A 72089-nucleotide genomic window follows, 5' to 3' on the forward strand; every position below is an offset into this window, starting at 1 on the left:
CAGAAATGTCACATAGAATTAAGCTTTGTATTCACTGGGGTTCAAGATGAGTCAGATGGTATCTTACAAAATGGCAAATCCTGTCTTCTTTGATGGAGTGTTAAAAATAAACAGAATCAGGGTAGTTCTGGTACCCTCTTTGTCTTATAGGGAAATGTTACAATAATTTTTAGTTCAGCCACATTTGGATAATTACTTTCCACTTTAATTGCAAGATGGCATAGAAAATACATACGCTTCAGCCCAAAAATACACTCTCAGATCCAGTAGATATTATAGAAATCACTTGCTGTTATATCCGAGATGGTCTCCAGACATGCTTCTCCAGACTCTCAGAAGTTCATCTAGAATGGTTTCAGCAATCCTTGTATCTAAAAGATAAACACAAGACACAGAAGACATTGGGACATCAGGCTAAAATAAGAATAGGCTTTTAGCCAGCAAAACAAAGTGAGAGCTGTCCCCTGTATGAAGGGAATTTAAGACTTAGTAAAGAAGAAAGGGCTGGAGAATGGATGAGGAAGAGTTCTCTGTGGTTTAGTTCAGCAGAGCTCATCCAGAGAGATTCTAGAGAGAAGGAGTCCTCTGAGTATTCCCTGCCAGACCTCTGCCAAAAACTTAGACCAAGTCACCACATGTTGCCCATTACAGAAGTGATTTGAGTGACATATTAACTAATTTTTCACCCTATCTCCTTGACTTTGGGCAAGTCATTGGGTCTTCAGGGGTTTTGTGGCAGCTTCTTCGTCTCTCTGATTGGGATGTGGAAGCCAGGGTGGGAATGGTGGGTAGTCCTGGGCACAGAACAGAGTATGGCTTCTAGAATCACACTGCTTGGTTTGGATCCCAGTTCAGCATTCTCAAGCTGTGTGACACTGGGAAAGTTTGTCTCCTAAAAAAATGAAGTTAGTGGGCAAACACTGTGGCTCACACCTGTAATCCTAGCAGTCTGGGAGGTTGAGGTGGGAGGATTACTTCAGCTCATTAGATCAAGATCAGCCTGAGCAAGAGGGAAACCCCATCTCTACTAAAAATAGAAAAAAAATTAATTAACTGGGCATTGTGGCAGGCACCTAAAGTCTCAGCTACTCCATAGGCTGAAGCAGGAGAATTGCCTGGACCCAGAAGTTTGAGGTTTCTGTGAGCAAGTCTGAGGCTACGGCCCTCTAGCCTGGGCAACAGAGTGAGGCTTGGTCTCAAAAAAAAAAAAAAAAAAAAAAAAATTAAGTTAGTGGTAGAATCCACCTCAAAGACTTGTGAGGATTAAATAAATTATTGATAATGAAAACTTTAGCACAGCAATCCTTCAATAAACATGAGGACGATGATACCTCAGCCAAAAGGGCCATGCTCTGTGTGTGTGTGTGCATGTGCATGTATGTGTGTGTAACTAAAGGGCTTTAACAAAAGACTTTAGACTTAAGGTTGTGTGTGCCAGTGATAATAAAAGCCTAAGTCTAGGAGACAGAGAATGCCAACCACTCATCTCTGGGGCCTGAGGCCAGTGATGATAATGAGTCTTTCAGTGACTTATCTGGTGTCAAAGGTAAGGCCTATTAAGTCACTGCAGGTTGTCTTGCTGGGACAAGTAATATGCTGAATGTGACAAGAACTAGGAACTAAATGGGAGTGGATTCCTTGGGAGTAAATGAACAAATATTTAACTTTTTCTTCTCATGCAAAGATAGTAATCAGTGCATGGACCACTGGGCTGTTTAAACCTTCCTGGAGGTCTCGGAGAGATCCGAGGTACAGCACCCTGGACATGGAAGAAGCATTCTTATTATAGGCACAGTGATACCCCAAACCTTGTAACGTGAATATTAAATAAGCATAACCTCAATAAACCAAGCTGGCACAACTGGATCTACTGTTGACATTTCTTCCTCCTTGAGGTTTGCGTTTTCACAGGTGGGGCTGGCCATGAATGCGGTCAGTCTTTCATCTCTCAGCTGTGATAGGAAGGCTGTTACAGATACCCATCAGTTATTTGATACCTGACTGCATAGTGCAATTATTCATGACCTGCTCATCTGTTTTCTCTTTCCAAGTTTGTTCCATATAATTGTCGTGAATGCCTCCATAAGACAGGAAAGAAGAAAGATGATTGCCTTATTTCTATTTACCATTTTACTTGAAATTTGCTCTGAGTCATTCTCCTTGGAAAGACAAAAAGAATTACTGATCATATATAAGTTTGGAAGTTTTAGTTGACTTCATTTTTTTTTTATCTCTTTCTTTTATCAGCACAAATAAGTTGACTCCAATCAGTATATTTTCAATTAATAAGAATGTTTTAAAAAATCTTTAGTTCTTTAAAATACCTCTACATAAATCATATGAAGTTTCTCTAAGAGCTAAAATTCAGGCGCAGTTGACTCAGTATCTTTCCACACATACAAAATGAAACATCTTGATGCATTTTCTCTTTTAATGGAAACTACACTGTAGAATGGATTTGTAGAAAGGAAATTGAAATATACCAGCTGACAGTGACTCTCATTTGAGACAGGAAGTGGGGTAAGCCTTTCCCTGAGGGAAAGCTTTGGTTGGCCTTTGCAAAGTTGCTTGATTGGCCCATGTTATTGAGGGACGCTGAAGTACTGTAGAGAAACATTTGGACAATGGGAGAGAGCTTTGAGTCAATTATACACCTAATCGGGAAATAACAATAAGAAAAACTCTGGTAGAGAAATGGAACACATTAGGAATTTTTCTAAAAATTGAATTAGCCAGTAAAGCCTTTTGCATTGAGTATAAATATGCAACTACAAATCAGTTAGGGGCAAAGTTCCTAATGTAAGTTGACTTATACATGTATTGAATTTCAAATATTAATTTAATAATTCAATAAATATTTGCATTCCTGTAGCATGGACCTCTGATTTCTGCATCTTTCACTCTCCTCCCCCAAATGTATGCTAAGTTTTCTAAGTACCTGAGAATAGTTTCATCATTGGTTTTCTTGTCTGGGATCATTTATTTTTAATACACTGATTTGTTAATATTCTTAATACTCTTCAATCTCTTTATTAAATATTTTTTCCCCTCTTATGCAACAAACCTGGAACAGTTCTAGATATAGAGAATGCAGATTATGTTTGCCCCTGAACTTAAAGAATTTTGTAATATTATTGAGAATTCAAAAATGCATGAAATGACTGGAGCTTGGCAGTGTTAACTGTATGTGTAATATACTTTCCAAGAAAAGAGAGATCAACTCAGTTTGGGTTTTCAAGGAAGGGGCCCCTTGAAGCAGAGCCCAGATTGGCACCTGAAAGGAAAACCAGGAGAAGGAAAGAGAGATTCCAGGCAGGAAGATCTCATGACCTGAGACTTGTATCAGTGGCAAAATTTTCATTGTCTTGTTAGACCAAGGTGCCATTTATGAATGTGGGGCTCAAGGTTTTGAGATTTAACCCTGTGACTTTAGACACCAACAGTAGGTAGAATCATGAACCATAGAGTTCTTTGAAACCTGTGAGCCCAGTGCAGGACATATAGAGATTCTCAGTTAACTGAATAAAAGGACCTTATAGAATGTAGAATTTCCCAATACAGCCTGCCTGAGAAATGTCCACCCAGTCCATGCTTGAACAGACCCACTGATTTGAAGCTCTCTTCTCCCAGAATCCATACCATTGTTGGACTCTTGATATATAGGAGCTTTTTCCAAATAATGAGTTGAAAATTGCTTCCAGCAGCTTTTGCCCACTGGTCCTGGTTGTGCCTTCTGGAGCCAATTTGGCAATGCAGCGACTCATTCAGGTGGCAAAACATTTTCGGCCTGGCCATATTGGCTCAGGTTGTATAGACACACCCATGCGCTTGACTTCCTTTGGGGATGTTTTATGAGATTATCAATCAGTATGGTCCAACCAGACAAGCTAGCTGGCCTAAATGGCCTGTACCTTTTGTTCTTTTTGTGATGGAAGAGAAAGACACACTGACTGATCCTTCTAAAATCCACAGAAGCCCTGGAAAATCACTGATTCTGCTGTGAATGCATTGATGGGAACAATTCTAAGAGTCAGACCTTCCAAATCCGGGGACATTTCAAGGCCCAACTGCCTAATGACTTGAGACAGTAGCCTCCACTTCCATCCCAGAGAAAAGAAAGCATCCCTTAAACACACTGGCTAATCTATATTTTTATTTTATGTTTTTCAGAGCAGATTTTAATCACTTCTGTCAGTGTCGTCTTCCTATTCTCCAGTTTCTCAGCTGAGGTAATATTCACCACTTTGGCCAGAGTTTCCAGGCAGCAAGAAGTGATGGCAAGTTAGTCAAGATGGTCTTGCAGTAAAATTCTTTTCTTCTCCTCTACCAAAACTATTTTTTCCTGGGACTTTTTCCCAGGCGACATGTCAGCTGTAAAAACATGAAATCTTTCCACCCCAGTCCCCACCTCCCAACACATATGCTATTTATCAAATCTAAAGATAAAAAGAATCCAATTTCAAGAAGGCTTTTAAAGATTTCAATTTCCTTTAAAAAAAAAAAAAGCGAAGGACACGCAATCAGCTTAAGGTGTCATGCTGAGTGTTTGCTGTTTGACACTCAGCTGTCATTAACAGCTAAGCATTATTCCTATTTTGCGGGTAGAAATAATCAGGGTCTCCACACATGCCACATGTTTAAATCAGTGATATTAAGAATCTCCATTCAGTAAATTTGCTGACAGCACTGAACTCACAGTTTGTGAAGCAGCTTTGTGCTGGTTAAGGAGAAGAGAGCTCTGGCCATGTCTGTCTGAAAGCGGGTCTTGTTTCTCATGCCTTCCTGGTGGTCACAGGATTATCTAATGCAGTGAGTTCCAATAGGATAGCCACTGGCCACATGTGGCTACTGACCACTTGAAATGTATAAACTATGCACCAATTTCAAAAGTTTTATGTAAAATATCTCATGAATGATGTTTTATATTACATGTTGAAATAATATTTTGATATATTGGGTAAAACAAAGTATTATTTAAATGATTTCCACCTGTTTATTTTTACTTTTGTAATTATTGCTACCAGAACATTTAAAATGATGTACATGGCTTGCAGTATTTTTTGATAAAACAGTGCTGGTCCTAGAGAGGTGGGAAAAGTGTTGCCCAGACAGAAATGCACGGTAATCCATTGCCACCTTGTGAATTTCATTTCTCAAACATTAGATAGCTGACCTTAAAAGCATCATTTTCATATTTATCCAGAAATCTATGACTATCTCATTCTTTGGGAACAAGATAAAAGGAAGTGATTTTTGTTTGCTGTTTAAGTCCCCGGGCTTCCTTCTTAGGTACAGTGCTACCAGCTAAGTCCACCAATTCCAAGATCCCCTGACAGGGCTCTTCACTCCGTTTAGACTCTTGTGTTTTCAGATTTGGTTTGGTTTTTAAGATTCTATACATCCAAGATTTGAGTGTAACTTAAACTCCCAAACCCACTGGGCTAGTAATAAAGCACCCAGATCTTGTGAAATCATTTGATATACAGCAGCTCTCATACACCCTATGTTACAAGACACCTCATTTTTGAAACTGCTTAAGGCACCAGTGTCTGGGTCCAGTGACTGGAACCCATCCAGTCTCCAATTTTACCTATAGATGTTAATTGAATGATAAACAATGTAGAGTATATATATAAATGATGGTCATTTATTTTAGAAACGTGTGAACATCAAGTTACTCTGTTTATTATTCTTAATGAGTGAAAGTTATTTTTGTAATTTTTTAAAAGATTTTTTTATTAAATCATAGCTGTGTACATTAATGCAATCACAGGGTACAGTGTGGTGTTTTCAGATACATTTTGAAATACTCTCATCCAACTGGTTAATGTAGCCTTCATGTCATTTTCTTAGTTATTGAGTTAAGACATTCATACTCTGCTTTTAGAAAGATTCACTTGCACCCTTGTAGGATAAACCATAGAGGTGACCCCTCCAATAACCCTCCCTCCACCCATCCACCCCATATTCTAAGGCTATAATTAGGTTATAACATTCCTATGAAAGCTATAAATTAGTTTCAAAATAGGGCTGTGTACATTGAATACTTTTTCTTCCATTCTTGAGATACTTTGCTAAGAAGAACATTTTCCAGCTCCATCCATGTAAACATGAAGGAGGTAAAGTCTCCATCTTTCTTTATGGCTGCATAGTATTCCATGGTGTACATATACCACAGTTTATTGATCCATTCGTGGATCGATGGGCACTTGGGCTTCTTCCATGACCTAGCAATATTTTTGTAATAATAATTTACTATTTTATTCATATTTTGCTTATAAATTATTAAAGGTGAGCAATGGCTGGAAAATGTTGCTTCGTTTAGAATTTTTTGGCATGATTTTCCTAGAATGGTCATATGCACCTTGTCTTGAACCTGAACTATTCAGATTCCTTACAAATGGTTATCCCATGAGTTCTTTTTTCCTCCTCATCTCCTCACAGCATTTAAAGGGAGGCTTTTGATTTCCTTCCTTCACTATCCTTCCAGGCCTCCAACAGCTGGGGCCTGCATTTTCCCTATACAACAACCTTCTTTTGAACTCATTCTGAGGTCATCAGGGAAGAGCTGGTGGAACTGGTCTGACTGTCCTGGGAAGGGGTAAAAGGGAAGATTTTGGTGTCTACTGCTTCACTGTTCAACATGGCAACTACTAGCTAAGAGGGTAGCTATTGAGCTCTTGAAATATGGCTATGATGTGCTAAAATAAGCATCAGATTTCAGAAAAAAATGTCAAATTAACAAAAAAGGAAAATACATCATTCTTACAAACATAGGACAAAGACATAAATCTGGCTTTAGAAACAATGAAAACATTACTTTTATTGACAATTCAGGGCCACAGTGAACAGTTTCATAGGACATGAATAAGATAATCCCAACACAGCAGAGTGTAGAACTGTGATAGCAAGGTTAACAACACTCTTCATCTTTATTTGGTCCCTCAGCACTCTCTGCTCCAACCTCCTCATAATCCTTCTCAAGGGCAGCCATGTCTTCCTGGACCCCAAAATACTCTTCTTCTTCCACACTCTCACCTAAGTACCAGTGAACAAAAACATGCCTGGCATATGTCAAACTTGTGGTCTGGGCAAGCCCAGGCCTCAACATGGCTGCAGTGTTGCTTAGGGTGCACACAGCTTTCTGTACCATGACTGGTTTCCACCAGGTACCACAGTGGGAAGCCGGTAATTAATGTTAACCTTGAAACCAGTAAGATACCAATCCACAAACTGGATGGTACAGTGGCAATAGTAGCATTGACATCTTTGGAACCGCATTGCCACTGGACAATAGGCAGTAAGCCATGTATTTACCATAGTGAGGGTCACATTTCAACACCTGGTTGGCTGGCTCAGAGCAAGCACTGGTGATATGTACTACAGTAAGCTGTTTATGGTAAGCTTTCTCAGCAGAGGTCACAGAGGCTTATGTGGCCAGAGGGAAGTGGGTAAGGGAATAAAGCCCTAGGCTGGCCTGGAATTCTATCAACTCAATATTCAGGCTCTATAAGACTTGAAGGACACAATGGTAGAAGATAAAATCTGGCTAATAAGGCAGTTAATGTTAGTGTAGGTATCAAGGTTGATACTGAGCACCCTACCTACACTAAGGTCTCAGTAGACGACCTCATTGTCTACTGTGTAGGCATAACTGGAGTGTTCCAGGGCAGTATGGTAGTGAGGAAGGAGCCTTAAGGCTCAAGTACAATTGTGAAAATCTGGTGGGGACTGTGTAAATAGTCATCTCCAGCTTGGACTTCTTGGATAAGATGTTGCAGAGAGATGTTCCATGTGCGGGGAGGTGAACCTAGAACCTGTTCCCCCATTGAAGCTGTGAAAAATCAAGAAATCTTGAAGACCTGTGCAGGGTCTTGCACCTTGCAAATTTGGTCTAATGATCTCCTTGCCAATGCTGTAGTGCCCATGGGAATAGGATATTAGCAGCATCTTCCTTACCTGTGACGAGTTGCTCAGGGTGGAAAATCTGGTGGTAGGTGCTAGGGCAAACTTAGTCAATCACTTGTGGGCCCCAAGTCTATAAACTTTGCCCTGGGCATGGGGTTGCCAGCACCTGTCTCACAGAAGAAGGTATTCAAGGAGTCATTCCCCACCCTCCACCAGTGGTCTTGTCACTTGGTATCTGGCCATTAGTCTTCCTTCTTTTTTTTTTTTTTTTTGAGACAGAGCCTCAAGCTGTCCCCCCTGGGCAGAGTGCCGTGGCATAACAGCTCACAGCAACCTCCAACTCCTGGGGCTCAAGCGAGTCTCCTGCCTCCACCTCCCAAGTAGCTGGGACCACAGGTGCCCACCACAACGCCCAGCTATTTTTTTTTTTTTTTTTTGGTTGCAGCCGTCATTGTTGTTTGATGGGTCTGGGCTGGGGATTCGAACCCGCCACCTTAGGTGTACGTGGCTGGTGCCTTAGCCGGTTGAGCTATAGGCACCGAGCCTAGTCTTCCTTCTGGGTCAAGGAAGTAGAGTGCCCAGCAGGAATAGCCCATCTGGATTCCACCCCAGCTAGTGTGGATGGACATGTACTCACACATGATGGGAACTTGTAGGGTCTCACAGCACTGGAGGAAGCAAAGAGACTGTGACAAACATCTGGGGAATAAGTAGGCTGGGCTTTTAAACATAACTCAATTTCTATTTTGAGCCTTCACTTATGCAAACTTTGGGGAAACAGAATCAATCTATGGTGACCCTCTCCTCTCCTTTGCTGAGGATTTTAACTGCTCTGGTGCTTATCTGGTCCTAAGACACTGTGGGGAAGTGAGGCCTAGCATTTTTTCACCTCAGCAAGGCCTCTTAAGAGCCAGGGCTTGGCTATTTCTCCCACCATGCTGGATGCTGAATTCTCAGAGGAGCTCTCCAAGGCCCTTTACAACTCCCATGCCCAGCATGTGGTGCAATTGTGGGCCTCCTGGAAGATGCTGGGTGGTAGGAAGCTGTCATGGCTATCTGAAGCTCTGTTGGTTTCGACCAGAGATGGGCAAACTATGGCGCACAGGCTAAACCTGACCTATTGCCTGTTTATATAAATAAAGTTTTATTGGAACATAGCCATGTTCATTCATTTGCATATTGTTTGTAGCTACTTTTGCTCTGACGACAGAATCGAGTAGTTGTGACAAAGTCTGTATGGCAAACAAAGGCTAAAATATTTATTCCTGGCACATTAAGAAAAAGTTTGCCAACTCTTGGCTCAGACCCACCATGTACCCATATCTTCTCAGAGGTGTTCCCCCTTGCCACATTCCCAGGGCTCTACTTCAGGACTAGGGCATAGGTTCCCTAAATTTTCACTTCTCATCAACTCTCATTTCCTGCCCTCATCTCCAACCTCAGACTCAGTAATGAAGGTGTTAGAGCCAGGCTCCTTTCTCAGGGACGTTACCATGATCTAATCTCTAATCAATACTCCCCCCCCAGGGGAAGAAGACTTGCTTCCAGGTCTTTGGGTATTTGTCCAAATCCTTGCCTATGCCAAGAGGCCTTTTATTTCCCCTAAACTTTAGGAGTTAAAAATCAAGTCTTAAAATTGTTCCTCAAATTTCCATTATGGATCTCTTCCCTGGGTCAGTGTCAATGTATGGCTTAGATCAGTGTTTCTCAAAGTGTAGACCACAGGACAGCAGCATCAACATCACCTGGGAACATAATTCAGATGCATATTCTCAGGCCTTGGTCCAGACCTATTGAATCTGAAACCCTAGGGGTGGTGCCCAGGAATAGATGTTTTGACAAAATCAAGTGATTCTGATTCAAGCTAAAGGTTAGTAATTAGATTGAGTGGATTACTAGGTTGAGGGGTGTCAGGAGTGAAGATTGAGGAAAGCGTTGAGGCTGGATGTGGTGGCTCACGCCTATAATTTTAGCACTCTGGGAGGCAGAGGTGGGAAGATTGCTTGAGGTCAGGAGTTTGAGACCATTCTGTGCAAGAGACCTCTGTCTCTACTAAAAACAGGAAAAAAAAAATAGCAGGCATAGTGATGCACCAGCAGTCTTCAGCTACTTAGGAGGTTGAGGTAGGAGGATTGCTTGAGCACAGGAGTTTGTGGTTGTACAGTAAGCTATGATGATGCCACTGTACCTTAGGCATGGTGACAGAGTGAGACTGTCTCAAAAATAAACAAAATTGAAGAAAGTGTTGGATTGAAAATGTATCTGTTACTATTTCACTCACCCCATGGCTTTGCTTATATCATTATAGTTGTTTCTCAAGCATCAATTTGCTTTAACATATCAATGTTATCCTTACTGTGACCCAGAACCTGTGATGAAATATTCATAGAAGCCAAAACCTCTTTGTCCCTCTAAGCTGTTGGTACCCTTTTTGTTCATTCTTCTGTGCAGGCCACGGCCCATTACTAATAGTCAAAAATGCATTTCCTTGTCTCTTATCTGCAACTGGTACTATGAGTACTCAGGATTATAGTTTGTGCAAGGGATTTCCAAAGGTGTATCATTAATGTGAGTCCTAAGTTGGGCTATCTGGATTTGAAGGAAAACCAGTATAGGTAAGTATGGGTAAAACTGAAATTAGATTATACAATTTGCATTTATTTTAAAGGTAAGACAACTGATCTGCAGGTCTACTCTAGGCTGTGCCCTCAGAGTCTCCAGGGAGTGTATACCCTATCTTTTTCTAGTAGAAATGTTTAGGGAGTCCTAGTCTAAGAAACCTGAGAGGTGCCCAAGGAAAAAGAGCCAACAATCCCTTAGATCACGGGACAAGAGAGATGAATAGAACCTTCTTTAAAGAAGACAGACGAATGGCTAACAAACATATGAAAAAATGCTCAGCCTCCCTAATTATTAGAGAAATGCAAATCAAAACCACCCTGAAAATTCATCTAACGCCAGTGAGAATGGCCCATATCACAAAGTCTCAAAACTGCAGATTCAGGCATGGATGTGGACAGCAGGGAACATTTTTATACTGTTGGTGGGACTGCAAACTAATACAACCTTTTTGGAAGGAAGTATGGAGAACCCTCAAAGAATTCAAGCTAGACCTCCTATTTGATTCTGCAATCCCATTGCTGGGCATCTACCCAGAAGGAAAAAAATCCTTCTACCACAGGGACACTTGCACAAGACTGTTTATTGCAGCTTAATTTACAATGGCCAAAATGTGGAAATAGCCGAAATGCCCACCAACCCAGGAATGGATTAACAAGCTGTGGTATATGTATACCATGGAATACTATTCAGCCACTAAAAAAGATGGAGATTTTATATCCCTTGTATTAACCTGGATGGATATGGAACACATTCTTCTTATTAAAGCATCACAAGAATGGAGAAACAAGAATCCTATGTACTCAATTCTGACATGAGGACAATTAAGGTCCTAGTACATGGTAGAGGAGGGGGATGGGGAGAGCTGAGTAAGAGAAGTGGGGGACAAAGGGTGTGGTACACCTTCTGGGAGCAGAACACAATTATAAGAGGGTCCTTATCTAACAAAAGCAGTCAATGTAACCTGCTTCAGTGTACCTTCAATGAATCCCCAACAATAACAACAACAAAAAGATTTACAGCACTTAACTCATTCATAGACAGGGACCGTTCTAGTTAGCCTCTTTTTTTCTGTTACTCAGATATTTACCTGTTCACCCGCTTCTACACTTTGATTTGTCTTTTTCATTTACATTAGTCTTTTTCTTCCTCTTCCCCTCCCTTTCCCTTCTAAACCCATTCATTGGCCATGTTTATTAAGAAGCCTCTGGTATAGCCAATATCTGAATAAATATTTGGGGGGTTTCTTACAGGCCTGTTTTGGCTTTAGTGCTTTGATCAGCTAAGCAATGAATATGATTCATTTTAATGTAAGTGTGGCTATACTTGTACCCGTCTTCGTTTGCTTAGATATCTCTGCCAGCCTTCTGCCAAGCTCAGCATCTTTGCAGCAGGCTTAGATGCTGTGTAGTGAAGTTCCTTGCTCTGGATTATCCCCATTCACAACCTTTTACATCCTGTTTGTGCAAAGCTTTGTGTACTGAATGGGGAAGCTGGCTGGTTTCTCTCACCCTAAAATGACTGTGGGTGCAGCATTATTTGACTCTTCTGTGCCGTGAGAAACAGCTGTATGTTAGGATTAAGAAAGGAAATGGACCTGTCCTTTTGCTTTGTTTTGCTAAATAACACATAGCAAAAATCTATGACTTTCTCAAAGATCTTCTCTGTATCAAATTGCACTGAACTAAAGAACAGAAAATTTTAAAAAACAGTAATTCTCAACAATTTGGCTCCCTTTTCTTTTATTATCAGAAATATTCTTAACCAACCTGGTGTCTAGCACTTACTGACTCAAATAAATTGGTCACAGCCTGCTCCCTTTTAGTTTGCAGGCAGAAAAAATAACCATTGAGGTATGGAGGCTTTTGTATTAATTTTTTAATCCTGATTACCTTTTCCAGGCTGCTTTTGGAGGGGATATACTAAATAATGTTGGCATGTGATTTCTATCTGAAGATAATAAAAGACATAAGTGTTCAACTAACTTCTGAATTGCACTTCCCCATTTCTTAAAATATTTCAAATACCTTATTTGAAAAAAGGACCCTAAATAACTAAATCAAAAACCAATCGTTCACTACAGTAAAATCTACAGGTTTTATGGGATCTAACCACCAGAGTTAATCCCATGCCAATGAGAACTGTCATCGGGTTCAATGTCAAGATTTTGGAGCAGAGTACCAACTGGACAATCTGATTATCATAAATGAAAACACCTATTTTCTTCTAAGGGTTTCTTGAGTAATTTAGATTTTCAGCAATGAGAACAAAATCCTGTATTTTTCTGGATTAGAGAACATGAAGAACAGTTATTATTTAAAGAAAATGGTGGTAGGGAAACAAAATGTTCTCCATCAAAAAATTCTTTAGACTTTTTTTTTTTTTTGAGACAGAGCCTCAAGCTATCCCCCTGGGTAGAGTGCCGTGGCATAGCTCACAGCAACCTCCAACTCCTAGGTACAAGTGATTCTCCTGCCTCCACCTCCCAAGTTGCTGGGACCACAGGTGCCCACCACAATGCTTGGCTATTATTTTTCGGTTGCAGCCATCATTGTTGTTTGGCAGACCCGGGCTGGATTCGAACCCACCACCTTAGGTGTATGTGGCTGGCGCCTAAGCCACTTGAGCCATAGGTGCAGAGCCAATTCTTTTGACTCTTTCCTGAGAAAATGATTGGAGTGGTCCCATAACATATGAACTAATGCTATCATGAGTACTTTGCAGACCAACTGAGAAACCACATATTCCTACACACTCAAAACCTCTTGTGTAGCTAGATTGGGTTTCCCCTCTCTATCCAAGGGTAGCCCTGTTTGGACGATATAGCATAGGACCCAGTGCATCATTTTATGTCCACTAGAACAGGATAAACATTTCATGGATACTTACAATGGACATGATGCTGGTGGTTCTCCTGAGGAATAAGGGCCACATGATTAACGTATACACCTTGTAGGTTTCTTTTTGGGAAAGGTGAAGGTAGACTGTGAATCTCAGGGAACAGACTGCTTCCTATTCAGGACTTTTCATAGATATCTCTCCCCGGGAAGTCTAGAGAGATTCCCAGGCAACTGTCCTGGTTTCCAATTCCCCTGCTAAAAGCATTTATGAAATAATGTTTTCCTTATAAACTACAAGGCAATCCTGCCCAATATAATTCGACTCCAGGGGGCGTACCTGGTTTTGTAAGGTTATTTGGTTATGCTCATTTCACTGAAGAGGAATGTAAGACCTCAATAATCAACCTCAGTGGCCCAAGATCTAACTCTGGTCAGAAGTGAACTTGGCCTGTCTCTCTCTCTCTCTCTCTTTCTCTCTCTCTCTTTTTTTGCTGATCCAGAGGAAAAGCTACCCTCAGATGAACCCCAGTGAGACTGCAGAGAAAATGACAGTATGTGCTAAGTTTAGATAAAAAAGGAGTGACTTCAAAGTCAAAATTCACAATCACAAGGCACAGACGTTAGGACAAAAAATTAAAATACAGAAAGTAAAGGAAGAAAGAAAGAAACCTAAACCCTGGTGTGCATAAAAAGCTCAGGGCAAGATTCCCTCTCCAACTGCACCAAGGAGCTTTCAATTGTGCATTCTGAACTCGTTCCAGGAGCAGCACCCCCACTGATGTCAATGGGAGTTCTGCACTCAAAAGCATTGAAGCAATAGCAATAAAGATCCACAATGTACAAAGGAAAAAAAATATATACCACCAACAAGCAACATTGCTTAGCATGGGCATGGAGCGGGGAATTTCTGCCCTTAGCAACCAGAGCAGGAATGCGGGACGGACACCAAGCAAGCCTGTCTACCTGAGACCTTAGTGTTTGTCAGTCTCCCTAAAATTCAGATCTGGAGTCAGTGGATCACAAACTGGGAGGTGCATTCGAGTCACCTGGGGACCTTTAAAAACATAATAATCCTCTGAACACACCCCCAAAGATTCTGACTTAATTGATCTGAGGAGGAGCTTGGTCATTGGTGTCTTTTACAAGCTTCCCTGGTGATTGCAAGGCACAGCGAGGTTGAGAGCTGCTGCTCACGTTATGAAGTTGCTCAGAAGGTTTCACGTCTGTGCTGCTGAGAGGAGGGTGGTCAGCAGGCCTGCCCCTGCCCCTTGTTGCTGTCTTGGGGGGCAAATGAACACAAGTGGAAATAAATCTGCATTTATGAAAACTGTTGAGAAAATAAAGTATTGATCTTACTTGAGAGACTTTTATGTTAGTCAATTAAATTAGCACTGTACCTTTCTACTAGTAAAATAAGAGTACCATTACTATATGGAAATATAATGTTCCATAATATTTTTATTGTGAGACAGGGGACGTGTCTTACTGCACTCAAATGTACAGTTTACGCATGACTATAAAGTTAGCTGTAATCCATAAACAGGCGATATAGATCTTAGATATCTCTTTTAAGATCAGTTGGAAGGAAAATTCCTTATTCCTTAGCAACACCATAGGAAGCAGGATTGCCTCCAAGAAAAAAAAATGTCCTTATCTTTCCTAATTATTTCACATGAAAAGGCAATAGACCATTCCATTATTCTAATATTTAAAGGGGAATAAATGCTTTTCTGTTAATTCTCATGTATATTGTTTAAGCACTGCAATTGAAAACTGAAAAAAAAAAAAAAACAGTTATTTTTTTCCATGTTACTTCCTGGACTCCCCTGCAACGAAAACCAAGGGATGTATTTTCCCTAAATGTCATATGCTACAATAGAAAACAACACAATATGTAGGAAGGTTATGTGTTTCCTGGGTTGTTGGGGGGCTGATAGTTTCAAGCTCAGTAGAAATAGGCATATTACTAGAGCATTTTCACTTTAGGCTATTTGGAAATGTGTCATTTAAAATGTGGAATCCTGGCATAAGATTTTCACACTGAAATTTTTTCAAAACTATCTAAAATGTGTCTTATTTGTGAAAATGCATCTTATTAATCCATTGTGATATAAAATAACAGCTGCTAATATGATTTTAAAGTTTGTAATAAAGTGCATCAAAATGTCTATAGAATGGATCATGACAGCCCAGCCAACAAGCGATATTTCAGGGACTTTTAATATGTGAGTAAAATGCCAGCATGGCAAAAATGAAAAGTCCCAAATATATCTTTTCTGATTTTGACATTTATTCTCCTGATTCAAACCCCACACCTACTTGCTCCAGGCATTTCTACTACCTAGAAGAAAGAGGCACATAAGAGTTATTGATGCTAAAGTAAGTGCTGTAACCCTGCTGCCAGTCTGTATCAGTTAGCTATTGCTACAATATTGCTGTGTAACAAACCACTCTAGCTTAGGTGCTTAAAGTCATTTATTCCTGGCCATGTGCACTGGATCATGCCTTTAATCCTAGCCTCGAGGCCCAGGCAGGTGGATTGCTTGAGCTCAGGAGTTGAAGACCAGCCTGAGCAAGATCAAGATCCTATCTCTATTAAAAAACAGAAAAACTAGCCCAGGCCTTGTGCTGGGCCCCTCAGCTATTTGGAGTCATTTAAAATGTGGAATAGCTGAGGCAAGAGGAGTTTGAGCCCAGGAGTTTGAGGTTGCTGTGAGCTGTGATGCCACTGCACTCTAGCCTCTAGCCTAGGGCAACAGAGTGAGACTCTGTCTCAAAAAAAAAAAAAAAAATTGTTTACTCCAGTGTCTGTGGATCTGTTAGGCTTTTGCTGATCAAGGCTGAGGTTATATAGGCTTGGCTGGTTGTAGTCTATTTCTGCTACAGGAATGTCTCATACTTTTCAGATCAGTAACTAATCAAGGCATGGTCTTATCATGGCAATGGCAAAAGTGCAAGAGAGATGAGTGGAAATGTGAAATATTCCAAGACCTCAGCTTGAACTGGCACACTGTCTCATACACTTGAATTCCATTGGCCAAAGCAAATCAAATGGCCACACCTAACATAAATAATGACAGGTCAGAGGAACAGTTACGATTGTTTGGGTGGTCAGGATTCTCACATGGCTGCAGTTTTCCTTTCTAAGTTGATGATTCAATATCCCCCATAACCATATAATACTGTTAGAGATGACATAGAGTGAAATTTCTGGTGCTAAATTGTCAGGACCAAAATTCCACCTCCCACAACTATTCTCTTTGTGACTTTGAACAAGTTACTTAATTGCTCTGTTCTTTAGTTTTCTTCCCTGTAAATGTGGAGAACAATAGTACCTAACTCATAGACTTACAAGAATTATATGAATTAGTATATGTAAATAATACCTGAGAAACTGAATAGGCGGCCAATTCCAGCACTTTGGAAAGTCAAAGTGGGAAAATGTCTTAAGGCCAATAGTTCAAGACCAGCCTGGGCAACATATCAAAACCCCATCTCAACAAAAAATTAAAAAAATAGCCAGGCATGGTGGTGTGTGCCCGTAATCCCAGCTACTTTGCATGCTGAGACCGGAGGATTGCTTAAGATAACCAAGAGTTTGAGGTTCTATGATAACACCACTGCACTCTAGCCTGGGCTACAGAATAAAACCCTGTCTCAAAAAAAAAAAAAAAAAAAAAAGAAAAGAAAAAGAAAGAAAGAAAGAAATAGAAAGGAAGGAAGGAAAAAAAGAAAAAAAAATAGGTGTCCTCAGCCAGAGTAATATGTGACCATTCAAGTCTTCCATCCTTTATTTACCACAATGTCACTGAAATATAAACTTGCAGGAGCTTTGCCCACCTTTATAAGTTACATAGGTTTTTCAGTAAATCACTTTATCTGGCAAGTATGGTGGCTAAACACAAATAAGTAGTATTTACTTTCTACACTTATGTTCTCTTCCAAAATATGTTTATGCCAACCTCGTGACTACATTTACCTTTCCTAGAAAAGCTGAAGCCAATAACATCTAATGAAGCAAAACCACAATGCATATAAAATACATTTATTAGACACCTACTGTTTGTGAAGGAGCTGGTTCAGCAATGGTTAGGCAATGGAGAAGAGTCTAAGGGACGGGAAATACAAAGATGCATAAAGAATGTCCTGTGTTCTTAAAAAGCTTCAACTCTATCAGAACAGATAAGAAACATGGGTGTGGGTGACAGTAAAGCCAGACAGAAAGGTATATACTATCCAAGAGGTGGAGGTGAAGGCTTTGGATGAGCAGAGTGAAGAGCTGTCTTCATTGTGTGTGAATTAATCATCAGTAGGATGAAGATAACAATAATTACTTACAGCATTGTCCTGAAAATTAATCTACAAAGCACTTGTAACAGTGACCGTGGTTACTATTATTAGTAGTAGCAGTATGCTATGTAAAGCATTAAGAGGGAGAGGTATGAAGACTTGAAGTCTTCTTTAGACTCAAAATGAGGGGGACAAAGGACACCAACGTAGTGGAGTCAGGTTTTGGTGTAGACAACCTGGCTTGAATCTTTACTCCACCATTCGTTACATAAATTTGTCAAGTTTCTTAATCTGACACTTTCTTTCTCTGGCTGATCTATCCATTTATGAAAGAGATGTGGAAAAACCTTTACCTTTGTTTGAAGATTTGTTCATTTCTTAGAATTCTTTCTATTTATGTTTATGTATATTAAGAATCAGGGTAGTCTTATCTTTCTAGGTAAACTGTTCTTTTTAATGTTAAGTGATGATTCTTTTCATACCTAACAAGACTCTAGGTTTTAAAGTCTATCTTGTTTCATATTTATTTATCTTTGTTAATTTTTTTAAATTTCAGATTAATATGAGGGTACAAATGATTAGGTTACAATGCTCATGTCTGTTAGATAAGGTCCCTGTGATAGTTGTTTCCCTCACCCAGGAGGTATGCCTACAATCATCCAGATGTTGAATCAATCCAAGTGTCCATCAATCCATGAATAGATTAATAAAGTATGGTATGTGTATACCATAGAATACTATTCAGCCATAAAAAGATGGAGACTTGATATCTTGTTTTATATTAATATGGTTATAGTAATTCATTTTGGTCTGTGTTTTCCAGAATATCTTTTCCTTCTTCCATACTTAGAACTTGTTTTAGGTAGAATTCTCTAGAGAGACAGAACTGATAGGATATATAGAGAGCTTATGAAAAGGGATTTAGAAGGGGAAATAGCTCACTTGATTATTGAGGCTGAGAAGTCCATGACAGTCTGTGGGCAAGCTGGGGAACCAGGAAAACCACTAGTGTAGCTGAGTCCAGTGCAAAAGGCTTATAACCAAGGAATCCAGTAGTGTCATTCTCACTCTGAGGACAAAGGTCTGAAGGCTGGGGAACTTCTCCAGTGAGTCCTGGAGTTCAAAGAGTGGAGAATCTGGAGTTCTGACATTTGAGAACAGGAGAAAGATCTACTGGCTCTGGAAGAGAGGGTGAGAATTCATCCTTCCTCTATTTTTTCCATTCAGGCATCCCCTGGTTTGGATGGTGCCCACCCACATTGAGGGCAGACCTTCCCCTACTCATTCTAGAAACTCACTTGGGAACCTCTTCAGGAAACACCCTGACAGAGACACCAGCCAAATCATTCTAATCAAGCACAAAATGACCAAGGTTTCCCCTTCAGCTGGAGAGGAGTGGGCTCAATGTCTACTTAAAGCACTGAGAATAAATACTGGTATGCATTCCCAACTATCCTAGCACCCTTAATCCAGTCATATTGACACCCAGCATCAACCATCACACATGCTTTAGGTCTGATTATATTTTAGGTATGTTCTTCATAAACAATATTAGAATATTTATCTTTTTTGTTTATATTTACTGAAGCATACTTATATGCTTGGACATACTTCTATTTGTATTTTGTGTTTTATGTTTACCATGTTCCCCCCCCCCCGTCTACCTTTAATTGATGAGGTTTTCCTTACTCCTTTAACTTTTTATTGTATTTTTATATTTTAAAGTGCAAAATTATACTTTAAAAATATTGTACTGTTTTAAAAATTGACTTTAAAAAATTAATTTTTATACTTTCAGTGACAAAATATTGTGAAAATTTAATGGTAATGTTTCTATGCTTCTCTTAAAGAATGACGATTTTAGAATCCTTTAAATTAAATCACACTATTAGCTTCCAAAATATTGTCCTGCCATATTTTAATTCCACACTTAAATTATTAGTATGATTGTTGATGCTAGACATACTGTTTATTTTGTTATTCTTCCTACATTCAATTCTTATTTACAGTGATCTACATTTATATTTTTGGTTACAAGTATCAATTTTGTTATGCTTGAGTCAGGATTATAAGTATGGCCATCACCAAGAAAATGTTCATTGTACCCAGAAGGTAACTTTTTACCTATCCCCTCCTCACCCCTCCTTCCTGCATGATTCCCATTGAGTTTTATTTCCCTCTGTGCACATGTATGCTCATTGGTTTCTTCCATTTAATAGCAAGTACATATGGTGTTTGTTTTCAATTCTTTAGACACTTCACTTAGGGTAATTGTCTCTACTTCCATTCGTATAGCTGCAAAAGACATTAAGTCATTCTTCTTCATGGCTAAGTAGTATTCCACAGTATACAGGTACCATAATTTGTTAATCCAATCATTAATTGATGGGCACTTAAGTTGATTCCACAGTTTTGCAATTGTAAATTGTACTGTAATAAACATTTAAGTGCAGTTGTCTTTTGATAAAATGACTTCTTTTCTTTTGGATAAATACCCAGCAGTGGGATTGCTGGATCAAATGGTAGGTCTACTATTAACTCTTTGAGGAATCTCCATACCGTTTTCCATAGAGGTTGTACTAATTTGCAGTCACACCAACAGTGTATAGGTCTTCCTTCCTCTGTATCATACCAGCATCTATTGTTCTTGGTCTTTTTATACACAACATTCTAAATAGGATAAGGAGATAGAAAACAGTGGTGTACAAATGGATTAAACATTTTTCTGGGGGGAGAGAATGTGTCACTGATAAAGGGAGGTTGGGGGGCCAGTAACAAGCAGACTGACCCTGAGAAGCGTAGAAGACCAAGTGAACATTGATAGAGAAAGAGGAAAATATGAATTGAAAATCTTGGCATAAGAAAGATGTGTACAAAAATGGTTCCAAAGGAGCTCATTGATAAACAAAAGCAAAGGAGAGTTGAACTTTGCCAAGAGCTTTGGAGAGGTAAGATGATGTTTTGGGTCATCTTATCACAGGTGATAAAACATAAATCCTGAAACAAAGCATCAAAGTGCACAGTGGAAGTCAGATAATTCTCCACAACCAAAAAAGTCTGTCGGTCCAACTCAAAATTGAACCAATGTTGCTAATCTTTTTTGGTATCAAAGGGATCGTTCACTATGAATTTGTACCAATTGGGCAAACAGTTAACCAAGTTTTTAATTTGGAAGTGCTTAAAATGTTGAACTTTCACCAACAACTTATGGCTCTTACATTATACCAGCCCACATGCTTTATAGGGAGGGTTTAGCTAGTAATCAAGTAACTGTATAGGAACACTGTCCCTACCTACCTTATTTGGCTCCAAATGACATTTTTCTTTACCCAAAGATAAAGGCAATATTGAAAGGAAGACACTTTGATGACATTTAGAACATCAAGGGTAATACAATGACAGCACTGATGGCCATTTCAGAAAAAGAGTTCCCATATTGCTTTGAGAGGTGGACTAGGTACTGGTGGCAGTACACAGCTTCCCAAGGGGAGTACTTTGAAGGTGACTATAGTGATATTTAGAGACAAGGTATGTAGCACTTTTTCTGGGGTGAGTTTGCAAATTTAATTGTCAGTCCTTCTATTTTTGTGAACATGATGTTTATTCTGTGTGTATTCAACTCCTTATTAGAAATGCCACATATCTCATGATTGGCCTGTCTGGAACATATTTCATGTGCACTTTTCTGAGGGCAAACTATTTACTTTTTATCTCTTCAGCCTAGTGGAATGGAGAACAATGAACAAAGTGGCAGCAGAGGCAGCGCTGGAGCTCATGGACCAAGTCAAAGTGTGTTAGTTAATGTGAAGGGAATCTTGGAGGTTTTAATGAATTTGGAAGATTGAGAATGCTCCTAGACAAGTTGACATGGAAGCCAAAGTAGTAGAATAGAAGTGAATCTTGGGCATTTATTAGAGGCAAATATGTGATTGTCTTTAGTCCATAAGGCCAAATGTTTCCTCTCCTCTGGTTGGGCCATAAGCTTAATCCACTATGACAAAGACCTGAGCAGAGAGTATTCAGTACAAGGTCAGGAAAATCTGATATTGATTCCATAACAAACGAGCTGTGTGACCTTGAGCAAATCATATTATTTCCCTGGCCTCCTCCAACACAAAGAAGACAAAAATGAAAACATAAACGTTTGGTGGAATCTTTAAACTTCTTTTTCAGTATTATGGATCTTTAATATGTTACTTAAAAGGGCCAGGCATAGTGGTTCGTGCCTGTAATCCTAGCACCCTAGGAGGCCAAGGTGGGAGGATCCTCTAAGCTCAGGAGTTTGAGACCAACCTAAGCAAGAGTGAGACCCCTCTCTACTAAAAATAGAAAAATTATTAGGGCCTGTAGTCCCAGCTACTCAGGAGGCTCAGGCAAGGGGATCATCACTTGAAACCAGGAGTTTGATATTGCTGTGAGCCATACTAATGCCCCAGCACTCTAGCTTGGGGCAGCAGAATTGGAGTCTGTCTCAAAAAAATAAAATAAATAAAATAATGTTACCCAACAGGAGCTCTGCCTGGAAAAGAATTAAATCCAAAAGGAAAATAGCTTCTGTAATCATATCTGAACATTTAATTTGTCATTTGCTTTATGATATATGCATGAGGCTTGTTTAGAATAACTTTACAAGGTTAATTACCAGTGCAGAATATGACGATTGTGTCAGTAGTACAATATTTTGTTAGGCATGTGTGACAACATTGCAAAGTGGATCAGCTGCATGACTGTTTGTGATTTGGCGTCCCCTTCGTTTGAAATGGCCACAGTCCTAAACATGTGATTTCCCCAATCCCAACATCTATGGACAAAGTGTGTGCCATAAAAAACTAACTGGAAATACAGCTTGTTGACAATTTATTGAACTTGTTAGGAGAGTGTACAAAGGATAGCAGAGCCGGGGACAGAGTTTTCAGGTGGCTATGGTGCTACATAAACAGCAGACTGTGAGTGCTTTCTAAGGGGCCATTATTATATTTAACAATTGGCGAAAAGCTTGTCCCAAACAAAAAGTGATACTTGAATTGCTTGGGGGATAATGTTGAAAAAGTATCTAGTTGTTGTTTAAATACTTATAATGATTCCTTGCCTTGTAATAAAATCAATTTCTTAAACATATCTCTGTAAACTCACTTTTTAAATAACCCACAAATAGCATCTTAATATCTAAGGAGAGATGATTTATAATCACAATCACCTGGGTTTTGTATGCTTACTGTCAATTTTTGCTTGCAGAAAGAAATTCGTCACAGCATTTCGCTAGGCTAAGAAAATAGAAACACCTACCACAATAAACACACCATTCTCCCTGGAAGATTTTACTTCTTTCTTCTCTTGAGACTGTAAAGCCCTCTTTTACCTGAAGAGTATTGAATAAATGCCATAAATAGAAAACATCAGTTTTCTGAGATTGTTAACAATAGGGAATATCATATTTATTTTTATTGCAAATTATCTCCTCTCATTTATAAGACCCTAAATAAAACATGTTAGTGTAGAAGAAGGGCAATTGTGTCAGTCCAAACATACTAACTCATATACTTTCTGTCATAGCTTAAGGTTGGTTATTTTGGCCAACAGTAGAAGGCTTTAATCTACATTTTTGCAATATAAAATGCAACAAAAACTAACAAGTCTCATGATTTGAATGAAGAGTGTAATCATTGTGGCCTTAACAGAAAATACTTCGAGATAGAGAAATAATATAGCAGACCAATTCAGGTAGATTCAAAGAACAATCAGAAGCCCTTTTAGGTTAGGGACTTTTCAAGGTCATTCTGACCTAGACTGGAGGGATGTATCTTTTATTCTCCCTGAAAAGTGACCTGGGTAAGTGAGGTCAAAGTTATTCTCATTTGTGCAGCTGCAGGGAGATGATTTATGTGTGCTACATATACTCTACCATGGTATGAAGACTTGGCTAATAGACACTTTATGTCAGCTGATGACTCTTTAAAAAACTTGATAAAATATGTAAAGATGGAGGAAGAAAACAAGTAGCAGGACAGAGTCAATGGAAGCAGGGTAAATTGAGTTTTATCTTTATTCTCTGAGAAGGTTTAAGCCCATGTCCGTTTTGACAAATTGTTTCTCAATGTCTATCAAAATTTGTATATTGTCTACCAGGAAGAAAAGAAGGAAGTGAAAATTTAACTAGAACTCTGACTCAAACTACAGAGAGACTGCTTTTCCTCAAAACTAGGAAGGAGAAAGGAATTGGCACAGGCACTTAGAAAATCACCCAAAGCCATTTGAATAAAATCTTTTCCACCTTTAGACTCAATGATTCAATCCCTTGCAATTTTAATTCCTTCCTAATGTGACTGTGCCAGAATATTAAAGTGAAAAAGAAAATGGCCATAGTTACATTGATAATACATATTTTTACTACCTGCAAAGAACCCCATCTTCTGTTTACCAAAATTGATTTCACACCCCCCATTGGCTGGATATTTAGATTATCCCCATCTCAATTTTTACTAGTTATAAACATGATGTTTGAATATCTTTGTTGAATAAATGAATATTTAAATGAATGAGAAATAGACATCTCCTTCTACCCAGAATATACAGGAGACGTAGTCTCTCTTAGACACAGGTGCCTGAGAGCCTTTACCCTCGACCCTTCCTTCTTGCTTTCTGCCACATAATGCTTTTTCCCATTTGAACTACATTGAAAGCCTTCCTTAACTTCTGATTTCTAGATAGTTTCAGTAAGGCTGGTAGAAACACAGGTAGGAGGCTAGAGGAAGAGAACTCAATTTATAATTCCTGCCAAGGTGGGCAATGGTCTCTTTCCACATTCTGGAAACTGCTTCCCTTCCCTCTGCTTTTCAGGTCTAGAGGTGATAGTAGCTCTGCTGCTACTACCTTGGGGTGATGGCAATTTCCTGGAATTGTTCTCATTTGACTGTGTTATCTGTATCCTGCAGGGACACTGACTGACTCACACACTAAAGTATTAACACTGCGAGCTACAAGGTAACACTGACTTGGAGGAATTGATGTTCCCAACACAAACTAACATTTTGCTATTGCCTACCTTTTGTGTTTGATGTGGTGATACTGTTGGTGGTGATATTTTTGCCTCCACAAATTCTATATTATTAGAAATATTTCTCACAAATGAACAAGGCGTAGGTTCAGTGGAATTTTACACTCTGAAGTATGCAGTCACAGATTTACAAAATAATATATATTGTATTATGTTATTTTTGTTAAAACTATAAAACATATGTAAGCATTTCTGAGAAGGTAGGTTGTTGGAGACTTAGATTTTCATATTTTTTTCTGCATGCTCCAAACTTTCTAGAATGAATATGGGCTGTTTTTGTCAATAGACGCTTTAAAATTAATAACCAAATGAGACAATATATAAGTAAGGAATACTAAATTGAGTGAGCCTCGCAACTTAGATTGCTATTTACACACACACCAATGTGTTCTTCTCAGTGGAGTTCTACCCTAAACTCTGGTTGGAAGGATGTGCCAAGGTCCCACAAACCCCTAATGGCTACCAGCACTCCTAGGTGAAACCCTGCACCACTTTGAGTCACTATCCTCAGAACACACTCTTTCTAGACCTTTCCCCTCCTTCTCACCCTCTGTTAGACCTTTCCCCTACTTCTAACCCTTTGCAAATTCCTTATACTGGCTTCCTCCTTTCCCACATTCCTGACTGTGCCCCTAGTAATGCCTGTGAACAGCCGGATGATTGGTTTTATTTTGTGGTCCTCCATCTTGGTTTTCTGTTTTGACTCTCCATCACACCTGTCTCTTCTGCTCTGTTGTTGTGTGAGTAGTATTTGTGGTACCTCCCCTGAGCTCATCCCATCCCCATCCTCTCCCTTTCCAAACCTTACCATCATGAGCCCCATTTGCCAAATTTGTACCATACTTATGGGTAGGTCTTGGGTGGTCAGGTTCATATTGTTTACCTTGAGTATTATTTATATAAAGCCTCGGATTTCTCTGTGAGAGAGAAAAAACTTCTCTGTTGAGTTCTATGTATGTCAGGTAGATCTTATTATACTTTGTATGTGACTGGGGGAATCCATGTGTGGTTTTACTGTTTAATCCTTTCATGTTTTAACCAGGCTAAATCAACATACCCATTCAACTTAGATGAAAGCTACATGCTTTTCATATCTTTTTACCTGATATGGCTCAGCAAACTGGGAGATCCGCAACTGGAAAATGGAATTCTGTGACTTTTGATACAGGACACATTCGTTAGTGGATCCCAAATTCAGATTATTCCACATAAAGAAAAATTTAAGCAAATTAGAAAAAGTTGTATGACTGAAACAATCCAGGATTTAGAGTAGCTTCTGCATAAAGCAAAATATTAGTCCTTGTTAATTTTAGAAATATAAGGATATTCTTATTGAAATTCATTACACCCTGAATTGAATATGGAAGAATTTACCAAATTCTAAACATCTCCCTTTTGCAGTTAGCAAATGGAAAGTTTGGAATAACTAAAACAAACCAACAAGCAAAAAAACAAAGAAAACTCACCTCTATAAAATTCTCTATGAAATTATCATTCTTTATCCTAAGAAGGATTCCATCTCACACAATATTTATGTAATAGGTTCTCTTAATGTTGTGTCCACTTGCTCCAAGAGCAGCTCAATATATTAACACATGCCAGTCTCACTTCTAGTGGCTAGCACCTGCATCTTTCTCACAGGAGTGCCCTTGGGTTGACAGAATCCACCTCATCCAGGTGATATGTCTATAACTAACACACCATCTAGGACATTCCTTATCCCATGACCCTCAGCTACAGGTGCATGAACATCCCGGTTCTCCAATATTAACCAATATTTTCGAGTGCATCCCATTAAGTCTCTGGAACTTAGCCTTAGTCACTCAGTATAGTAGTTGGCTTAGCTGTGCACTCCTATTGGCTGCCTTTCCTTCCTTGAATTACCTGCCTACTGCCATATCTCCCTGCACCTCCCAAATAAACCAGCTACACCAATTCTTATGTCCTCTTCCTTGCAGAATATTACTAAAAAGGAAATGAATGAGATGGCCCAATTTCTGAAGGATCAGGGCAAATACATGCCATCCTTCCTGGTAGCTTTTTCCTTCATGTCACTATTTGCTGTTGGAGACAGCAGTCGATAGAAAGGAACCCCTGGCACAGCATGATAGTTTTTATTTCCTTCTGAGGAACATTTCGTGGCAATGAAATTGTTCTTCTTGTTAGTGGTTACGTTTGAGGACTTATGGATACTAAATTTAGAAACCAAACTTTAACCTTTGATGGAGAGTTTTGGATCTGGTTGACTTCAGATTGGTACATCACCATCTTTACCTCTGTGATAAAAAGACAGCGCTCAAGCCTGTCAAACAATAGTTGTTATTAGTCACAAAGTCCAGTCTTCCACCTCAAAATAAAAGCAAGTTATGAATTAGAAATTCACTTGACCAAAAATGGCTGAAGGGAAGAGCAACATCCCCTTGAGAGGAAAAAAAAAAAGTTTCATGAAACTCCAAAGTTGTTTAACTTTTCAAAAATCTTTAAGGCTGTTTTGTTTTGCCTTCTTTTGTGAGTTATAATACTTTATCACTCAGTTCACTTTGGGCAAAACATTATCCTTGTCAAAGTACGTGTCTCTGGATGTACACATTATACTGTATTTATAAACTTTCCCTAATATTTACATTTTGCAAATGTTATGACACTGGCCATCAGACTTTTCCCATTTTTCTCATATTTTTTTCTTTCAGGAGCAAATAGGAGGCAGAAATGACATGTATTTCTTTCTCAGTGATATCTAGTGTTCTGGTATGTGAGTGTGATTGGATATGAGTATAGGAAAAGAGGATTAAAGTGTTTGTTATAGAGGAGGCAGGGTGGAGTGAATTTGAGAGAGAAAAAGAGAAAGAGAAAAAATGATCACCTTAGAAAAATACTGACGTCCCTTTTTGACATGGAAATTTTAACATTCAAGGATTTTATCTTAAATAAATTGGGTGTAATGCCAAGTATAGGCAAAAGTGAATTCTATTGCTAATCAGGGATCTGGAACTGTGCTGCCCAATATCGTAGCTACTCAACACAGGTGGGTATTTAAACTTGTATTAATTCAAAGTGAACAAAACAAAAATTCATTTAGTCATTAGACTAGCCACAATGTAAGTGTTCACTAGACACATGAGGCCAGTGGCTACTATACTGGACAGATCTGAGGCAGACATGAGCATTCCCATCATTGCAGAAAGGTCTTTTGGGCAGGGCTTACCTAGAAAGTGTGAGCACTTTGGTATCACACACTGACAGATACAACTACATGCTCTTATCTGATGAAGCATATGGAAATCCCTCTGTCTTCTGACCCTACTTCCTCTCTCTGCCTGGGACTTAAAAAAAAAAAAAAAAAAAAAAAAAGACCCACAATCCCACAAAACTATAAAAAGGAGAGAAAAGATAAAGAGGACTGTTGTAAAAATACGAATCTTTGAAGAATCTGAAGCAGATGTTACACTGGGAGCTAGTATGTGTTATAATACCACCTGTGCCCACTTAATTCCCTCCAGAATAATTTCCTCCACAGTTACCAAGAAGACAGAAAGAGATTCAAGGAATTAGGAATATTCAGCACAGGAGAAAGAAGGAAGAAAGAGAGAGGAAGACTTCTAGTTCAGATATGTGTAGTAATCTACAAATGAGGATAACTCCTCCTGAGGATAACTTAGCTCCTGGACTCTGGGCTAAGATACTGTTTCTCTGTCCATGACTTTGACCTAGAAAAGCCATCCCGCAAAGCCACTTCACAGATACATGTTTTGAGAAAAAATGTATATGTCAGCTACTGCTGATATATGTATTTACACACACAGAGAGGATGCCAAAAATGTACATACATTTCAAGAAAGAAAAAACTGTATTAAAATTGTGATACTCAGTATATACTGATAACAAAAGGTGAACACAAGTCATGTTTGAGCACCTCTTGTAATTGCAGAAGTCAAGCGTGTCTTGAACATTATAATTTTTAATATAGTTTTTTCCTTTCTTAAAGTGTGTTTATATATTTTTTGAATGCACACACATGCTTTGTTTAAGGTTGTATTGTAGAAGCACAACTTTGTGTGAAAATACTCAAGGATCATTCTTTTATCCTTCTGACAACTTTTTCTGTACGTTTCTTTTACAATTTTCAATAGTTCTGATTCTGTTTCAGGTGATATTGCTTAACCCCTTCCTTGTAAAAGCTTTCTTATGTTGTGGTAAAACTCTTATATTATTATTCCAGGTGAGAAGAGCTGTCGATTTTAACCCGTTGGTTATGAATACTAAAGATATTCTATTACTGAACCCATAGAGACAGAGTGAATTATCTGATGAATAATTTGAACTTTCTCTCCAAAAACATATTGCTGGAAAAATGATACATTCCTCAGAATATGCCATCATTTTTCTTCTGGAAAAGTTACTAGTTTCCATTAAATGTATGTAAATCATAAAATCTACACCAGAAAAGAAGCCATTTTGGAATGGATGTAGATTGCCCAGTATTTTACCAAGCTCTTGACAGTAGGATCTTTCTGGAAATTGGATAGGAAATGTCAGCTGACTAAAAACCCATCCCATCTAAGCCTCAAATAGAGAGTAAGTGCTGTCTCAGAGCCATGATTTGCTACCATCTTTGATTGTTCTCTTGGCTTGGCATAATTCTTCTTGCTTTGAAAAGGAGGGCTCATTTTTCACATTCTCTCAGCTAAAGTTTTCCCATCTGACCCATAGAAAGAAACTTGAGATCATCTGGTTCATTTTCTATCTGATTCTCCACATTTGTGGCTCTGCGAAGGAAAAATAAACACACCATATGAAGATTGCCACGTGAACTTTCAGCTATGAGTCACAGATTTCCTAGCTTGTTCACTTATTCTCTTACTTATTCATCCAACAAATAGATTGAATAGCCAAATAGCCAGGCACTGTGCTATGAATTGGAGATACGATGAAAAAGACAGACAAATTCTTTCTCCCTTGAAGATTGCCTTCTAATAAAAAAATAATAACCAGGGGTATCAGTTTCATAACAAATTAGTCGGAACTTAGTGGCTCATGACTACACAAGTTTATCATTTTAAATTCTCTAGGTCAGAAATCTAACATGGGCTAAAATCATGGTGTGTTTTTTTCCAGAGGAAAGAATTCATTTCTTCCTCTCAGAGGAAGAGAGAAACAGTGGTGAATTGCATTCCTTGGCTCATAGCTTACTCCAACCATCGTCAAATCCAGAAATAGCAGGGCAAGTCCTTCTTGCAGAACATATATCTGACCTTTCATTTACCATCACCTCTCTCCCTAATAGTAGCTGAGAAGGTCCTCTGTTTTTAAGGATTCATGTGATTGTATTGGACCCACTCTGATAATCTCCTCGTCTCAAATTCTAATAGCCCTATTCATATTTGCAAATTCTCTTTTCACACAAGTATTCACAGGTTCTGGGGATCGGGGCATGGTCATCTTTCTGGAGGTCATTATTCTGCCTACCCCATCAGGTAAATGAACAACTAAAAATAAAATGATGACATATTGTGGTACATGCTGCAAAATAAAGAGAATGCTGTGAGAGGATTAGAGTAGGGTACCCACTTTAGATGGTGTCCTGAGGAGAGGCATTTTTTGGAGAAGATGACATTCAAGCTAAGGGATGAGAAGGAACCCTCCTTCATTCAATCAGTGGGGTTTGTCTTGGTGCCACCGACTTCTTACATTTTGTTTTTACTTTTTTTCAATTTTTCCTCCTTAACCCATGAATTATGTAGAAGGATGTATAAATGTAGAAGTATAAGTTGAACATCCCTTCTCTGAGATGCCTGAGAACAGAGCTATTTCACATTTCAGATTCTTTTTGAGTTTTGGAACATTTGGGGGATGGAATACAAGTCTAAACACAAAATTCATTTATGTTTCATATATATCTTGTACATATATTCCAAAGGTAATTTTATATAATATGTTTAATAATTTTGTGCGTGAAACAGTTTTGACTATGACTCCATCATTTAAGATCAGGTGTGGAATTTTCCTCTTATGGTAATGTGTAGGAACTCAGAAGGTTTCAGATTCCAGAAAATTTCAGATTTTGGATTTTCAAATTAGGGATGCTCAATCTGTATATGTGTTTTTAAATTATTGGTTTATATTTCAATTGTGTTATTCAGAGAATATGTATGTTTGATACTGATTTATTAAATTATGTTGAGTCTTATGTTAAGTCTTTTTAGCAAAGCACAGAATAATTTTTATAAGTATTCCTTTGAAGTTATAAAGAATAATAAACCATACAAAAATTTGCATAAAAATGGTTATATCCATTTACTCATACCAGCCCCAAATTAGAAATAGCCCAGGAATTCATCAATAGGAACATGGATAAAGAATGGAATATTCATATAATGGAACATTATTCAACAACACTCAATAGTAACGAGGAATGACATAATGCATGCAATAACATGAATGAATCTCAAAATCATTTATGGTAAAAGAAGCCTTACCTAGAACAGTACACATAACCTGAAAATTGTAGGATTCCATTTATACGAAGTTACTATACTACTAGCAAAAGTAGTTCCTGGTGGAAAGCATCAGAACCTTGTTGCCCTTGAGTGGAGGTAGGGGAGTGGAGATTGACTGGGATGGGCATGATAAAATTCTTTTGCAAGAGTGGGGGACCTGTGGCCTTTTGATTTCAAGATTTTTTTTAAAATTTCAGATTGATATGAGGGTACAAATAATTATGTTGTGTTGTTTGCATTTCTTAGGTATAGTTCAAATCATGAGCCCTTTACCACCTTAGGTAAGAGCTTGCCAATCCCTCTTTCTCCTCTCCTCCCCCCTTTCCCTTCTCCTGCTTGCCCCCTCATTTGAATTTAGTTCTGTTTTTATTTCCTGTGAACATGTAGTTATCCATCAGTTTCATATTAGTATTGAGTATATTGGATATGTGTTTTTCCATTCTCATGATGCTTTACTAAGGAGAATGTGTTTCAAGTTCATCCAGGTAAATACAAAAAGTGTAAAGTCTCCACTTTTTATGGCTGAATAGTACTCCATGGTATACATATACCACAGTTTATTAACCCATTCGTGTGCTGATGGGCACTTGGGTTGATTCCATGACTCGGCAATTATAATCTGAGCTGCAATGAACATTCTAGCATACAGTGTCTTATGGAAAAAAATTATTTTATTTTCCTTAGGGTAGATACCTAGTAATGGGATGGTAGGATCAAATAAAAGGTTTACTTTTAGCTCTTTGAAGATTCTCTATACTTCTTTCCATAGGAGCTGTATTAGTTTTCAATCCCACCTGCAGTGTAAAAGTGCATCCTTCTCCCCACATTCACACCAGCATCTGCAACTTTGGGATTTGGTATTGTGAGCTATTCTTACTGGAGTAAAGTTATAGCTCAGAGTAGTTTTGATTTGCATTTCTCTGATGATTAGGGATGGTGAGCATCTTTTCATGTGTTTGTTGACCATTCATCTGTCTTCTTCAGAGAAGTTTCTGTTCAAGTCTCTTGCCCACTTTCAAATGGGATTGTTTACTCTTTTCTTATTGATTAGTTTGAGTTCTCTGTAGATTCCAGTTATTGGCCCTTTGTCAGATTCCTAGCATGAAAATAAGCATCCAAAGAAGCAAGAAAAGCTTCATCTTTCTCTGCTATGCCCCTTTCAATAGAACAATTTGTTACATAAAATTTTAACTTAAATTTCTTTTATTTCTTTTTTCTTGTTGCTTTTGAAGGTTAATTTAATTAGATATATAATTTTGAGTTAACAGTTGGTTTCTGTTCAGATCTTTGAAGATATTTTTCCACTGTCTTCAGTCTCCCATTCCTATTGTTAAGAAGTTTTCTGTTATTCTAATTACTGTGCTTTCTGCAGAATCAGTCTGGCTGGGGTTTTGTTGTTGTTGTTGTTTTTGTTTGTTTGTTTTGAGACAGAGTTTTATTTGGTTACCCCCAGTAGAGTGCTGTGGCAACTCTGAGGTAGCTCACAGCAACCTCAGACTCTTGGGCTCAAGTGATTCTCTTGCCTCAGCCTCTGGAGTAGCTGGGACTACAGGCCACTGCCACAACACCCAGCTATTTTTAGAAACCAGATCTTGCTCTAGCGCAGGCTGGTCTCTAACTTGTGAGTTCAGGTGATGGCCCACCTGGGCCTCCCAGAGTGCTGGATTTATAGGAGTGAGCCATTGCCGGGCCCAGTCTGGCTGTTTTTATTATCTTCTCTTTGTCTTAGTGTTTTGTATAATATTTTCTTTTTTTTTTTTAATTGAATGGTAGCTATGTACATTAATGCACTTCTGGGGTACAGTGTGGGGTTTTCACACACAATCTGAAACACTTCCATCAAAATGTTTAACATAGCCTTCATGTCATTTTCTTAGTTATTGTTTTAAAACATTCACATTCTACTCTTAGAAAGATTCACTTGTACCCTTATAAGATAAACCTCAGAAGTGATCCCTCCAATCTCCCTCCCTCCACCCATTCCCCCCTCCCTCCTGCATCCCCCTCCCCATATTCTTAGGCTGTTATTAGGTTATAGCTTTCATATAAAAGGTATAATTTAGTTTCATAATACGGATGTGTACATTGGATACTTTTTCTTCCATTCTTGTGATACTTTGCTCAGAAGAACATTCTCCAGCTCCATCCATGTGAACATGAAGGACGTAAAGTCTCCATCTTTCTTTATGGCTGCATAATATTCCATGGTGTACATAAACCACAGTTTGTTGATCCATTCATGGATCGATGGGCACTTGGGCTTCTTCCATGACCTGGCAATTATGAATTGGGCTGCAATAAACATTCTGATACAAATATCTTTGTTGTAATGTGATTTTTGGTCGTGTGGGAATATACCTTGTATAATATTTTCAATATGTATCTAAGTGAAGATTTTATTTATTCTGCTATCTTTCATCTATTCTAGAAAATTCTCAACCATCACTCCTTAGAAAAATACTTTTCATTTTCAACCCTATCTCCTCCTAGAACTCTGTTTAAATATCATGATATGCTCTCATTCTGTCTCTATTTTGTCTCTGCTGTATTCCAGAAAATATCTTTTAAACTGTCTTACAGTTCATTAATCTCTTCTCAGCCATACTAAATCCCCTATTTAATTGTTAACTCAGTTAGAAATTGAGCTTCCTATTTCAATGATTATATTTTTAACTTCAAGAATTTCTATTTGAAATCCACTTTGTTATTTTTTGAGAAACTTATTGTTTTGTTATACTTGTCTTATCACTAAAAATTTTCTTTAAACATATGAAATGGGTTTTACAGCATTTTATATTGTGTATGTAATAATCCCAATATCTATGGTCCTTGGGTGTCTGATCATGACATTTCTTTTCTGTTTTTGTGTACTTTTACTCAGTATATTTTGCCTTCTTGCATGTGTTGTGAACTTTGTTTATTAATTAATGTTCCTTAGAACATGAGAAGTTTTGATATCTGGGCTTAAATTTGTTTTCATGGAGTCTTTGTGTTTCCTTGGCGCTTGTAGACACTACTAATCTGGGATAATTTTTAAGTAAATTTCCAGCTTGAAGTTTTCAGAAATGGCCTCAAACATGCATAAGGATAGGGTCTTAGTTGACCATTCTCAGGGGAGATATTTTTCCTTTTTCTAGTTAGCATAAATCCAAAGTCAAGATTGAGAATTATGTCCTTTGTCTCCTGTTAGGCAATGGGCTTTTTCTGATTCATCCTTTGGGGTATGAACTTTAAATTTTCTCTGGTGTGACCTACAGGTTTTATCTGCTGCCTGCCATGTACTTGTCCTATTAAGTCTAGGCAGTAGGTCACCGGGGATTGGCAGACACTTCCAGGGAAATTACCACAAATTGCCTATCGCACTAGCTCATTTCCCTAGATTTAGACAGTTTATGGATGATGTCCTTTCACAAACTGAGCTTTTTTTTGAGACAGAGTCTCACTTTCTTGCACCAGTAGAGTCCTGTGGCATCATAGTTCACAGCAACCTCAAACTCTTGGGCTCAAGCACTCCTCTTGCCTCAGGCCACCTACACCCCCCCCCCAGTAACTGGGACTACAGGTGCCTCCCACACACACACAATGCCCAACTATTTTTAGAGAGAGGGCCTCCTGAGCTCAAGCAGTCCACCTGGCTCAGCCTCCCAGAGTACTAGGATTATAGGCATGAGCCACAACACCTGGCAATAGAAACTTCCAACATGAAAGAAAGACTTTATGATTGTATCAAGTGATTCCCTTTCTCTAAATTTTTGGAGGACATTGCCTTTTATTAGACATCTATTGTAACTTGTTGCCACTAACTCCTTCATTTAGTTTTTTTCTTACATGCCAGACATAGCGTATGTGAAAAAATAGCAAAAGCACTTATGTTAATATGTATTACTTTCACTGTTCCTTCCTTTTCATTGCAAAGTCAAAGGTTGGCTGAGGAAAGCAGTGACCACTGTAGTCTCCTCACACCAAACACTCTCTCACTCTCTCTCTCACACACAGACACACATACACCCTGCCATTGAACTCACTCTCTCAGAGACTAAAAATAAACATAAATCCAATTAAAAACTGTGTGCTTGCTCTGCAAACACAGCTTCATGATAAATCTCTTGGCCTTCCCTTTCAACCAGATTGTCATCCCTAAATATCCTAAATCTTCCTTTATAAAAATTTTGGAGCCTTCACAGTTTTTTTTTTTTTTTTCTGTTTTTGCCTTTAAATTCTCCAAAATCTTGGTTGTTGGATTGCCCTCCACTATTGATTTGGATCCGTTATTTTTGCTTCTATGGAAATCTTGAATCACTGTTCCCTTACATCCACAAACATGAGGATTTTCTTTTGGATTTTCAATTCTTTTAGCTCAGTTTCTCCCACCTCCAGTTCTGCTGTCAGTCACAGATCTTACCTACTGCTAAAGAAAGATATTTGAGTTAGATTCCTTTATGGCATGTCAAAATTGAGTTTCCTTCACTTCGTATAAAACAACTTTGATTTCACCTTACTCTTTCCTCAAAATCTAGGGATCACCACTTCAAAGTCTTCGCCATCAGAATGAAGGGAAGGAGGGCTTTTAGCCAGAGAATTCAAGCAAAAAAATGACTATAAATCCCTTTTTCTTCATTACATGCTGTGTGTGGTTAAAAAAATCCAAAACTTTTATCCTACCTATCTATCTATACTACCATTTTGGCCCTTCAAATTTTATATTCTTAATGGAGGGCGTATTCATTAAAAGAGTGTTGTTGAATTCTTTTTCACTTACCCAGGGACTGACGACCTCCCACAAGGGGATGACAGAGGTAAAAAATTAGAATTTTGAGTCTCTTCCTTCTGATTTACACATTATACATTGGTATTTTTTAAATAAGTAAATAAAAATAAGTGCTCTAAAAATAAAAATGCAGGCTTGGTGCCTGTGGCTCAAGAGGCTAAGGCACCAGCCACATTCACCTAAGGTGGCGGGTTCAAATCCAGCCTGGGCCCACCAAAACAACAATGACAGTTGCAACCAAAAAATAGCCAGGTGTTGTGGCGAGCACCTGTGGTCCCAGCTACTTGGGAGGCTGAGGCAGGAGACTCGCCTGAGCCCAGGAGTTGGAGGTTGCTGTGAGCTGTGATGCCACGGCTCTCTACCCAGGGGGATAGTTTGAGGCTCTGTCTCATATAAATAAATAAATAAATAAAAATAAAAATGCAAATGTGTATGAAGTAAAAAAGATAAGTTTCCCTGTTCTTCATCCCTTCCTACAGCACACCCTATGGGTAATCAATCCCTGGTAACAATTTGGTGTAGCACTCAAGTTATCTCTAATTGTCCATTCATCCTCTTACTATATTTTAAGTCATTTAACCCCCATAACAATTATGTGAAATAATATTACTATTAGTCTCATTTTCTAGTACAGAAGATGAAGCACTGTATGTTTGGTAACTCTCCTTAAATCTCAATTTACTAAGTATCAGGACTAGCATTTTAACTCAGGCATATTGACTAAAGTGTTCATGGCTCTTCACTACTTTTTAAACTATCTTTGAAATTTATTGTGAAGTTTGTTGTTATGTTCATAAAGATGACTGTTATTTTTTCCTGTGTTATACCTTTTGTCAAAAATAATGTCCTCTATAAGTTTTTTGTTAGTAAGTTGCATTTTATCTAATATTGATATATTGCATTATTTTCTTCTCATTAGAATTTGCCATGGCATGTATCTATTTTCATAACTTCTCTTTGACCTTTTAAATAAAATTTGTTCTTATTGGGATATGTGTCAGCATAAAGGTAGATTTTCTTTTTACCCTAACCTAAGAGTCACTTAGTTGTTAATAGAGGTTTTGATTCATTCACATTTATTGCCTTATGGACTAGTGCTTAATTTTTTTTTTAATTTTTAATTTTCTAAGTCTTATTTCTTTTCATTTTCTTTTCTGTTTGAATAGAACAAATTTTCTTTACTCCCTTCACCCTCTAGTTGTTTTGAATTTATATGTTCTATTTTCTAGGATTTACATTAGTAATATTATAACTTATAAGGATTAGTTTAAAAAATTAGTCTTTAGAGCTAACCAGTTTCTATGGAATTTCCTTCACCTTATTTATTTCCATCCCTTTCCCCACACTTATTATGGTCACCCTGTAGAGTGGCATAGATCTCCCACTCGAAATTTTGTTTGGCTATAAAGAGTGATGTTAATCACACATTTGCCAATATAATATGAAAAGGTTTGTTATTCACATAATAAAGTTATCTGGCAAGAGCAGCATGAACTTTCTAGCTGGTTCAAACATGGCTTGGAAGAGAAGGCAGGGAGCCTCACTCAGCTTTTATTGTGATCATGGGTAGAGGTTACCTCCAGAGTTCTTGCACACTGGCAGAGACTTGTGTGGTTTGAACTTCCTGTGGGCACCAAGGGAGGGAAAATCTGAGCTTTCTTATCATCTTCCTCAGATGTTGGGAAGAAGAAAAAGGGGAAGTGGTGGTACTGTCAACAGTCAGAGGTCAAAAATGGAATCAGATTCTTAACTATAATTCTTCCCACATTGGGTTCATTTGGGATTTTAGTTCCAGATTGTTATTTTATTATTATTTTTTTTTTTTTTGCCAGGGCTAGGTTTGAACCTGCCACCTACAGAATATGGGGCCGGTGCTCTACTCCTCTGAGCCACAGGCACTGCCCAATTGTTAATTATTTTTTCATTTTTTTTCAATATATTGATATATCAACATATCTTTTTTTTTGCAGTTTTTGGCCAAAGCCAGTTTTGAACCCACCACCTCCAGTATATGGAGCCGGTGGCCTACTCCTTGAGCCACAGGTGCCACCCCCACCCCATCAACATATCTTTTGATTTAAATGGGAGTGTGATTTTTCCTTTCTTTATTACCATTTCTTATGTCTAACATTTTATTCTTTGGGGGGGTTATTTTTATTTTTCTAGAATGTACTTTTTTTCTGAGGTGGTCTATAGATAATAAAATTTTTATTTTTTCTTTCTACAGAATGCTAAGTCTAAGACTCAATACTTTAATCCTATATTCTTTCTAGTATTTCCTTTTGTCAGTGAGAACTCAGACTCCAATTTGATTTTGTTTTCATTTTTACCTTCCTAAGCCCTCTCTAGAAGTTTTATTCTTTTTTTCAATTGGCATAATAATTGTATATTTATAGGGTACAGTGTGATGTTTCAACACGTGCATATTTTGTGGAGTGAGCAAGTCAGGCTGATTAACAAGTCTGCCAGCTCACATACTTATCATTTCTTGTGTGAGAACGTTTAGAATCCACTCTTTTACTAGTTTTGAAATAGTCAATATGAAATTATTAACTACAGTCAACTTACTATTGACTTATTCCTCCCATCTAGCTGAAACTTTGTCCCCTTTGACCCACAATTCCCCTTGCCCCACCCAACCCTCCACCTCAGCCTCTGGTAACCACCATTCTACTCTCTATTTTTATGACTTCAACATTTTCAGATTTTGTATGTAAGTAAAACCATGCAGTTTTTGTCCAGAAACTTTATTTCTGTTTTCTAAAATTTCATTCTCTGATTTTAGGTTTTAAAAAATGCTTTGGAATTTATTCTGCTTGGCACTCAATGAAACCTTTTGGTCTGACATCTCAATTTTTTCTTTAGTTCTTATCTTCTCATTAACTTGCTCTTCTCTGTGTGAATTCTGCTATTCAGTTCATATACTGATATTTTGAATTTGACATTAAGGCTTTTAATTTTTAGAGTTGTTAATTTTTCACGCTTGTAATATCTTTTGGAATTTCCCTAAAGCTATCCAGTGTCTTTATTTTAAAGCATTCCCATTTTTTTTTCTTATTTTGTTAGCTTTATTTCCTAGAGAGTTAGTTCTTTGTTCATTTATTTCTTCTTTGATGTTGGATTTCCTTAAATGTTTGTGAATTTTTGATTGTCTGCTCATTTTTCTGTTTAAAAATAACTCCGCTTCTATGAGGTTCCCAGTTTTGACATAGACATGCCTTTTCTATGGTTTTGGGATACGAATTGGATATGTTTCTAGATGGATATGCCTACGATATGTTTCATGCATAGAGGTTGCTTCATTATTCACGAATCATGAATAATGATTCATCTATTTAAAGCATGGTCCTAACTCTCTGGCTCAAGTACTTACACACCTGTGTTAGCCTGGAGGCCAATGCCAACCATAGCTGCCTACTTCAAGTGAGGGTCAATGAGAGAAGGTAAAATACTAACTTGTCCCACTTACATTTTCTTGGCTATTTACACATTTACATTTACGTTTATCCCATGGCAACTCCTGTTCTTTATTATTAAGTCTGGTTACGTATATTTGTAAACACATATTTTCACTTATTTCTAAGGGTCTGGGTTCAGACCCTTTATCTTCAACAAGCTCCACTGCTCTACATTTTAGCATTTTGCATCTTGAGTTTCCATGTAAGATTCCATTTGAAAACAAGTAAATGAGCCTTTAAAATTCTCTACAAATATGGGACCTTATATCCATTAATGATTACACTCCATGGGCAACATGCTGATGACTTGTATTGTACTTTATACATGACTACAATCTTATTAATAATGACACCAATGCATGTCAAGTCAACAGTTTCTGAGAGGTAGTTATCAAGAAAAATACTTTAAATTAATACCAGAAGGAAATTTAAGTAGAGCTAATGATAATGACTTGCATTTATAAAAGGAATTTCTTCCCCTAATGAAAACTGACATTGATTTTTTTTACATACCTTGATCTAGTGTTGCTATACCTGCAAACTTATGTGTGGTTAGGGTCCTGGGAAAATACAGAAAGAAACTGACTGAATGCAATCTTTCAGTCTTATTAGAGTTTTAGTAATTAGCTATCCTAATTCAGATCAGGTTTAGTAGATAATCACACATAGTATAATGCAACCACTGGTATGGCTAAGATGTGGGCATTCCTAGCATGTGGGAAGTCATGCTCTTGTTCACTTTGCAGTATTCTACAGTGCACTATAAGCAACATTGGACAGGCAGGCGATTTTCTATTATTTGACTGGGGTGGGTGGAATAATTTTAATTGCTAAGAAATTGCATTTTCATTGTAAAGCAATTCAAGTTATAGCAGATTCATAATGCAGCTATTGTAAAAATGACATTTCAGTGACATTTCTGTGAGAAGAACATGGTGATTTTGCAAATGACATGGTGAGGGCATAGCAGTTAAGTGAATAACACATTTTGCAATACGTGTACTGGGAGTATAAATAATGATGATGGCAATAATATTAATAATAATGGCATTCTATGAGAGAAAACCTTTTATCTCTGCAATTCCAAAGTTCTTTAACTCACACTTTACACTTCACTCAGATTATTGGTCTTGACTCTTTTTGATGGAAGGGAACTGAGGAACCAAGTGGTTGCCCAACTCTCTCTCAGATTAATGGCAAACATAGAATTAGAACTCCATTTTCTTTTAAAAAGTCTTTTGGGATGACTCACCAGAATGAGTATCATGCAGGTACTAGAAATAATATTGTTCTTATTTTATTGTAGATGTATTTCCATAAGGTTTTTTTAGGTGGATTGTAGGTGAGCAATTAGCATCTTCTCTTTTCATATGCATAAAATAAAATGTAGCATTGTTTTATTTCAGGATGAACTAAATCGCTCATTTCAAATATGTTTATAAAATACTCTAATAAGTTAAATAGGTAAGCTGCTTTTGTTAGCCTGAGGGCATATTATTCCCACAGTGGATATGTCATCACCATTTTATTTTCACAATGCCATTATCATGTCATTAATATAGAAATTTCTCATTTTTTCCTCTACATATATTTTAAGAGAAAAATAGCTCCTTAGTAACTATATTGTCAGTGATTGGAAATAGAGGCTGGAGGGTTGAATGTTAGTAAGCATGACCCAGATGGTCAGCATTCTGCCGTGAAGGTCACCAATATAATTTATTAAACATATCACAAGCTAGGGGAAAATTTACATTTATTTACATACCCTTTGACCAAATGCCCTAGCCACTTACTTTGTTGATTTGGCTTAGTCAAATTTAAGAATTTGGAGTCAGAGACTAATTTCCTGTTATTGACACCTTCTATTTAGGATTCGATGTATTATATTGGGCCTAATGCAGAACATGTTGAAGCTGAGGGCTGGAAGGGAATGAAGTACAGAGGCAAGAGCAACATTCAGAAATTCCGATTTGGATCCATTTGAATGATAGTTGCCTATAACCAGCCATCTACTTGGTTATGCTTTAAGTTGGTTTCGGCAGCATAATTCCTATGTTACTTTATCATCATGTGTTTGATTATGGGGAAGGGTGGGTAGGCTTTGTAAAATTTAGATACAAACATTGTAAAGATGTTTCTTTGCTCTTCAAAGAAACATCCACTTAACTCTTTCCTGAATCTGATTTTTTTTTCCTTACTGGGTAAAGAATATATAATTCCAAGCTAAATTCTATTCCTGATTTTTTGCCACATCAATTATCAGAGAGCTACTGAATTTTTTCTGTTTTATAGGCTGTGATTTACATTTTGCTTGGATCACTTGGAGCCATGATGTCAAGCTCTCAATCAGAATTCTATGGTCTGACTTCTTCATTTCCACAGCTTGCAGGCAGCATCTCCTACATTCTGCCAACACAGGGCACCCATGCCTCTTGTCAGTGTTCACTCAGATGACTAAATGGCAAGGTGTATCGGTGCATGCTAAAGCTACAATGCAAATTTGCCACGAAATATTGACATTGTAACATCTGCAAAGGAGTCATCACCATGTCAATAACCATAAGTAATAATGCCATTTCTCTCCAGTTGCTTCAGCTAAGAAAGACACTGTTACGAGCCAATATGGAAAAGATTTGACTCTGTTTTATTCTGTATTTTTGTAAAATGTTCTTTGTAAGGCAAAAGCAAGTATATCCAAATATTTAAAAAAAGAAACGTTCAAGGTGATGATTGGATAAAAACTCAGTAAAACCAGAGTTGTCTGGATCTTGGATAAGAAGAATTATAAGAACAATAGTATATATAAGCACCACCTAATTTTTAGGCTATTGATATGGCTAATAATATGAGTGATGATAAGTGAAAGCCAAAATGAATGAAAAGGTGATAGATATCTCATTAAAAACTTCTGTCAGGCTCAGCACCTGTGACTCAAGTGGCTAAGGCACCAGCCACATACACCTAAGGTGGTGGGTTCGAATCCATCCCGGGCCCACCAAACAACAATGACGGCTGCAACCAAAAAATGGCCGGGCGTTGTGGTGGGTGCCTGTGGTCCCAGCTACTTGGAAGGCGGAGGCAGGAGACTCACTTGAGCCCAGGAGTTCGAGGTTGCTGTGAGCTGTGATGCCACAGTACTCTACTGAGGGGGACAGCTTGAGGCTCTGTCTCAAAAAAAAAAAAGAAAATGAAAAGAAAACTTCTGTTATACTGCCAGATAGAAAAACTGAAGCAAAAACCTACCTGTGTCTTCAGGACAACTGGAACAAACCTTGACTTCAAACGATATAGAGACAAGATCTGAGAATACTACCTTGTTCTTCTGGGGCCTGACTGTGGCTGCCATCTTTGGGGTTACTGTTGAGATTGCTGGCATGGCCTCTCCTTGCCACAAATCCACCATCCCCTCATCTAGGGTTACTTTGGGGAAGACCCAGATATTCAATTGCACTTTCTGTTGGAAGAGGTGTTCAATAACATGTAGTTCAGACATTTTTTACCTGGTTCCAGGCAGCCTTGGACTTCAGTGGAGGAAGCTCAGGTACCACAAAGGAGAAGCATGTACTTTGAGAATGTATAGAGTTCCAGATCCCATCCCTACTTTTAGATATAACAGCTCCAATTCTAAGCTAAGATTTTGTTCATAAAATGGGTTCTACTGCTAATGTTTATAAACTACGACTTTAATTCCACCCCTCATTTCATAGAAGTCTATTCCAGATAGGGTAAGTGATTTATTCAAGGTCAAAGTCATGTGTCTAGATTCAGGTAATTAATAATAAGAGAACTTTATTTTGTCTTATGGAGAGAGAAGTAAAAAATTCTGGATAGAATTTAGTGGCCAGAAAATTAATGAATTAGTTAGCAACAGAAAAGCCACGTGGGTTTTGACAGGTACTCTTCTGCCATCACTCTTGCTTTACTATTTCTTATCCAGAAAATGTAGTGTTTCTGCCAGGAATCTTGGTTAGGCCACCTACACAAAACAGAAAATTTCTGTCCGGCTATCAGATTTCTCAGTATGAAGTAGCATTATGGACAAAAGAACCATTTCCCATCCCTCATATTTTTCATCGGAAGAGCTCATTTTGTTGCCAGAAAAAGAATTGTGGCCTTGGCAGTATCCTGGCTGGGATCCCATCTCCCATCGTGCAGATCCCACACTGTGAGCCATCCTCAGTTCAAAGACCCCTGGACAAAGAGCAGAGAGCTCATTCTGAGCTCCTATACCTGTACCCGTGTGGTGGGGTAATCTGTACCCTACCAAGCTATCTACATCTCTGTCTTTGGGGCAGATTTCTGATGTCTAGATAGGATGCCTGTGACTTTATTTTGTGCGAACACCTCGCCTCTGTTGTCTGGCTTCCTTTATTCTTTCTGAGATAGCAGCTGCTGCTACCAGCCCACAGCACCATCCTGGGATGCCCCAGGGAGCAGCTGGAGCTCTCCCAAGGGCTGATTTTACACCATTTTGTTTGCACCCAAATATTTCTCACTTCATAAAAACATGTAATATATTAAGGAAATGCCACTTAGATCCAGAAGTCCCCAAATTGACCAAATATTGTTGTGAGAATTGGTTGCACTATTTACTTTCAGTCTATTAAATCAATTTGTGGGGGTGAGTATTCTCTATATTAATGTATCATGTTTTTCCAAAGCTCAAATTGAGGTCACAGATTAGATTCACTCACTGAAAAATACAGCTTTCTTGTGTAGGAAGAGGAAATATCCTTGCTTCCCTTTAAATTCTAAATTAATTTTCTCCACCTAACCCCTCCCCATCACTCCTCCACCTCCTACATTTTAAAGCTCAGAGATCAAGAGCTGAAGGTTTAAATAAAGGTGCTATGCCTTTAAAAAGCAGTGGCAGCAAATGAGTTTTAATAATCCAACAGTATCTAGATCCATCATAACATTTAATCTGCATTATATCTCACTTCCTAATAGCGACTTCCATTCCAATTGTGAGCGGAAAGGATGGGAGAGTGGGGCATTTCAGATAAGTGCCAGTAAAACAAGTTTTTCTTACAGCTGGTGAGCCCCAAATACACATCCACAGTGTCTTGTGGCTGTATTCAATCACATGATTGAATTATCAAAATTAATCACCCCTAATACTAATACCTCTCCTTCATTGTTGCCGGTCGCTATGGTGCTGCATTCGACTGTGAAGAATTCACCGCCATTATTACCCTCAGTGTCTCTCTCTCTGAAATGTGATCTAATTGCAGAATCCACACCTGTTCCACAGTTCAATAGAATTCAGCTTTGATGGAGGCAGACTTTCAAATAGCACGCTCACACACATGCACATGCATGCACACTTGTGCACACACACACATAGGCAATTACCCAGGAGTTCAGTTGGGGCCAAAAAATAAATAAATTAATAAAGAGGGTGAGTTTATCAGAAAATAATATTACGGAGAGGAGGAGGGGGAAAGGCTGTGTTTTGTGGTCACTGGAAGATTGCTGATGGGTGCATAAATAAGGCATGCTGGAACATCTGTTCTTTGTTGTGCATTCAGCTTTTTAATGTGTTCAAAGAGCAGCTCTGACGCATCGCTGACTACCACTCCCCATCCGAGCAACATTTTACCAGAAAATAATAAACCTTCCTGGTGGGGTGCAGGGAGCCAAGGCATTCGGGCAATGCCATTAATTTGGAAATATCTCTTTTTCTGGGATTTTAAAATCTCTCTCTCTCTCTCTTTGAACATCGCACAAATTTGGGACCCAGCCTAGCATCCCTATCAGCCTAAACATTAAATCAGTCTGAATATCTATTCAACCTCTTTTTTTTTTTTTCTAAATCAGCAATGGAAAAGGGGGAGCAGTCAAGTCAAAGTTTATACATATTTTTTTCCACTGCTCTTAATTCTATTAATGTTAGCGCCAATCTATTGGGATTATTTTTAACATGTTCCCGTATTTATTTGTACTGATAAAATTCAGAGGCAGCTGAGGCCCCTGACAGTTGAACAATATTGGCTGGTTATTTTGATACAGTGTGGTAGGCAGCAAAAGATTAAAAAATGAAGCATCCTAAACTGAGGAAAACCAGCTTGAATTCTAAAATAAAATTTTAGCAGCATGGATTTCTCTTGCCATAGGCTATGAGGCTACTATGAATTTCAGATGCATTTCCTGAGCTGTCAATGAGGTGGAAAGATGAGATTGGCATTACGAAGATTTGTTGCAGCTCCATTCAGTGTAATTGCGATTGAAGGTATAGAGACATTAAACCACCACCCAAGAAGGGCTGTTTATGTACATACAGTATAGAAATAGCTCACCAGACAACCGTAGGACCAGGATGGGAATTTCTTTATGTCACTTTATTTGGCTTTTACATCTCCTCTCTTTTTTAGGTCACAGCTCAGAAGCACTGCAATACCAGTAGGCTGCTGGGGGTTAACTCCATAATGAGCTCGACTCAGTCTTCTGAAAGGGAGACAGGAGCTTGTGGGGCCAGGGCTATTATATAAACTCTCTCTTTCCGATTTTCTCCCTTTCTGACCTTGGTGTCTAGACTTTAATCTTCCTTTCCTTTCTTTAATCTGCCTTTTCCCACAGGACAGCTACCATTTGCTCTATGCATGGGTGGGGGGCTCCCCAGCAGTCCCTGCGTCAGGGTTATCTTGAGTCTGTGGGTCATACAGAGCCTGTATCTCTGACACTAGAAGAGAGATGCATGTGTTTAGGTGAGTGACTTTAAAAACTAAACAAAACATCCTTTGGTTAGCTTCACATAATTCATTTATTTATTTATTTTTGATAATTTGGGAGTTGATGGTATTCAGCATCAAGATAACATCATCTAAAGATATTGGTTGTGTTACAGACTGAATGGATCGATACTATTTTCAATGTATCTTTGCTGCTTAAAAATCCCACAGAATGGCTTGGTGCCTGTGGCTGAAGCTGCTAAGGCACCAGCCACATACACCTGAGCTGGCGGGTTGGAATCCAGCTCTGGCTCGCCAAACAACAATGACAGCTGCAACCCAAAAATAGCTGGGCGTTGTGGCAGGCACCTGTAGTCCCAGCTACTCGGGAGGCAGAGGCAGGAGAATCGCTTAAGCCCAGGAGCTGGAGGTTGCTGTGAGCTGTGATGCCACAGCACTCTATCTAGAGCAACAGCTTGAGGCTCTGTCAAAAAAAAAAAAAATCCCACTGAATGACAACTTTATAAATGGTCAATTAAAGTGACCATTCTCAAGGTAGTGTTTCACTCTGCACCTTCAATATAATCAGTAGGGAAGTGAGTGATGATTTATGGACAACCCTAGAAAAGTAAAGAGACATTCAATTAGCTAAAAGATTGAAGGTATATTGTGTGGATATGTTATGTCCAAACTTAATGCACATAATAATTGTTCAGATACTGAATTTATACCATAACAACCCTTGAAAATCTATCCTAGTTATTAAACAACTCCTTTCATTGCTATAGTACCTTTTAACTCCCTAAATCTACTAGATGAACATACTGTAAGGACTAATTTTTTGACATTATTGTTTCAGGTAAAGGCATACTCACTGATTTACTTAACACAGTAGTTTTTCATCAAAGAATATCGTGTGGAACAAGTTTGAAGTTCGTGTCATGTTTGGATGAGTCCTCAAGTTTTGCTTTGTGAATGCAGAAGGAAAGAAGACATTTTCCATGATGCTATTTCTACAAGTTTCAGACCTCAACCTTACCTTTATTTTGACCAATGTTTTAAAGAAAAAATAATTATCAAAATAAGACTGTATGACTCTGACATTGAATGGGTGAATAAAAATTATTCATCTAACTTTCTACCACCTTCTAAGAAAGGATCCACTGTAGAGTTGATTCTGTGATACAGACTAGGTTTTCCTGTAGCACAGGATTATCGCCCAGTATTAGGAGGTGCAATCCACTGACAGCTCTCAAGGTGTGGTCCTCTCTGGGCATTGCTGTAAATTGAAGTGAACTACTTTGACTAAGGTATTATTCCCAGGGCGGCCTGTCCCCAAAAACCAGTCAAGGAGAGGCATAAAATCCCAGTCCACCCCACTCTAATTCAGTACAATTTGGAAGGGCCATCCCTCTTCCAGAGGTTTCCCAGGGAGTTGGCCGAGGACTTTGTTGAGAACACTCTGCCCAAGACTGTTTTCTTTTCTTTCCCTCCATAATATGCTGATTTTGAGGTTACTCCTTAACACATTTTTGGCACACTGATCTGTTTCACAACATCTTTCCCTGGAAGGAAACCCTACCTGTACATGCTGGCATCCCTTTTCCAAAAACCACTACTGATTATCATCTTTGATGAGTACAATAAATCTTCATTATCTTACATTCTGTGTACACCCTATTTATTTACTATCATACTGTTACTCATATGAACTTGTTTTCTCTTGATCGTTTGATTGATAGATTTTTCAATCTGTAAAGTTATTTGGATTCCTTGGGTTGGGGTGGAATGCATCACAATTTTCTTCATCATGATTAACAAAAATATTTTTTATTTCAATCCCTTCACACAGGAGCAGTAGGGCTTTAGGAAAAATTAAAGTTGGTAAGTAAGGTATAGGTCCTTTAAGGGGCTGTATCAGTTGGAGTGCTGTCACCCCGAAGCCACAGACCATCTCTCACAATGTGACTTAAAAGGAAAACATATTCTCTCAATTGGTAAGAAGTCTCCAAAGGGAGGAAAGTTCCAGAGCTTGCTAATTTGATATTTTAATAACATAATCAGGAACCAGCTTCTTTCCATCTTTCCATTCCTTCATCCTCAACATATCAGCCTTCCTGATGCATAAAGCTGTCCAGTGCCTGAACAGAATTGAATTCTGTTAGTGCAGATGAAGGGGACAAATGGCTATTGCATAGGGGATCAAATGTTAGAAAAACCTATGAACTTTTCTTGCCCAGGATATTTGCCCCTGTCCCACGATAGTAACAAACTTATGGCTTAAAACTAAGAAACATGATTCAGCAATGGCTTTAGGAGTACAACTATTTAAAAAATTCTTTATAAATCAATATTTAGACATCTTTGTACTGTGTGTATTGTGCATACAGTATAAACATTTGGACGAAGTAGGGATACACAACCAGACACCAAGTCGTAAATGTGTGTGTTGATGACACTTCCAGGATGCGAGTGATTTTTTTCTGTTTAAAAAAATTAAAAAAAAAACTTCAGTTCAATAGAAGTTTTAGTATAAAACTAAATTTCAACTAATTTTAAATTTAGTTGCATAAAGATAAATTATTTCCCATATTTACTAAATTCAGTCAAATCACTTTCAATGTGTTGGCATAGTTTATATGTAGAATTAATTATTTACTATTTTATAAAATATATATATATTACAAAATAATTCATTCTAAATGTATAAGTCTTTGAATAGTTGAAAGAAAGTGGTTATTTTTTCCTGGAAAACGAAGAAACATCCAAGGAAATTAAAGTCAGTCATAATTTAAATATCCAAGGTTGATGTTGTGCTACGTCCATCAAGTATTTTTCCTAGGAAAATGTTTCCCACAGCGTATACACCCAGTGATCCATGGCTCCAGGAGCTTTGCAGGGTAGCAATACCATATATCCCATTTTGTTATGTTCTAAAATTTAATAATATACCATAATCAGTTTCTCAAGTGAATAAATTGATTTAGGATGGCTACATAGTATTTCACTATGTGAAAGTAATACTCAGGTAAACACTCTATTATTATCATTTACATTTCCAAAAATTTTATTTTTAGCTATTATAAAGCAGTTATGAGCACATTTGGGTAAATATGCTTACTCAAAGTTAATTTCCTTAAGATAAGTTCTTGACAGCAAGGTGCTAGAACAAAGGACCTGCATATCTATGTGGTCCAAATCTCATGTGATAAAACTTCCTGAAAAACTTCTCCCTCTCTCTGCATTGTTACCATCACCAGGGATAAGTCATTTTTTAAATTTCCAAAGGAACATTTGCATCTGTTTTTGTTGCTTTCCAGAATAATGCTTTTTTTCATTTAAAATAAAATTATTTTTAAGAGGTAATACAGTGTATGAAAATGGTTTAAAAGTCAAAAAGGACAAAAAAATCATGAAGTGAGAAGTAAAACTATGTCTTACCTTTGTCCTTTATCTATCCAATATCTCTCTCTAGAAAGGAGCAATTGTTTCAGTTATCTATTGCTATGTAATCTAGCCCAAACCTAGTATCTTAAAAAATGTATCTTATTCACTAATTCTCAAACTAGACCTCCCATTTGATCCTACAGTCTCATCAATGGGCATCTACCCAGAAGGAAAAAAACATTTTATCATAAGGACATTTGCACTAGACTGTTTATCACAGCTCAATTTACAATTGCCAAATTGTGGAAACAGCCTAAATGCCTACCAATCCAGGAATGGATTAACAAGCTGTGGTAGATGTATACTATGGAATACAATTTAGCCACAACAAAAAGATGGTGACTTTACATCTTTTGTAATAACCCGGATGGAGTTAAAACACATTCTTCTTAGTAAAGCATCACAAGAATGGAGCAGCAAGAATCCAATGTACTCGCTTCTGAAATGAGGACAATTGATGCTAGTTCATGGCAGGGGGTGGGGGAAGGGGAGAACGAAGAGGGGAAAGGGGCCTGGGAGTTAGTGGTCATGGTGTGTGACATACCTCTTGGGGTGGGACACAATTATAAGATGGACTTTGCTTAACAAATGCAAGCAATGTAACCTGGTTCTTTGTCCCCTCAATGAATCCCCACTAATAAAAACAAAATCTATCTTATTTATTAATTCTCATTATAGAGATCCATTTAGTGGTTCCACTCCTAGTTTTGTTTGAACATATTCACTGGGCTGCATCAGCTGGAAGATTGGAAAATCCAAGATGACCTCACTTACATACCTGGCAGTCAGAACTAGTTTCAGCTGGGAAGCTCAGTACTCTACTTGACCTCTCCTCCTCCAGTAAGTGTAACCTGAGCTTCTATAGGGAATGGCAGTAACAGGATTCTAAGACCGTAACAATGGATGTTACAGACTTATTAATGCCTAGCTTTAAAGTCACTGATATTGTATCAATTAAATTCTATCAGCCAAAAACAAGTCACAACACAAGCCTAGATTCAAAGGTGAAATGGCTTTTACCTCTTGATGAAAGGCATTAATGATGGCCAAGTGACTAAGTTTTGTGTAACAGCATATAGGTGATATAAGTGTTAGCAGTATGTATGGCTTCCTGGGTGTGTTCTAGAGGGAGGAGCCTTGCCTTCCTTCCCATGGGTTCTTCCTGCTGTCTGAAATGTAATATAATGATAGGTTTCCAATAGCCATCTCCAGTCACACTGATGAGAGTAAAAAGGAGAAAACCTGGGTCACTCATGAACAGAAGAACTGCTGTACCAGCCTTGTATATCATCACAAGGAAATAAAACCTTCAGTGCTTGCAGCCTTATTAATTTTTCTCCCTTAGTTAAAGCCCGACTAACAGGACATCCCTTTATTTTAACCTTTCTGTTTTATTTTATAATGATCGTATTTATGTTTTCACAATATATAGAATTGCTTTCCATTCTCTCCACATTCCAATTTAGTTTATCATGTTTTTTCTTAATGTCTACTTTTGTACATGTAAGTGTAGTTAACCTATATTACTTAATAGATTTTTCTCTGTCAGTGGTAAGGACATATCCTTTATGAGGGGGCCATGAATTTGGTCAAATGTCTTTTGGCATTGATTTGTTTTCTTTTTGATTTATTGTCACTATGTATCAGATTAACGAAATTTAGTATATTGAACTATGTTTGTGTTTCTTAATTACATTTTATTTGTTTGTGGCATATTATACTTATTTTTTATTTATTTTTTGAGACAGAATCTCACTCTGTTGTTCTAGGCTAGAGTACCTGGCATCATAGCTAACAGCAATCTCAAAACTCCTGGGCTCAGGTGACTCTCTTGCTTCAGCCTCCAGAGTAGCTGGGACTGCAGGCATGCTCCACCACACCTGGCTAGTTTTTTGGGTTTTTTTCTTTTTTCCTATTTTTTTTAGTAGAGATGGGGTCTCACTCTTGCTCAGGCTGGTCTCAAATTCCTGAGCTCAAGCAATCCACCCACCTCAGCCTCCCACAGTGTTAGAACGATGGGTGTAAACCACCGTGTCTGGTTGACATATTATAATTTTGATGAACTGCTGCCTGTGTATTAGGTGATGTTTTTGTTGGAAACATTACTGTAGTCCATTGTGCCCATAAACTGATACCTTTAATGCATTAGTCTATTAAATTATGTAGAGAGCAAAATGTAGAGTTATAAACCAACGTATCATAACACTAGCTATTTCTAAGCCTGTATGTGCAGTGGCATTCTGATTTTCTCTGTATATGTGGCTGCTTTGATGTCTTAGTCTTCAATGTCTATTTCCCAAAAGAGAAAAACAAAAGAGTGAGAAGAGGCAATGGCCCTTTAAATACCCTGGAAGTCACTTCAGCTTTAGGAAGAGGGGCTTGAGTAATGGGGAACGGTATAGTGACTGTAGCTGCTGTCTCTTTAGTTAGATCAGTGTGCTTGAAAGCAGCAATCAACAACCAGAGTACAAACTGCCAGTATTTGCAGGCCAGGGTCCTTTTTGTCCACAATGGCTCTGCAGACTGTGAGCAAGCTGTTCCAGGAATACAGGGCTGAGGGTTGAGGGATGGGAGCTGCGACTGTGCTAAGGGCTGAAATTAATGGCAACTTACCATCCAAGCCTTCCCCAGAAGTTGTAAGCTTCCAATAGACTTTAGAATTACAACATAGTTAAATCAGATAGTTTCTGCCAGTTCAATTGTTGTTTAATAGAGGAGACAGATTTCTGATGCTTACTTACTACTCCATTATTTTCCCAGAGTCCTGAAAAGTGATTTTGAATGTGTATTTTTTTCATCTTAAATGGATTTCAGGTAAATATTTTACTTGTATAAAAACTACTGAAAAATATACTGTATAATTAAGTGTATAGTTCACAAAACTCTAGTCCAAGAGGTTTGAGATGAAATTCAACTTTAAAAATTGGCAACAAATATAAATTTACATTCTAGCAAACCACTGGTAATGTATGTAGTACAAATTCCACATAGGTCACGCAATTGAAAAAAATATCCAACATTTTTAAAGCCAAAGATTTGAAATACTTGTTCCAGATTTAGAATTTCCTACTATACTTTTTATTCCTATTTCCTGGTCTCTTCCCCATTTTTCCTACTATCTTTTCTTTCCGTTTATATGTGCTCCATCTCTCTACAAAGATGTCCAACCTTTTTTCTCCTCTGTATCCCATTGGAAGAAGAATTATCCTGGGCCACACATTAAACTCTATCAAAAGCTGATGAGCAAATAAAAAAGCCCATGTATAGTTTTAGGATGTCTGACACCACAGAAAAACGAAAAAGTCTTCACACAATTCTTGTATGGTCTGTGGGCTGCAGGTTGGACACTTATGGTAGAATCATATCATGACCCAGCCTTTATGTGGCCAAATCATTTAAGAATTATAGCTTAGGTTTGCAAACTTCTCAATGAATAAAGACTTTAAAAGAAGCTAATCTGATGTTTAGCTGAGCATGTTCAGGGTGGTATGGCAATGAAAGAAGGTACTCTGTATTTTTTTTTAATTGCAATTCAAACTGAACATAATAAGCTCAAAGTTATTTGTTAGAGAAGAGGGGTGGAGAAAAGTATTGAAAATATTTTAATGGTACATTAAATACCTGACACTGTTTTCTCTGTTAAAAGCTTCACAAATTATTTATTGATTTTTAAAAAGAAACGTAATAAAATGGATGACAATATTTGAACTCTGTAATGTACAACTCAAACTATTCTTTGCATCTATTTAAGGTTACACAAACCATTCCTTAAGTTTTTCAGAATAAGCAATAGATGAAATTTATCATTCGAAGCATATAGTTGACCATATCACTTAATGGCTGAAAAATAACTTTAGGGACAAAAACTGGTGAGCTATGATTCGGCATTTTGCTACAGTATAATAAATTAGAAATTAATCACCAAATGTTTAAAATTAAAGTCAACGTTATGAAGATGATCTATTTCAAAAGAGTGAGTTTACCTCTCAACAGCTTTCCCAGTGGATTTTGGTGGTGAATAGAAGTGATATTAAAGGAACCTTTCAACTCTTAAGGAAGAAGAAAGCATGTGCTGGGAGAAGTCTCTAAATGGATTTATGAATCTTACTCCTTAAGAAAGAAAAGTGTTGGTTATTTGTAATAAATGGTTAAATTTATCCTTTATCCTCTTAAAAGTGTATCACACATTAAATAGATAAAGGCTAATAAAAGTGTTTAAAAGTATGTAAATATGTTACACAAAGCATTATTTCCCTAAGGGCCTCCCCAAATTCTATGTTTAAGCTGTAATTCTTACTGTAGCTCCATTGTAAAAATGTAAAAGCCATTTTAAAGGCTCCAAGAAGTCTCACCTGTGGAGTTTGGTTCAATGCAAGTCTTGTTAAAAAGGAGATATGTTATTCATTCCTTAATTTAATATTTATTGTGTGTTAACCAAATTCCAGACACTATGCAAGATGCCAGGATATGGCATAGTCTCTATTATGAAGCTTACACCCTAATGGGTGGGGACAAGAACAAATGAGTTAATGAATACATTATGAATACATTTACAGGAAATAAATACAGGCTTTTGTAAGTCTAGGAAGGAAATGAGCAAGGTGATATGATAAAAGAAAAGTTGACACTTACTTAGAATGGGTGATCAGGGACATCTTTGCTGAGTAGGTGACATTTAAGCTGGAAATATATTCTTTGACCTAACAGAACAGCAGTGCTGAGAGGAAAAGTCCAAGATGAAGATGGAGATGTAGGTAGAAACCAGCTCTGATAGGATTTAGTCAGCTAGGATTAGAAGTTTAGATTATATTTCATGGCCAACAGAAGCAACTGAAGAATATTAAGCAAGGGATAACATAATCTTCTTTATATCTTAAAGTAGTATATTACATGTAATAATGGCTTCCAGGTTTCTGGCTTTAGAAATTGGATGAGGAGTAATGTCATCCAATAGGAGATAAGAGAGACTTGGTGAGGACATGGTTTATGGAGGAAGATCAAGAGTACTGATGAGATTTCCAAGAGAAAATGTAAATAGATAGTTGAATGTACCAATCTTCAGTGAACGGGCAAAGTTGGTAAGGTATCAAAATTGGAGAATTGATGTCATATTGATGACATGAAAGTGGTTGAAATCTTCAAAGGGTAGAGTGTAAGTAAAGAAGAGAGCCCAGAAGAGCTCTATAGACCAACATTTAATTGTGGGTTAGAGGAAGGGAAGCTAGAAATCAAACAGAGAAGAAAAAGCTTGTGAGGTGGAAGAAAACCAAGAAAATATGTCACACAAGGAGAGTTTTCCAGAATGGAGGAAGTAGCTAACTTTAGAATACAGACTAAAATTTATGTAGCAGAAACAGAAAAAGTATTGGTGACCTCTCAAGACAGTTTTGGGGGGAATTGAGGGGAAATGAAACTACTCTAGAGTGGATTCACAGGTGTTTAGAACAGAAAGAAGGAGAGAACGCATATATAGAAAGTTTTGTGAGAAGTTTTTCTAGGAAAGATTCAAGAAAATGGAAGTATGATGGGGAATGAGGGGTCAAGAGAAGGTTTATGAAAGGTAGAAAATAGTAGGGCTACTTGCAGTGTTTCAGTAGAAACAAAAAGGTTGGTTATGCAGAAGAAATCAGCAAAGAGCAGAAGGGGAGAGCATATGGACTCTGGAGGGATTATCCTTTGAGAAGAACAATGATAACTCGTCCATTATAACAAGAGGGAAGGAGGATGAGGGAGTGCAGATACAATTACAACTGTGCCTATACCACCATTTTCATCTTTAGTGGCTTCTGTTTTTTCAATTAAATATGAAGAATAGCCATCAGCCAATGGTGGGGGAATGTGGGGAGGGTCAAGAGAAAATACCTTTATCAATTAAAGTTCAATTAAAAAGGCAGAGCAGTGGTGGGTGATATAAAATAAGTTACATATTATAGGGATCAGATCTTACACGATTGTGGAAGCTGGTGCAGAAGTCCATGAAAGATGATGCTTTTTTTTTTTTTTTTTTTAAGTATCTGGTATTAGGCCTGAAATCATTAGGGGCTGGTAAAGGGGAAAGATAGAAATGTGGATATGAAATGAAAGAGAGCAAATATAAACTTAAATCATTAGAGCAAGCCAGAATCCACAGGGACACACTGAAACATATTTCTGTCTCTTGCCACCTTTAGCCTCAATGATGAAAACGCTTTCATCATCTCTTGCAGGGAAATCTGGTGCCCTGCACCACAGGCACATATACACATGGCTCAGGACTCAGAAAAGGTGGAGAAGTGATCTGGTGAGAGCTGGATAAGGTACAGTACAGGTGATTTTTTTTCTTTTTGAGACACTTTTTTGCCCTCAGTAGAGTGCCTTGGCATCATAGCTCACAGCAACTTCAAACTCTTGGGCTCAAGTGATTCTCTTGCCTCAGCCTCCTGAATAGCTGGGACTCCAGATGCCTGCCACAATGCCTGGATATTTTTAGAGATGGGGCCTCACTCTTGCTCAGGCAGGTCTCAAATCTGTGAGCTCACCTGCCTCAGCCTCCCAGAGTGCTAGGATTACAGGCGTGAGCCACCGCTCCCAGCAGTTCATATCTGGTTCATCTCATTAGCTCATTTGACGAGCCAGTATCTCCGATGAGCTATATCTCACATGAGCCAATGAGATGAGCCAGAAGTTCAGAGGCATTGGTATAAGCTGTTAATAGTGCCTGAATCTCTACACTGTCCTCTAAGCTTAATGACTTAGGAAGGATAAGTATATGGATAATATATATATAATGACATATATATATAATGACTTAGGAAGGATAAGCTATGTTGCAGCAGAGCTATTGTCATAGTAAAGTGACCTTAATAGGGGAACACAGTAATATAGCTGTAAATGCTTATTTGTTTCTTGAATCATTAAAGTATAATCAGTCAGCTTGGTTGTTGTCTCTAGCACCATTTTAGAGGAAGGTAAGGATTAATTTTAATGTTTAGTCATGGATCATGGGCAGAGGGGCAAGTGAAGACAGAAAAGAACAGAGGGACAACAAGAACAGAGTGCTGTTAGGGTTAATCCATTGGAAGACTCAGTGTAGTTCAAGAATTGCAGGAGACCGAGAACTGCAGTTAAGTGAGAATCCAAGATATAAGACTAATAACAGAACATTTCAATACCAGAGTTGAAGAAATTTCTAGTGAGGAGGAGGCATCTGAAGTGACTGTGATTATGGTGGCTGAGAAGTGGAGGTGAGAAGGTCAAGAGACTGAGAAGCTGGAATCATTTACTTGGATATTGAAAACACATTGTGGCTCTATTGAGGAACACTGAGTGAGGGGCTCACATGTATTCCATGAACTAGGGAGAATCATGGAGTGATAACAGAGGCCATGGTGGGGGCCACAGGATAGACAAACATTAAGAGCCTCAAAGAAACACTTTTTTGTTGGGAGCAGGAAAAGAAATAACTTGGAACAGGAGTAATGGGATTCTGGAAGATTGCAGGGAGGGTACACTAGTGTCTGGAAAAGCTGATGTGGAGAGACTTGGAGAAAGAGGAAATAATAAAGTGATATGCCAGTATATAAGTTACTGTCACAAGTTCCCCAAGGATTGGATATGAAGGATGAGGTGCAGAGAGAATTTAAGGATGGCCAGGGGAAAGAAAGTTGTGGCATTGGTTAATCCCCCTTTTTGGAACTTAAGATGGCACACCAGGAAAGGACCGGGACGAAGGCAAAAGGTACATGGAATGGGTTTGTAATCATAGGATGGAGGAATCAGATGGTGACTGGTGGCCAAGGAGGCTTGGAACTGGATGGTCACTGCACTAAATGGGATATAATGCATAGTTGGGGTAAATCCTGGAGGATAGTAACAGATATTCCTAGCATAGCAATTCCTAATATTTTTCTTGACTGAATAGCACCTTCTGGGATTTCATTCCTGGAGCTACATAAGACTATATGGGAACAGTCTTCACTCAGACAAATGGTGGTGTCCACAGCAGCATGAGGCCACACTTATGAAAATTCCCAGGTATTTGTTACTTTGAATAAACTCTATTAAATAGAAGAAATATCCTTGTCCCTGCCTCTTCTAATTTACCCTTCACTGAAAAAAAAAAAAAAAAAAAAAAAGCAGAACTTCTATAGAGCCATAAACTTAAAAGTGATGGCAGAGCCAAAGCTAAGACTTTATTACATGCACAACTATTATGTTAAGCAAGCATATCATATTGTATGTAAGTTTTGTAAAGCTGCTTTATTTTTTATCTACTTTTCCTCTAAATATACTCTCTAGGTCAAGCCTCATGATTGTTCTAGTCATCTTAGATCACTGGTGTCCACTGGTCTTGAAGATTCAATTCACAAAATACAGACTCGGGTTTGTAATTAACAACTCCAGCCCACCATAATAATAATAATTTTTTAATAATAATAAAAATAGAGTTATAGGAAAAGGATAGGGCTAGAAGAGAAGAGCAGCAGAAAACTTACAACTTGCTGAATACTGTTGTGACAATCTATATTCTCTCTGGGTTTGTCAAGAGTAAAAGCTGACTCCTTCGACGATGTTTTTTTGGGGGGATGGGGATTGATATCCTATCTATCAGACATCTCTTGGGCCTTACCTCACATCTTCTTGACTTGACTGCCTTCAGTCATTACTGTGGCAACCAGGAAGCTCAGGAGTAACCTGGTGGCATCTTATCTCCTGCATACTATGCAATTCTTGCTTTCTACACTGGGGATTTGTTGATGCTCTTCTGAATGGTACCTCTGGAACCCACTTGAAAAACACATGAAAGTGTGAGGGAGCTGATGTCTCATGGAAGAGTGCTTTTTGTTTCCATCCCTCATGTGAACAATCCTGAAACACGTTGTACCTTGCTCCCAGGAGGTCACGGTGGACTTGTGTTCCAGTTACCCACCATCCAGCTCAATAACACGCATGTACAGGCTTTGTCCTTTCCTATTCTTTCTTAACGGTTTCTTGCTCTTCTTTTAATTCACTTTCCAAAATAGCCACCTATATGCAAACCCTTATCTCAGGCTTTGCTTCCTAGGAATAATCCATACAAAGCACATCGTCAGTTCCCTTGACACGAGCAAATGCATCCTTCCAGCTGATTCCTAACTACCTCATCAGCCTCTTGGCACCCCATGGTATATTTCTAACTTCTTTCTGCTAAAGTCTTTTTGCCCCTGCAGAATCTTCTCAGACAGTGTCTAGGATGATCTCTATTTCATTTCTCTCTATATAGAGAAGACCATTTGTATGGTTCATAGAAAACTCACAAATTCTAAGTGACACAAACCTCTGGGCATGCAGGCTGATTCCAATACACTCATCTTTGTTCTACTACCAACCAGCCTTTCATATATTAGATTTTTTCAGAATGAGGAAGACTCAACTCCACCATGGCACTCAGGCTTAGAGGGCTCAATTAAGCTCTGGAAGTGGTTCCCCTAACACCAATTTTCTGCCCTTTCTGGCCTCTACTTCAAGGGCAGGATGGGATTCATAGCACCACAGCAGCTCTCTCCAAAATATTATCTTTTCATTTGATCTTTTCCCCCTTACCTCTTCCCACTATTTTAATAGGATAAAGGCAAGTGGTCAACTAAGTATTGCATAATTGGCTATCAGATATTACCTTTACATGTCCCGCAGAGGTATTGCACAACTTGGTTTGAAGTGTGGCCCCTGTTGTTTTGGAACTTCATCCCAGAGTAGTTCTAATTTTATATTATTACATAGCCAAAAGAAAGGAAAACAACTTTCTGTGTGCTCTGAGTCTCCAAAATCTAATTATTAGGTATAGAATGGTTTGATTATAATTAATGTTGTCGTATATTTCAAATAACTATAAAGGTTGATAGTTCCCAGTACTTAAAGATGATGGAAAAACGTTAAACTTAATGTCTTTCTCAATTTTCGGAAATAACTGATGAGCAATGGAACCTGAATCAGTGATGTCTGGTGGTTCTCCCAGCACTCAACTCCTCCGTTTGGTTCTTTGTTGGTGATTGAAAATAGAATCATTCCCTCATGTAAAGCTGTTTTCACAAACTTGCTGTAACTCTTTCTGTATTTTGGGGCCTCAAAAGAAAGAAAAAAATGATCAAACTGATGAAGAGAGAATGGGAAAATAAATGGAGTAATTATGAGCTAGAGTAACAAATACTACTTAGGCATGTACCAATTATTCTGCAAAATCCACAATTTATGGAAAGAAATCTCAATGTTTACATATTGATCAGCTTTTATTCATACCCAAAGAGAATACTTTGTAATAATGATTTCTCACTGGTTTGGAAAAAAGTGTATTCCACTAAAGTGTTAGATTACTGCTTCATCTCATCATCTCTTATTTTTACCACCACAACGAAACCATTTATTTGAAGGCAAATATTGTACTGTATAAATCTCCTCATGAATGAATAGGACTAAAATGGAGAGAATTTTCCAGGTTTTGTTTACTATCTGGCTATTTATAATAATGTATTGTTTGAAACGAAAGTGGATTTGGGTAACTCTTGTACCAAAGCCACTGACAAAGATTTATATGGCTTACCACAATGAGTTGACTTCCCTTTGAATGACGACAGTGACTAATGCTGTCCTTGTCTTAGTGGGAGCATTTTTTATCTTATCCGTGTTTTATGGAATGTAATCTTTGGTTTACAGAATCTTGAAACTGGAAAACAAACTTAAAATAAACTCATTCATTCCCTTCTTATTATGAATGAGAAAACTGACACCCAAGAATTTAAATGAAACACATTGGGCTAATGGTAAAAAATTGCCTAGAACTCATGCCTTGTAAATTCCAGTAACCTTTCTACTGATTCTTGCTGTGAAAGATAACCATTTTTCCTATAAACCTAAAGGAGGCATTATAGCATTGATCACAGAGATACACATGCTAGTTCAAATATGGCAGAGTGCTCAAGTTATATGTTAAACACAAGGCTTTTTATTTCCAAAATGAGAAAGGCTGTCAGCTCTGGGTTTTTACTTAATATTTGACTGAGAATTACTTCCCTTATGTTTGTGGTAAGGATGAACTGAACCAAATGTTTATGTTTGTTATGTTTATAAACAAGCCTTTGCACTTTCTAGCTATCCGTAACTATTGCCCAAATCGGATACTCCAGACTATCCATAATAAATATCTGGGCTACCACTATAGAGGTCAGATTATTAAGCTAGTGAGAGTGTAATTGAAAGAACAATTTTCCATCTTCCCACCTTATCTCCCAGTTCTGGAGAAGATGAAAATGTATCCCTATTCTTATTGCTTTCCCCTTAGGATTGTAGTGACTTACTACCTAAAATAAGATTTTGTACATCGTAAAGAAAGATGTCATAGCTATGGAAGGCTAAAGGGGTTTGGAGTCACCAGATGAGGGGGTCTTGGTGACCAGAGTGAAGAGGCTTGATCCAAAGCCTGTGCTGGGGGACTGAGGATCTCTGGGAGGAGCCGTCCTGAGTAAACATTGGGTCCTTATTTATTATCATGTAATGGGAAGTAAACAAAAGCTGCTTGTCCGACATTAGCACTGATTAGAGAGGACCCAGAGAAGTTCAGACAGAAGTCTCCACCTTTGCTTTTGCAAAACTGCAGACCTTGCACACAACCTCTGCCTCCAGCATCAAGAGACCTTTGAAATCTAGAGTCTTTATCATAATTATTATTGCCACGCCTCAAATATACATTTTCTACTGGAGGCCAGTTTTCTGATCTCCTGCATGCACACAACCCATATACCATGCTCGTGATTCTCTAGGTCTCTCAAGCAGGAGTCTAGTTTTATGCTAAATATCAGGGCACCATTTCTCCTATGGAAGGCTAAATGGCTTCGTTGCTTGGACAGGCCCTTGTCCATCAGCAGGCGTGTGGGCTCAGGCTGGTAGTCAGAGAATGAATAAGGAGAAACTCATAATGCACACACCACACCGTGAGACATGGTTTCTGGTGGAGTAAGAGGAAGATTACATTGCATATATGGAAAATTCCCCTCCTTTATAATACCCGTGTGAAAAGCACTGTTTCTGAGAAGGAGAGTTTTATCTTGGGTAGGTTGTGAGTGAGGGTAAGGCAATCACCTCCTGAATATTACATGTGTGGAGAGACTTTGAAGCAGACCAGCAGCCAGGGGCTAGAGTGTACTTGGAGAGAGCTGATGAAGCCCTTTGAAGTTATTTTCTTTTATTAATTTATTTTGTTTTGTTCTATTTTATTTTATTTTATTTCATTTTTTGAAACAGATGGTTTTTCTGTTGTAGAGTACAGTGGTATCGTGGTATCATCACATTTCACTGCAACCTCAACCTCTTGGGCTGCAGTGATCCCACTGGCCCTATGGCTGAACCCCACCCAGAAACCTATTGGCCACATATGGCAACCCCATCCCTGAGCACTGGCAATATAGGGCCCTTTCTCTCCACTCCTAGTTTCTAGTGGGCACTGATGTTCCATTTGGTTTCTTCAAACTTAGCTGCCTCATGTTGCTACAATTATTTACAGGAATTCTTTTTGCCATTAATCTTTAACATTTGTATAACCAATTGCTTGTATTAAATCCTTTCTGTTTGAATATCCTGCATGTGTTTATTTTCCTGAATGAATCCTGACAGATATACCAATGGTAGAACTGAGCACAATGGGAAGAGACAGGAAGAGAATAGAAGTCACCAACTGGCTTTTGGGAGGCCACCATAAGTTAACATTCTTTTCCTTCAAACACATATAGCAACAGTGCAATGTGGGGAGGCCGACACTTAAATTACCTTAGTAAAATAAAGAAGTGTTTGTTCCTAATCTCTATGGTATTGAGGAGGAACTTGGAGGCTGGCTGCTCCTCTTCCTTCTTAGAATGACGTCTGTCCTTACACTGGAATCATGATGAACAGAATAGGTCCTCTTATTTCCCTCAGCTCACATCTCATCTGGAATACTAGGTATCATAGCCCGTGGCAAGGAAGCTTCTTAAGGACAGGTGAAGGAAATGGAGAGTTCAGGTTACTCCAGCAAAAAATTGAGTGGAGAAAACCCTATCTTTCCATCATATTGTTGGAGGCTACCAAAGAATTGTTCTCTGGTCAAGAGGGTATAGTTAGTCAGGCCACCTAGAATAATGACCAAGTTTTCATAGATAGTGGCAAGAAAGTTATAGATGGTCCTGGCCAACCAATGACTATCCAATGTTAGTAACTGTAGTATACACTTCAATTTCAGATATGTTAAAATGAGAAAAAGGGCAGAACCTGTGGCTCAAAGGAGCGGGGCACCGGCCCCATATGCCAGAGGTGGCAGGTTCAAACCCAGCCCTGGCCAAAAAGTGCAAAAAAAAAATAATAATAATAATAAAATAAATAATGAGACCAAGTGCTTATCATAGAATTTGTTATATATTGAAACCCAGAGAGATAAATGGCAACCCAAGAAGCTAGTACAAGTAGGGTGGGTATAAATGAGAAGACAAACAAAGCACATCAACAAGGGCAAGTGCCTTGAAAGTGGAGACAGCTACCCATTAGAACATCAAGTTAGAATTTGGTGAAAACTCAATCCCACAGCAAGTTCCTCTTGGAGATGCCTAGATTCAGTTAAAATCCCTCAATGGCATAAGCAAATGTTATCTTTAAATCTTTGGACAATACTCCTTCAGGGGTTGTGTTTGGCCTACAGTCCTACTTAGGGGTGGAGGCAAAGCGTAAAACAAATAACTTATGTCCTAGAACCTTAGAGCACTTTAGTTTCCAGTTAACACCGTATATTCTCTGTATGTTCTGTCTTACCTGCCTCAGCATGAGGATCTTCTATTTTAAGAATGAAATCATCCCTCTTAGGGGTTAGGAGGTGAATCCCACCAGATAGCAGTGTTTCTCTTCCTCCAGTACATGGATATTACTGACACAGACACAGAGCACTATGGATTATTCACAGCAGCACCTGGCAGGGGAAGATGTTAGGATAGAGCTTGAGATCTACATGACATGGCAGGATAGCTGGAATCCTGGCCCACCTACAGTGATGAACCCCAGAGTCCAGTGGGCCATTGAAAACCAGTGTCCTCATCTTCAAAGAGCTTACAGCCTCATTTTGGAGATGGTGAGTGAACAAACTCACTATAAATCAACATGCTGAATGCTGACATCGGGTGTTGTGGGAGCACAGAGAGATGACATACTAAGCGCTTCTAGGCTCTAAGGTCAAAATTCAAAATAGACAGGATGATGTTTGAGCCCCATCTTGATGAATGACTGGGAATTTCCCAGGAAGACAAGGTTGCAAGGAAGGAAGATAAATTCCAGAATAAAAAATTGGTACATGCAAAGGGAGGGTTAGAGAAATTTGGAGGCATTCTGGACAGCTCAGGAAGTTTACTATGATTCATAAGGAGTGTGGTCTTTATCCTGAAGATGTTGGCTTTCTGAGAAGGGAATGAAATGCTTATATTTACATTTAAAAACAGTTATTCTTTTAAAATTACAGAAGAGATGTAGAACATCAAGAAATCAATTTAGGCTAGGACGACGTGAGCCGGAGCTATGCATAAGTGGAGAAATGTTATTTAAAAATGACAACTAATAGAAAATGCAGAATTTGTTGACTGAATGAAGGGCTTGAAGAAAATGAAGGAGAGGGGGAGGATTTTGTGGATAAGGTTACTAGTATCTCTTGCAAGGAATACAAGAAGATAAAGGAGAGATAAAATTATTGAGGTGCCTGTGGAATAGTTTCATATGGCAGTTCTGCCTCGGCTGAAAGTATCATTTTAGAGCATAAGGGAAAGGGCCAGATCTTAGGCATAGATTTGGAAGAAATTAGTATTCACGTGTCAATTGACACTCTGAATTGTTTTCATTGAAAAACAAAAAAAGAAAGGCCAAAATAGTAGTAATAAACCCCAAGAAAAGAATACTAGGAACTTTGCCTTAGCATTTGGGTTGGAGGAAAAAGACAAAATGAAAAGTAGTTCGCAAAATAAAGAGCAAGGAAGCAGAAGGAAGACAGAATAGAATGTGGTCATGGAAAGTGAGTGGTCTGTGTTGTCTAGTGCAATGATTTGAAAATGGGATGATAAAATATGTTTATGTGACCCAACTGGGTAGTCAGTGACCACCTTGGCTTGGGCATTGCAGTGGATGCTTATGGGTGAAAACTGGTAGAGATTAAGGAACAAAAAGGAAATAGTCCAAGTGAGTGCAAACTAGTTCTCCATGACAGTGGAAGAGAGAATTTGAGGGAGAAGCAGAATAAAGCTTAGTGTATAAAGGACTGGATGACCCAGGACAGACTGACCCTGTTTCTATGCTGAGATGCCTGGGCTAGTAGAGGAGAAGTATGGGATTCGGATCTTGAACTGGCAGGCAGGTAGTTGTTCTGGAAGCAATATATCTTTTACTCTGAGATGGGAGTGAAGTATGAGTTTGGTATAAATTGATATTTATCCAGTATACTCTTAGTCAATAGGGAGAAAGTATTACAACATAGCAGAAAATGCGAATGGCTGCCAATACTGCAAATGGGAAATACATATATATGTATGTAGTTTTGGTTTTTTTGTCTAAAACCTCTAGCTAGGGGAGGCTCTTCATATATTGGTTAAAAGCACAGATTTTTGAGGTAGACAGACTAGTGAATATTGATTTTGATAGTTGTTAATAGAGCAACCTTAAATTATTTAAACCATTTTCTTGGTTTTAATTCTCTTATTTGTAAACTTTGGATTATAATCTTATTTATGTGATAGCATTTTTTGAAAATTAAATGAAATAATACATGCAAAGTGCCTGGCATGTGATAGGTACTCATCTAATTGGGGAAAAAAAAAGTGAACCATGCAGAAATTCATTTATATAATGACCAAGCAAACTTCAATACAAGAAAAAAAAAAGCACTGGAACTCAGTGGAGACAGGGTAGGATCGGCAGCAAACACCTGTGGGAGCCACGTGGGAATCCATGGGTCATGGTTGAACCTGTAGATAGTGGATCTGCACTGGCCCCCAAAATCTAAGATGCAGCAGAGAGACTATTGCGTCCTCTGGGACACTTCCTACTGACTTAGATATTCTTGCCTTATGTCTAGGTAAAAATGGTGTCTTGAGCACAGGGCCCTTCCAAATTCCAATTAAATTATCAAAAGGAATATAACAATTGGGAAATCTTGCACCAAAGCTAAAGAACATCTTTCATATGCAGAAATGGCAGGTACATTTTTGCAAGTGATACTGTATTTATTAAAGACATTAAGAACTCACTTATTGAAAAAGTGGTATGGCCTTGAGAGAGAAAAATGCAGAGCAGATTCTGAAGGCATTAAGAGCACCCTGAAACACCAGGTCCATTGTGGTTGAAAGTCCTATAGAACCCAAGGGCAGCTGCAGCTGAGGCTAGGCATTGTGCCTGCACCATATGGCTTGCAGCTCGGTTATGGAGCGAGGGATTATCCACAAAGTTGAAAGGTTCTTTTTCAACCTGTTCCAGTAGCAGAAAAGCAAGGTCAGGCCATTTCAGATCTGGCCCCTAGAACAATGATTTTGGCAAACACAGAGAAAAGTTTGCCCCAGCTCATGTAAAGTCTGAGTAAATCTCTCATCAAGGTGTATGATCCCTAACTGGGCAAAATATTATATGGAATAATATCTGACAGAGGATTAGAAAAAAATGTATAAAATATCTTGGGATCCAAGAGAAATCTATGCACTCTCTTTTGTAGAGAAATAACAGGCCAGATAATATAGTCATCATTCAAGGATGAATAAACAAGCAAAATAAAACCTCATTATGAGGCATGTGAAAAATTTTGTAACTTTAAGAAATGAAAATATAGTACTCAAGAGGCAGAGGAACAGCATACTTTTAAAAAGATTTACTACAGAAAATAGGAATAAATTTTAAACAGCATATGCTTTGTGATCTAAATAACATTCAAAGACCCCATGAAGCAAGAGATGAAAAATGAGGTAAGAAAAAATATTGAAGTAAGAAGAAAACTTGTTGAGAAACTATAATACAGACAGAGGAAGATGAAATAAGGAAAAATGTTATAAAACTGAATATGAAATTCCAAAATTGGAACTACTTTAGAACCAATAAATTACTTAATTGGCAAAGCCTACAATAAAATCAGTAATAAAAGGGACAAATTTGAGGTACTCTTCCAGAATTAAATGAAAATGAAAATGAGGTTAAAACACTAAGAAAGGAAATGATAGATTTAGAGGGCAGAGAGTGGAAATTCAACATGAAGGAAACTACTGTCTCTAAAGAAGACACCTGAACAAATAGATAACTAGCAATGATTCTAGAGTGTATAGAAAATAACTTTCCTGAACTTAAAAAGTAGGTAAACACTCAGATCAAATGAGTTTTATGTGGATTAGACAAAATTAATATAAAGAAACCAATTCCTATGGAAGTGAATAATTTTAATTTCAAAAAAGAATCCTGGAAGATAGTAGAAAATAAAATAGACAAAACAATAAACAATCTAGCTACAAAGAAGGAAAAATTAAGATTAGAAGCGAATGGAGCAATGTCTGCAGAGGCCCAGTATGGGGGGAAAAATTAAGATCTAAAAACACTATATCTGGACATGTTGCCATTTGAAGTCAAGAAAAAATATTCTCTGATACAAAATGTCAGAAATCCTGAAAATAAAATCAAAGTTTTCCAGACAATCATGAAATGACTCCTATTAAAATAAATGAATAAATAAAACCTCGTGGATAAGGAAAATGTGCTATAACATGACTGGCAGCAAGCCCTAAAAAATTTTAACATGGGATCAAGTCTGAGCTGTTATAAATTCTTAAGTAGAACAGAGATTATGCAAACTCGATGAGTGTTTTTTGAAAGAGAAGATATAGAATGTAAATAATAGTGTTTAACAAATAAGAAGTTAGGTCGAAATTTCCAGATGGTGGATTACAGATGTAGTAGGAAGGAATAGTATGGGAAAGTCTTCATTGCGGCATTAGGGGAAGTGATTACCCTGACATGGACAGAAATACACAATTGTTTATGTTTTATTTTTATTTATTTACTTATTTTTTTGTGACAGAGTCTTGCTCTGTCACTTGGGATACCATGCAGTGGTATAATCATAGCTGACTGTGACCTTAAACTCCTGGGCTCAAGGGATCTTCCTGTCCCAGCTGGAGTAGCACACACCACCACACCTGGCTTGTTTTTGTTTGTTTGTTTGTTTTATTTTTTTTTATTTCAAATTCATATGGGGGTACAAATTTTTAGTTTACTTTGTTCTCACTTTCAGGGTAAAGTTTCAGTTGTAAAAGAGCCCCTCCCCCAGGGGGCATGTTATACACCCACACAATGTGCACATTAGGTGAGATCCCTCCCTCCTTCTACCAGTTGTCCTCCCCTCACCCCCTTCCTCCATCCTCTACCCCCATACTAGAATATGTTTGTGTTTTATTGTTCATGTGAACATGTAATCATTTATATATTGGTTTCATATTAGTATGGAGTATATTGGATATTTATTTTTCCATTCTTGCAATACTTTACTAAGAAGAATGCATTTCAACTCCATCCAGGTAAATGGAAAGATGTAAAGTCTTCGTCTTTTTAATGACTGAATAATATTCCATGGTATATGTATGCCACAGTTTGTTGATCCATTCATGGGTTGATGAGCACTTATGTTGCTTCCATAACTTGGCAATTATGAATTGAGGCATGATAAATATTGTGTTGCAGATGTCTTTGTGTAAAATGATTTTTGTTCTTCTGGGTACATACCTAGTAATTAGGTTGCAGGATCAAATGGAAGGTCTGCTTTTAGATCTTTGAGGACTCTCCATACTTCTCTCCAGAAAGGCAGTATTAGTTTGCAATCCCACCAGCAGTGTAAAAGTGTTCTCTTTTCTCTACATCCATGTTAGCCTCTGCAGCTTTGGGACTTTGCAATGTGGACTAATCTTACTGTGGTTAGGCAATATGTTAGAATGGTTTGGATTTGCATTTCTCTGATGATTAAAGATGAGCATTTTTTCATGCGTTTGTAGGCTATCTGTCTGTCATCCTCAGAGAAGTTTCTGTTCAAGTTACTTGCCCACTTATACAAGGGATCATTTGCACTTTTCTTATTGTTTAATCTGAGTTCTCTGTAGATTCTAGTTATCAGATTTGTCAGATTCATAACATGCAAAAATCTTCTCCCTTTCCAAAGGCTGTCTGTTTGCTTTGTTTGTGGTTCCCTTAGCTGTACAAAAGCTTTTTAACTCGATCCAATCCCAGTTATTTATTTTTGGTATTGCTGCAATTACCATGGGGTCTTCCTTGTAAAGATTTTTCCCAGGCCAATATCTTCCTTCAAGTGTTTTTTCACACTCTCTTCTAGAACTTTTATTGTTTCATGTCTTAAATTTAAATCTTTTATCCAGCGAGAATCAATTTTTGTCAGTGGTGAGATGCGTGGGTCCAGTTTCAGTCTTCTACATGTGGATAACCAGTTCTCCCTGCACCATTTGTTAAATAAGGATTCTTTTCCTCAGTGCATGTTTTTGTTAGACTTTTCAAAGATCAAATAATGATATGTGGCCAGCTTCATCTCTAGATTCTCTATTCTATTCCATATATCTACATCTCTATTTTTGTGCCAGTACCATGCTGTTCTGATCTCTATAGACTGGTAGTATAACTTGAAATCTGGCAATGTGATGCCTCCATATTTGTTTTTATTTCTATGTAATGTGTTGGCTATTTGAGGTTTTCTCTGATTCCATATTAAATAAAGTACTATTTTTTCCAAGTTCTTTAAAGAATGGAATTGGTGCTTTGATAGGGATTACATTAAATCTATAGATTGCTTTCAGTAGTATGGGTATTTTAACAATGTTGATTCTTCCCAGCCATATGCATGGTATTTTCTTCCATTTGTTGACAACTTATACTATTTCCTTTCTCAAAATTTCATAATACTCTTTATAGTGAACTTTCTTTTTTTTTTATTAAATTATAGCTGTGTGCATTGTTACTGCCATGGGATACAGTGTGCTATTTTTATACACAATTTGAAATATTGTCATCAAACTGGTTAACATTGCTTTCATGTCACTTTCTTAGTTATTGTGTTAAGACATTTATATTCTTCATTTAGAAAGATTCACATGTACCCTTAAAAGATAAACCATAGACATGATCCCATCAATCACCCTCCCTCCACCAATCCTCCTCCCTCCCTTCCCCTCCCTCTCCCCTTCCCCTGTATTCTTGGGCTATAATTGAATTATAGTTTTCCTATGAAAGCTATAAATTAGTTTCATAGTAGGGCTGAGTACATTGGATACTTTTTATTAAATTCTTGAGATACTTTGCTAAGAAGAATATTTTCCAGTTCCATCCATGTAAACATGAAGGAGGAAAGGTCTCCATCCTTCTTTAGGGCTGCATAGTATTCCATATAGTGAACTTTCATCTTCTTTGGCACTATTGTGAAGGGAATAGAGTCTTTGATTTTATTCTCAGCTTGACAATTGTTGGCATACATGAAGGCCACTGATTTGTGGGTATTGATTTTGTATCCTGAGACACTGCTATATTCCTTTATCACTTCTAAGAACTTAGTAGTTGAGTCCCTGGGGTTTTTCAGGAATAAGATCATATCATCTGCAAAAAGGGACTGTTTGACCTCCTCTATGCCCATTTGGATTCCTTTGATCTCCTTCTCTTGCCTGATTATGATGGCTAGGACTTTCAACACTATGTTAAATAGCAGTGGAAACAGCGGGCATCCTTGTCTGGTTCCAGATTTAAGTGGGAATGCTTTTGGTCTCACTTCAGTATGATATTGGCTGGGGGTTGCTGTAGATAGCCTTGATCAATTTAAGGAATGTTCCTTCTAAGCCTATTTTTTCTAGATTGTTTTTATCAGGAAAGGATGCTGGATATTATCAAAAGCCTTTTCTGCATCACTTGAAAGAATCATATGGTCTTTGGTTTTGATTGTATTTATGTGGTGTATGTCTTTTTTAGCAGGGATGAGTCTCCCTCTTGCTCAGGCTGGTCTCAAACTCCTGGCCTCAAGCACTCCTCCTGCTGCAGCCTCTAAGAGTGCTAGGACTATGGATGTGAGCCATCATACCCAGCCTGTGTTGTTTATTTTTCAAAGGTAAATGTTAACAGAATTTAAAATAGGATGTCTTTATATTAGAAGACAGAAAAGGGAAAAGAAAACATGAATGATAGTTAAGACTAAGTAACAAAGAAAGGACATGGCCAAGAAACTGAAACATGATAAAACATGAATCAATTTGAATAAGCTCAAACATGTAATTTATGACAAACATAATGATTTTATTATATTAAATGGGAAAGATCAGACCCTAATCAGCAATAATTTCTACCAAAGACACTTAAGGAAAAGTAACTCAGAACAACTAAAGGGATAAGATTGCATTAAAATATGTAAGAGCTACTTTCCCCAATGAAAGCTGGAATTATAACCATATAAGACAAAGTATATTTTTCAAAGAAAAAAAGAAAGAAATGTCTCATAATCATTTTTTCATTATTGATATGAAGATCTCAAATGAAAATGTATCAGGATTCAACTTTTTATGCCAAATAGCAGAGCATATAATAAGAATAAAGCAAATATTATTAGCACTAGAAAGAAGTATGGACAGAAATGGATTCATAATAAGAAAATAAAGCATTTTTCTGTTTTTCAGATCAAAGTAGGAAATAAACAAGGAAATATAGGATCTATAATATACTTTATTGAACTGATTTAAAATACTTAAAATTTTATATGCATTGGATCACAAAGAAGATATCAGAATCTTCGTAAAAGCATATCCATATAGACAACATTCTTTAGTCAAAATGCCATAAAATTGATAGTAGAATAACAATTTTTAAATAATTTTCAAAGCTCTTGATGGTGACGAAACAATATTCTTCTATATAACTCTGGGTCACATAGAAGTATAAAAGTATAATTACAAAAATACTTAGATAATTATAATGAACATACTGTATGTTCAAACCTATGGCATTTAGTCAAAGCTATAATCAGGGGCAAATCACCAAACATACTTTTATTATTTTTAAATAATAAAGAATTAAATTATTAATTTAAGAAGCTAAGAGCAAAACAAGAGAAGCCTGAGGAAATCAGAAGAAATTATTATAGATGACAGCAGAAATTAAAATTTAGTAAACAAAAAGGAATAGAAGAGCTAAAGCTCTGAGTGTTTATTGAAGAAAAGCAAATAATGAATAGAACAAAAAGGATAAAAATGTAGAAACCTCTACTTTAATCAATGAAATATTAACAAAAGAAATAAAAGTTAGGGATAAGATAGAAGGGGTTAGCTCAGATATGAAAACTTGAAAATCTTGATGTAGTGAATCATTCCTGTTCATATCAAATAGGATTATCAACTGATGATGAAGCAGAAAACATTCTCAAGAAGAAATTAAACAAGTTTTTAAGATCTATCTACTCACAGCATTTAAAGTAAAATATTACAGGTTTTAAGCAACAAATAATTTTCTTATTTTGTTAACTCTT

Source organism: Otolemur garnettii, unplaced genomic scaffold (genome assembly GCF_000181295.1).
Source record: "Otolemur garnettii isolate 467f Iridium unplaced genomic scaffold, OtoGar3 scaffold00002, whole genome shotgun sequence".
NCBI lineage: Eukaryota > Metazoa > Chordata > Mammalia > Primates > Galagidae > Otolemur > Otolemur garnettii.